Source organism: Pavona decussata, unplaced genomic scaffold, assembly GCF_977016875.1.
Source record: "Pavona decussata unplaced genomic scaffold, jaPavDecu1.1 SCAFFOLD_213, whole genome shotgun sequence".
Lineage (NCBI taxonomy): Eukaryota > Metazoa > Cnidaria > Anthozoa > Scleractinia > Agariciidae > Pavona > Pavona decussata.
The window spans coordinates 732,769-804,857 of NW_028145618.1; the positions used below are offsets into that span (position 1 = coordinate 732,769).

General features: G+C 40.4%; 3 protein-coding genes across 3 annotated transcripts; 1 reads left to right on the forward strand and 2 right to left on the reverse strand.

Annotated features, from left to right (window-relative positions):
• Nucleotides 1-24,865: 24,865 nt before the first annotated feature.
• LOC146460466 (uncharacterized) lies at nt 24,866-25,679 on the forward strand. The gene has a single exon (XM_085088183.1). The coding sequence runs from the start codon at nt 24,984-24,986 to the stop codon at nt 25,425-25,427; it is 444 nt and encodes a 147-aa protein (XP_084944309.1). The 5' UTR covers nt 24,866-24,983; the 3' UTR covers nt 25,428-25,679.
• A 4,249-nt stretch (nt 25,680-29,928) lies between these two features.
• On the reverse strand, nt 29,929-30,867 carry LOC146460467 (uncharacterized). The gene has a single exon (XM_085088206.1). It carries the CDS (start codon nt 30,865-30,867, stop codon nt 29,929-29,931), a length of 939 nt encoding a protein of 312 aa, XP_084944332.1.
• Nucleotides 30,868-30,904: 37 nt separating this feature from the next.
• LOC146460468 (uncharacterized) lies at nt 30,905-34,687 on the reverse strand. Its single transcript, XM_085088207.1, has one exon. It carries the CDS (start codon nt 34,685-34,687, stop codon nt 30,905-30,907), a length of 3,783 nt encoding a protein of 1,260 aa, XP_084944333.1.
• Nucleotides 34,688-72,089: the final 37,402 nt, after the last annotated feature.

Below are 72,089 nucleotides of genomic sequence, written 5' to 3' on the forward strand. Positions count from 1 at the left end.
TCTAAGAGGTTCGGCTACAGTCGCAAAATCTGGGATAAATCTTGCGCTGAACCCAACCAACCCCAAGAAGCTTCTCACCTCTGAGGGCGAGGTAGGACGGCTCGCCTCCACAACCGCTCGCACTTTCTCCTCGGTGGGCCCAATGCCATGCTGAGAAAGAATAATTCCCATGAAAACCACTTTACTCATTCTGAAGGTACACTTCTCTCCACTTAAGGTAAGGTTCTTCTCTTCCAGCTTTGCTAGTAGCTTGTGCAGGTTTTGGTCATGCTCTGCGATGGTCTTACCATGGACAATCAAGTCGTCGGCAATGTTGACAACTCCCTCTACATCTGCAATAATCTGACGGATAACATGCTGAAACTTCTCGGGTGCGGCATTCACACCAAAGCTTAGCCTTTTGTACCGGAACAAACCCTCATGTGTAATGAAAGTGGTTATGTCCCTCGAATCTTCATGCAACTCTATTTGGTGGAAACCACAGCGCAGGTCTAGCTTGGAGAAGACAGTGCTACCATTCAACTCCTCAAGCACTTCATCAATGGTAGGAATAGGCAACCTTTCTCGAATGATAGCCTCGTTAGCACAGCGCATATCCACACAAAGTCTTATTTCACCTGACTGCTTGGGTGCTACAACAACCGGACTCGCCCAAGTGGTAGGGCCTTCTACTTTCTCTATGATATCTTCCTTCAACAGTTCTCCTATCTTAGCAGTCACCTTTTCACGAAGTGCAAATGGAACCCGCCTCAACTTTTGTGCCACAGGAGGTACATTAGGGTTAACATGCAGTTTCAATTGGAAATCACTCAGTTTTCCAATCCCCTCAAACACTTTAGGATACTTTGCCTTAAGCTGGTCAGCAATGTCACCTTGGACCTCATTACAGCTGGTGCCTCTAGGTGCAACAGGTGGTCCAATGTGAAGAACACCCAGTTCCCTTGCTGTCACATTTCCCAGAATGCACCTCCCCCGCCTGACTAGGATAAACTTGGTGGTTACTTTGGTATCCCCAGTGGAAATTTCAGCCTTAAATTGGCCAATCACATCAACTTTCTTCCCCCCATAAGCAAACAATTTCTTTGAGCAATGTTCAATGTCCCCTTTAAAGCCTAACCCCTTCAACTTTTGAAAATCATCTTCCCCCATCAAATTGCTCACTGACCCTGAATCAATCAACACTTCCATCACAATTCCACTGATACTCTCATCCATTGTAGGCTCACTTGCAACTGACACCATACAAACTTCTTCTCCTTCCTCAGCTACATAAAATGCAAACGCTGGGTTTTCGTCCAGTCTAATCTCTTCCTCTGAACAGCCTCCAACATGATTTGTCTGACGGGCCGACCTTCTATTATTGTGGCTGGTTCCCTTTGGACGACTCTCTCTATCTCTTGCAGGTGAAGGTCGAACGTTACCTCTGCACAACGCCGAAAAATGGCCGTACCTGGAGCACTTAGCACATTTTCTCCCTTTTGCCGGACAGCACGAATCGCGTGAAAAATGTCCACTTTTCCCACAGCTGTAACAAATTTTCTCACCGTGATCTGCTGTCTTCTCTCCTTTTTTCCGTATGGCGTTGACGTCGCTTCCCCCCGCCATGTACTTCATTTGTTGCCCAGCCGCTTCCGAAGCTCTCGCTTTCTCCAACACGACTGCTAAAGTGATATTTCTCGTTTCCAACAACTTCTTCTTTAGCTCTCGGTCGGTTAACTTTTCAATCAACTGGTCCCTCAAATTATCATCCAACGAAGTACCGAAATTGCAATGCCTCGCTTGTTGGCGAAGACGCACAACGAACTTATCCACAGGTTCTCCTTCAGTCGGCGCCAATTGACGGAACACGTGGCGTTCGAATGGCACATTCTCTTCGGTACGAAAATGGTTATCCAGTTTCCTGATACAAACGGCGTACGGATCATCATTACCAGTAGGATCGGGGTCTACAAGATCTTCAAAGATATCCTGGACTTCCATTCCAGCGAAGTGCAGAAGCTGCGAAGTTTTCTTTCGCGTGTTTTCCAAACCTTTTCCTTCAGCATAATACTCGAATGCCCGTTTCCACTTTCGCCATTTGTTTGCAACTTGTGATGATGATCCTGATAGATCCAGCGGCGGTAAAGTTTTTTCGTTCGCCATCCTCGTCGCCAATGTTGTGTTTAAGGGCCGCAGGGTGACACTAAGTCAGACACAAAGTCACTAAGACACACTAAGGTCCGCCATTATGGTTTCTGTATTCAACAACACTTTGCTTAATTACATTCCCGGATATAAACGTGTCTGTACTCGTACCCAGTACACCACAATGTAGTAGTGTATTGATGTATGTATCTGAATAAGAAATTAAACCCTGCCTGTAGCATGTAGTGAATGAACACATTCCAGTACAGATCATACGAATTTCAAACTTCTACTTTGGAACTCTGAATACCTGTACATGTAGTGAACAGTACTACAATTAAATTTTTCATTGAACATAAACTCTGGGGAAAATGTCAAAGGGACAGCATGAAAAATGGAAAAACAAAAACAGAATACAGAATGAAAAAACAAATTTTTTTTATAATGTTTTCCTGTATTTTGGTCTACATGTAGATGCCAATGAGCTGAGACGCAAGCTTGCTAGAGGTGAAGAAGAACATGCCAATAAAACCAGGCAATTCAATGAAGAGGTTAGGACCACTTATAGCTGATGTCCAGTCAAAAAATAAACTTGAACGAATTAAACACCAAGAAAGTATGCATTGGTAAACAAGTACATCAGTATAGCCTGCGTAGCTGGTGGTATTGTAGGCACGCGCTAAATAAATTCTTGGCTTTACTGTTGGAGCCGCTAGAAGCGAGCGGCGAAGCCATGAGGGGAATGGGGAGGGCCTTCGCCACTTGCTTCTAGCGGCTCCACCGCCAAAACTTTCTTTCGCGCGTGCTGACAATACCGCCAGCTACGCAGGCTAGTACATGTATGTACATGTAGTTACAGTCTTTGCTTTTACAAGTCTGGTATTGTGACTATTATTTTAAATGGTAGGGTCTCTGCAATAACAGTGAAGAGGTCAAGTACCATAAAGTTTAAGCTTTTTAATAAGCAGGGATCAACAATTCTAGGCTTGTTTTAGTATGTGAAAGTAACAAATAATAGATTACTAGCTTACTCTTGTCACTGCAAGGAATGCTACTTTATACCATATACACATGATGTCAAAAAACTTTTCATGACTTACTAACTAAAGAGTGTTTTCAATGGTTGATGTTTATAAGTATCACCGTTTTAATTCCTCATCCATCTACCCAATATTTCAATGTACAAAATACTCCAATGTTGTAATAGATGTAGAACAGGAATAAAGTGCAAAATTTGATTTAGCCAGATTTTTATTGAACAACAGGAAAGAAAGGAGTTGAGTAGTACAAAATGATATTCCACAACTTTATATAAATTATGTACATGTATGATCAAAAGGTAATAAACCTTGACCTTCTACAATGTAACAAAACAACTGACAACATCTAAAATTGCTTGTTGGAGATATTTCCTTGGGTCTTTGAATCCCAAGACGGATCAAAATCAAGTTTCTCCTTTCTTAACCAATACATAATCCACCAAACAAGTCATGCAAATTGACCAAAATGATAACCATTTGGGAACTTGTCTAGAAGTTGAATATTTTATCCTGTCTAGTAACATAAGAAATGTATGGAGACAATTAACCCTTTAAGCCCCAGTATCAACATGAAAATTCTCCTCAATGGCCTTTGTTTATTTTTTAAGACAAGTTAGGAGAAGTTGTTTCAACATCAAGACAATTTATCTTTGGTGATCATTTCCTTTATTCTCATGACCTGTATGTCAGATTATGTAGTGATATTGTAAGGAGAAATAAGAGGCTGATCACTATTGGGGGCTTAAAGGGTTATGGGCAATTTTTGTCTCCACCATATGGCTTAAAAGGTTAATTATGCACATCACCTGGCAGGTTCCTCTTAGGATTGGTGCTTGGGAAACAAAGGAATATGTTAATGAGGAATATGTCAATGAGCTTGGGAACCACGGGAACATGTTAATGAACATACATAAGGGGTTTGTAAGGGTAGGACAATTCAAAACTTCATCGGAGGATTACAAGGGTCGAGATAAATTTACAGGACTGATTGAGTTAAATTGTCAATAACTGTGTGCACGGGAAAATGGAATCCAGGGGAATTCCTCTCGTAAGATTTCCCCTTCACCAATAGGTGACTTGTGGTTTACTAGGAGTTGACCCAAGAAGAAAGCCGATGACATGTATACATGTATGCATAACTGACACTTCCTCTCTAGACAAAATATACAGGTATATCGATATCCTATCTCTTTTTAGCAACGCTAAATGTTTGGAGATTATCTCTCAGGGATTGGTCAGCTTCTACAACTTTGCCTGATGTGGCCAAGTCCTTTTCAAATTTCCCTCTGAAGAATTCCTTTGTTCTGGTGTTGCACAGTTTATGAAGCATATCATTGTACACCTCATCAATCACATTAGACTTGACATCCTTAGTTGATGCTCCACACTTCTCTGCTGACCATTTGAATGATTTCAATAATTGTTCATCATTGTAAACATTGAAGTGTACGACTTCCAAAAAGTTACTCTTGTGTTTCTTTAAGCTTCGCTCATTCACATATTCTCTGATATTCAAATCTGCCTCTCTTACAAAGTTAAGAAATTCTTTTTTGACAAAGGTCAAATGACCTTCGTCAAGAATATTGAGAGCCTCTGGAACATGGCTTTTGTCTGTTTCTTTCAGCTTAATGAGAAAATCGACCTCCATTTCCAATTGGCTTCTACTGTCAGGTGTTGTTTTTCTTTTTCCTTTCTTTTCTGATAAAGTATCTTTTCTCAGTTTTATCATTTGGCAAAGAGCTGCACCAGACATTCGATATAAGGCGACATCATCCTCAGGTGTAATATCCTGGTGAATATCAAGCGGCTGAGAAAAATTGTAAGACTCTGTTTGTGCAAAATCATAAACTAGGGAATGCAAAATGCCTGTGACTGCTCGAATCGTACTCGATGAATATTCATTTGCCAAATCGTGGAACACTGCATTGCATACCTTTGAATTATTGGATGAACTATCCAGGTAGCTGTTCAAACTTTTCATCCAGCGCAATGACAAGTGAGCCTTTCTGTCTTTTTAAACGGCCTTTGCAATTTCTGAAACGAGTTGTACGTAAAATGAGAACATATGGTGTACTAGATCACGAAGTTCATTGTAGCGATCATCAAGAATTTCCTCAATAAGCTGACGATGTGTTTTGTAATGCTTCATAATGTACTGCTTTGCGAGTCTTTCTGACACAAATTTCCAACACATGGGACGTTTACCTTCTAGCTTTTTTACCGAGATCATCCAGTTCGTTCCTGGTGAGTGAGCGCCTTTGGTTTTTTCTTTCCACGCTGTGATCTTCGATTCTGGCTTTTTTTGTTTGGGCGCATTGCTCGAATTGGCACTTTTACTTTTGGCAACGCGAGCGCTCCTCCCCTGTTTGCCACCAGAGCACTCTTTTCCTTTTCGTTTCTTATTTGTAGACTTCTTTCCTCTCCTGCTGCCTGCTGATGTCGAGGGTTCCCCAACATAATCACTGTCCGTGTCGCTTTTGCTACCATCGTGCGAAGAAATATCACCTGAATCGCTGCCCGTTTCGGACTCAACTTCTTCGGTAAAATCTGAGAGAGAGGGACGAGAAGCTAAATGCAAGTCATGGATCAGTTTGCAGAGAAGGAAGAGGCACTTGAGGATTTGAGAAAGAACAACGAGCTGATGAAATCACAGCTAAAACAGGTGGAAAATGATGTGAGTATCCTTTTGAAGTGGGTGTGACAGATTTTTTTTAATTGTAGTGATCATTAATTGAATGATCAAAATCGAATGTAGTCTCGTGATTTCTATATTCCTCGGTTGTTTTTCGTGTGCAGAGGGAGAAAACTGTGGGTGAAATTTATGAATGGGGTTGTTGACTTACAGGGTGTTAAGTCGATTGCATTTCATTTTTCAAATAGCGATTCTCGATGCTAACAAGAGCATCAACACGCTGATTAGTGTGTTGGATTTCAACGGAGGATCGACCAACAAGACTCTTGATAGCAATATAAATGTCTTAAGTTTATAACAAGTTCGGGCATTGTCAGGAAAGCCCCACAAATATGTCCTCTCAAGAGCCAAAGTTATTGTTTTGCTTACTGATTAGAATTAAATCTACTGCTGTTTTGTACGTTCTCGTTGAATCAGTTTAAACTCCCTCTCCCTTTAGTCAGAAAAAGATACTTTTCTCGTCCTCTTTCTGTGAAACTATTTAGGGAAGAAAACAACAATACCTTTAGAGTGTGAAATCAAGATGTTGAAACGTAAAGCTACAATGAGATATAGATAGATAGATAGATAGATAGATAGATAGATAGATAGATAGATAGATAGATAGATAGATAGATAGATAGATAGACAGATAGATAGATAGATCGGATAGATACTTTATTATAAAACACCATTGCAGCCATAAGCTGAATTACGGGATATTTACAAATTCTAATAATAACAAAGAGAAAATAAGAAGCAGTTTCACAGAAAGGTCCAATCTGATCCCACATTTAGGGAATTCAGATTTATTAGTGCATAATAATTACAAAGGAAAGTACATTTTGCATTGTCATACTTTTACCTTTAAGTCTGATTGTCCATTCGATGTATTTTATACATTTCTTTTTGAAGGATTATTGCACGCAACCCCTCAAGCATGTAATGCTTGTATTCTGTCGATCGTGTTTAAATAAAGGATCTTACTTCCTTACTTACTACTGATAGAAATATAAATGTCCATAGTTTATGTCCTCTCAAGAGCCAAAGTTATTGTTTTGCTTACTGATTAGAATTAAATCTACTGCTGTTTTGTACGTTCTCGTTGAATCAGTTTAAACTCCCTAATAAGTCTAATAAGTCTTTTTTCTTTTAAGTGCAGGGGGGGGGGGGGGTAATTTTGTTTGACTAATTTGCTTGGCCCCCCAGTTGTTTTAGCCTCGCTACGGGCCTGAAAGCTGGTTTACAAAAACGGTGGAGAACCGTTACTTCTAAAATAAGAAAGTTGAGAACCGCCACGTAGATACTGCAAGAAGCCAAAGCAGAATTCAAGAGACAGAGAGAAGAATCAAAGAGACCTATTACGGCATTCCTGCTGTTTTGTGAAGAAAAGCGGCCTCGCTTGGTCATGAAATACCCTACACTAAGCCCAAAGGAATTAGTCAAAAAGATGGCTAAAAAGTGGCAAAAACTGTCCGACGAGAAAAAGGAGAAATTCAAAGAAATGGTCCGCGAAAATCGACGGTGAGCAATACGAACGGGATCTCACTCAGTATTTCACGCAGATACACGAAGAAACACCACTGAGATCTGCATTTGATCTTTGGGCAGCCGAGAAGGCAGCCGAGATCAAGAAAACCCGCCCAGAAATCCCAGACCACAAACTGGAAAAAAACTGAAACGGTATTGGGGGAGGTTACAACACATGAACACTGTAAATGATTACAAGACACATGAACACATGAATTATGGCTAAATATTATTTTGAGTACAAGTATTTCCTGGCATTTATTATCTCGCCCTGGATGGGGAAGAAAGATGTGCAAACCTGTTTGGTGGCCCGCTGGAGTTCCCTTCAGTTCACCGACATCAATAACAGCAAGCATCCACCAAACAAAGATGCACTCATTTCAATAATGGAATCTTACCGGACTTGGAATGTACAAGATGCTACTGTTCTTAGTCCTATTGCTGAATTTAAGGACATCTTTAAGGAGGACATTTGGCAGGGAGAGTTTTCTCTAAGGACAAATGGAGGCCGTTTTGGAAACCTGCGGTAAACGTAGTTAGACCCATTCTTCAAGAATGTTGAGGTATCAAGATGATTTTCATTTGTCGTCTGTTCTTACCAGTAGTATGTTGAAGTTATTTATAACTAAATGGACGTTGTACATACAGTATACGCTGATTTTTTTCCATTTTTTTTCTTTCTGTAGTTACCGTTGACCCTCTTTCCAAGTCTTGATTATACTGCATTTAGCAACGTTATATTTCGTTTGCAATTAAATGATTTACTTTGTGCTGCTTTCATATCTCTTTTTTACAGAACACGAGGTAATTTTCTGGCAGAAGCGATGCCTTACAATGGGCAGCCAGCGTAAGTTTTTTATCCCAAGATGTTCACGCAATAAAAGACTAATCCATCCAAAAAAAGTGGCAAAAATCCTCCAGACTTAAGTCATCAACACCTTAAAGACTTTCCCATCTTTATCCCTTTATCGAATGAAAATCGAGAAACAACTGAATATAAGCACATTTCTTCAGGGATGCATTACCATATAGTAGTAACATCTGCAACGTAGCTATATAGACTGGAACTCTTGCAGATAGCCTTTGCTGTTTTTTTTTTTAAGAAGCCAATTCGTTTTCTCCTAAGATGCCTGTGAACCTTGAACTGGAACCCTTGGCCTTTTTGGTTACCGAGTCTAATTTCATGGTTGAAAGATATCGGATTGCTCATCTTTACCAACCAGTTAACTTGTTAAAAAATGCCATTTTGTCACAGCAAACTTCTATCTACCACCTTTTGAAATCAAAATGCGGTTCTTGTTCTTTTAACGAGATGAAACCACAGAACTGTCCCCTCTTGTCCTTGGCTACCACAAAAGATCATTTTTGTCTCGAGGATACGTTAATCATAACCGTCTGCCCAAAGTGTCATACGGAAACGTTAGAAAAAGGATTCGTCTTCAGCACACCTCAAGTATTGTTTTCGTACATTTTGAACATGGACTTGGAGATAAAAACTTCCAGGAAAAGAATACATTAATTAATTAATTACAGTCCGTTATGCCAGTTTACTCAGTTGTGTCGGAGCATACAGGGATTGGAATCTGCAGGATCAGCCTGAGGAGAATGAAGTGATAGTAAATAGCCATGATCACAACACTGAAATTCCAATTCCACCAGCAGCAACAACTGCTCTAACTCCCAAGTTTTTCCTCTGAAACTGCATTTAGAATAAAAAAGAAGTAAATTTTCTAAAATTTAAAATATACCTGGCCATTATCATACGGTAACAGCAAGTTCTAGATTTCAACAGTTACTTTGCCAGTTTAAGGCACTGATCTTTGTTAGGTTATCACAAGTGTGGAAATATTTAAAGAAAGATTTGAAGTATTTTATCAATTTTCTATTCATTCCACACATCCAGCCAACACAAGTTATAGTTTATTACTCAAGAAATTCAGTGGTCACTTCAACATGTGTATACATTAAACTTCATGTGAAATTTTTGTTACGTGGAATATAAGTGCCTTGGAAAATTTGTTTCATTGTGTGTTTTCTACATTAAGCTATTCCAGGATTAAAAAACTTCGCAGCCGATCCACAGGTGCAGAAAGCCTTTTGAGGCACATGGAAATACCTGCGAATAGTCAATCTGGATTTTTCACTGATTTAATGAGACTCGTCTGCTATTCTGGAAGCGCTTACGTCTTAGGGGGTATCCTGCTAAGTTTCTGCTACCCATTTTCAGGGAGATTAACTGCAGCAACAGAAAGAAATGGTTCTCAGTTAAGCCTGACAGGTTATCTAGACACAGGCGTGTAGTATTTAAAACCTCATTTAATTGCAGCAACGTAGCAATCAAAAAGGTTATTCTTAAGTATATAGCTAATCTTAGTTCAATTGTTAGTTACAAATCTACTAACACGTTAGCGCATCTATGTAAGTAATTTTGTTTTTTTCTTTTTGGAGATAAGGTTGGGGGGGGGGGGGGGGGGGGCTCACGGATTTAACTTTAAATCCGTGAGCCCCAAAATCATACATTACACACCTAGCGGCAGGATTTTTGTAACATCCTGCACGTGTGTCTGTGGGTGTTTTTGCTGTTCACACCCTAGTGGAACGTAATTTGTACTGTAAAATTTAGGTATAAAATAAGTTCCCCAAACTATCTTGTTCAATCCCTGACGAAGTGTGTAGTTATCACACGAAACCGGTCGGATAATAAAACAAGTAAACAAGGTTCGTTGCTGTGTGCTGCTCACTAGTTAGTACTTATTTTTAAAAAATCGCTATTGAAAACAAAGTGGCCAAGATTGAGGAGTATGTTGTTAAAGAATGCCATTTTGTTACAGCAAACTTCTATCTACCATCTTTTGGAATCAAAATGCGGTTCTTTTTCTTTTAACAAGATGAAACCACCGAACTATCACCTCTTGTCCTCGGCTACCACAAAAGATCATTTTAGTCTCGAGGATAGGTTAATCATAACCGTCTGCCCAAAGTGTCATACGGAAACGTTAGAAAAAGGATTCGTCTTCAGCTAAAACACAAAGTGTTTTCACTGCATTTCCGCACTTATCCAACTTTGTCTAGTCAAAATTGTCCTAGTGAAAACACAACCTTGGTGTTATATGCGCTGCACAAAAACACTGGATTCCTGATCTTGCAGACTGTGAATGTTAGTAAGTTTATAATGGAACTGCGATGATGGATTGAATTGGTATGCAGCGATTGCAGACAAAACAAATCATTTGATGATCTTTAATACACGTATCTGTTTATACTGCACCTGATTATCAGAACAGCATTTCATTCATTTCTCCCAAATATTTCACCAATTTCGAAGTGACTGCTGTAGTCCAGAATCACTTCGAACATAGTCACAAATATACAACCCCTCATTTGAGGGATGGTTATCAAAATGCATGGAAGGTATACTAGGTATTTATACTTAAAGTAATTAACTTCACTGTTGTGAACGTTCTTATTCTTCACATCTTTCAGGCTGCTAGAAGACACATGCATGATTTTTATCTTCCGTTAAATGATCCATTCCAAGATCCATATGTAGGAAGGTAAATTAATATTTTTAGCATGCACGCTATTTGTCATCATTTAGTAAAATAAACTCCTTAATTCAGCCAGCTGGTAATGATGCCCAAGGCTGAATGATTGTCCAAGAAATGAACAGTCGACGGAGAAGATATGAAATTTTGAGGACAATCTTTAAGCCGAGGGCATTATCATCTGATCTAACAGCAAGCCAGAAAGGATTTTACTTGTTTTATAACCCTCCAATTACTGAAACACGTGTGCTTTACTGTCGAAAAATACAAAAATACAACAGCCAGTGAAGGTCAAAGTATGAAATAATTCTTGTAATGTTCTCGGTCGTGCATTTCTAGTTTTTTTAAAAGCCTATGAAAAGCACCCTCGGTTTCTCGGTTTGCCAGCCACGGTTTCACCCATATACGGTTCTTAATCTGCGTCTCCTCCTTCTTCGTCGAGCAACAGCGACTGCATTACCAATGCACAGGCACGCAATGGCAACTTCTTCACATTCTTGCATTTTTCGCAAAAGTTAAAAAAAGGAAAAACAAAAGTAAAAACTACACCATCTGTTAGGGAAGAATTTGCAACATCACGGAAAGACGACATCACACCATCTTCGTTTACAAGACGAATGCGCATGCTCCAACGCAAAACCGCTGCTCAAAATTACCATTATTGGAAAATAGCGGGTATTTATCGCAAACTGGACAAAGCATCTCCTTAGAGCCATGCCCTTTAGTGTCCCTGGAAAGGGATTCTATCACCCCGGACGCCGCAACAACCGCATTTCATGCGATCGAGTCTATTCTACCCACTCCAGTAAAGGCAAAGTATAGGTGACGGGATCAAGAGGGTCATGATTTACAAAGAAGTCCGACCTATCAAGCGTGGAAGATTCTGAATAATGCTACACCTGTGGCTCATAATCAACCTAGGTAACAACATCTCTTACAACACATACACGCGACCTTCCTCCAGCCACATCTGTGGGTCATCATCAAACGCCGCAGGCAACACCATCTCCTCCAACACTCTTTCTTCCTACTTGACCATCCTCAACAGTATCCCCAGTAATTCAGGGAATCCTGACCTACCCAACAGCTGAACAACGTGTTAACAATAACACCAAGCGCAAGAGTGTAAAAAGAGCAATCCCTTGTTTTATGAATGGCGAAGCTGCCATGAAACTTTTGCTTGACGAAAAACTGAAAAAGGCCAGAGAAGTTGGGGCTAAACAGAAAAAAACTGAGAGAAAAAGAAGAGAAAAGTGAAGCTAAGAAACGGGAACAAGAAGAAAGAAAGAGAAAAATAGAGGAGAAAAAGCGCCAAAAGAAAACCAAGGCGCCCGCAAAAAAAAAAAAAAGGTCGCAAAAGCGATGGAGGATGGCCGGCAATGAAGAGAGGAATTATCTGTCACTCTAGACCAGGAAAATGAGAACATTCAGTTTCTAAATTGTGCTTAGTTAATTACGAGCCGTAGGACGACGAAAATATGCCGTGGGTCCAGTGCGATGACTGTAAGAGATGGATGCACACCTGTTGTGTCCCTACTAGTGTTGATACCACTCCAATTGAAAATGACGAGCCGTTTTTTTTGTCACGAATGCGCAGAAGGAGAAGATGAAATTTGCGTCTGGTTTAAGGCTGGGTACAGCTATACTTCAGATCAGTTAACTGTGAAGTGTACCTGAACTAAATATGTTGTAGACAGCTCACGGACCTTATTGGTAATAATGTTGGCCGCTCCTGTATTTACCATAATTTATGGGTACTGCTTTGTGTGTGATAAAATTACACGAACGTCTATGACATCTGTCAACATTTATAGCTATTATTTATATTGTAAAATGTCTCACTGCATTGTGACGGAGAGTTGAGTGCCAGTTAAAAAAGTGGTTGATAAAGCTATATCCCTATGTAACTCAAGTTTTGAATGATAAATAACAAGTGGCAAGAAAATCCAAATTTTGATAGTCTTTTTTTTTTTCTACATAGCTTAAACATTATCTTTTCACACGCGGGGTACCACCACAGCATGCAGGGTGTTCAGTCTCGAGATTGTATTTCATTTTTCAGATAGCGATTGTCGATGCTAACAAGAGGATCAACACACAGATTCGTGTGATGGATTTCCACGAAGGATCAACCTACGAGACTCTTCATTCGTAGACAAGCAATGGAGTGGCACCATATTTCAAGTCGTTTGTGAGGAAATCTGGGAAAGCCGACAGGTACATGTAAGTTACATTTCTTGTTCATTTTATTATTTATTATTGTTCATTTTTTACACAGAGTGCCCGCAGGGCAGGCCGTGTTTAGGTTTGGGTCGGGTATCTTTTAACACAGAATGCTCGCAGGGCTGGCCGTGTCTAGGTTTGGGTCGGGTATCTTTTTTTTTTTCTTCGTAGTAGTCACAAATTTACACATTAATTTATGCCTTAAAATATGTCCTCCCTCAGTAGGGATTTATTGTTCTGGTTGCCTTCAATAGAGGCGGCCCAATCAAAATCTATTATTTAGGCACATAATAAATGATATCACGAGAGAAGGGACCAACTCATCCCTTCCTGTGTGACGTCAAATCATCATTTGATTTATTCATTAAACCTACATTAAATTCTGATCTCTCCCAGAAGGGATTCATTGTTCTAATTGTCTTAAACAAAAACGGCCCAATCAAAGTCCATTATCGGCGCATGTATCACGAGGGAGGAGACCCACTTATCTCTACCTGTGTGAGGTCAGACCAAATCATCATTTCATGTTGAAAAGTTGTTTACGTTCAATGGTAGCCACATGTCTGAATTTAAGACTCTGATCTGCCGTTTTCAGAAAGGAAACAAACCTTTTTCAAGCCGTAAATCGAAATAATAACTTCTAGGTAGTACTCGACAGTTGAAACGGTGGAAATTCGGAGAGTTCAGAGCGAAGAAATTACGCTTTCACAAACAGATCAAATATTTCAAAGCGAAGGAAGCCAGACCAGTTCAGCGGGTTCATGACGTTATTGCAGAGTTGTTCCTGGTATGATTCCCAGTAACACAACGATTAAATATCACGCAGTGTCTGTGAATAAAACCATTCAATTATTTCAACTGCGAAGTGAGAATAGTTTTTAAATATCTGCAAAACATATAAATTATGGGGGATAAAGGGGGCTAAATTAAGCATTCCGTGTATATGCCGATTAAGGGCATCTTGTTGTCTTTAAATCGTTATTTTCGTGTGGTAACTGGCAGGGGCATAGCTACCTGTACGCACATACGCACAAGCGTACCTGAAAAAGTCGAAAATAAAATGAATAAAAAGCACAAATAAAACAATATAATTTGACAAAAAAAACACAATTTCAATCAATTCAAGTCACTTAACTCAGTTTGTGTCTTTTAAATAATTTTTTTAAAGTAACAAAGTGTGTTTTTCCACACCCGAATTCCGAATGTCGGTTGCCACAGAGAAGTAACGTGATTTCATGGGTGGACCGCTGAACTCGTTGTGGTCATCTTGTCTTTGGATCGGCGTGTCTTCGAAGGAAACTCTTGTTTGGATAGGCTGATAATGCCATGGCCAAAACATCAATGCCAGATTATTACTTTGCCATCAATACTGACAGAATATCAGAGTAGCATGAAGAAACTGAAGAGCAATGTAAGTAATTTTGTAAGTTTGTGTTACGTTATGGTTTGCACTTTGCAGGCGACATAAACCATTTTAAATATAAGGAGGACAAAATTCCGTTTTGAGTGGATGTGCAGCAGGAGTTAACGAGATAACTGCTTATTTTCGTGGAACTTTTTTAAAATTTCCAAAAACCTTGAGTCAGATACTCCTTCCACCTATTGGAAGAGGGCAGTTTACCTTCAATTTCTTGATCACTTTGTATCTTTAGTACGAGCTGTTAGTGAAACCCTTACCAGGCTTTCAGGCACAATATCTAATACCAGGTATTTCTTGTTCTCTTCATGATATCGTTACATTTACCTTTTATATTTGGTTAAATTTATCCTATATCAAATTAAAATTTCAGGAAATCTTCAAGACCTGACGGAAAATGGTGTGAAAGACATCTATAACCACTATGGTGAAGACATGCATATGTCCTCGATGAATTCAAACGAGAAGCGGCTAGATAGTGTCATAAGTGGCTGTTGGTTGAAGATGGTGTTCCCCAGACCTTGGTGGAAACGCTAGACTTTTCTATCCCATAATTTAAACCCGGAATTGTTGTAGTAGTCAAGACGCTTTACTTCGGTATTTAAAAGCACGTGGCAGGATATAATGCGTCCGTCGATCCTGTGCGCTGCTTTTAGAAAGTCAGGAATTTATCCTCTGAGAAGGGAACAGATCACTAATGATCAGACAAGATCTTCTCTTATATAGAGTTTTTCCAGTGCAACTGTAACATCGAAAGTTGTGGAGTCCAATCATGACGCAAGACCAGCGCATGTACCTGAAGAGAGCGCGTCGTCCCTTCAAACTGACCAGACAGTGTCTTGCGACGCACCCCTCACCCCTTTGGCGCAACAAAGCGCACAAAGTGTGTCTTTAGACGTAAATCCCTCTCCAACATTGGCAGAAAGTACGTGTTTGTTACAAAGCAACCAAAGACGGTCTTGTATGGAAACCCCACCCCTTTGTCTCACGTAAGAATGGAAAGCACTCCTTTTGACAAGGAGTCTATTCCATTATTGGAAGATAGCGGGTATTTATCGCAAACTGGACAAAGCATCTCCTTAGAGCCATGCCCTTTAGTGTCCCTGGAAAGGGATTCTATCACCCCAGACACTGCAACAACCGCATTTCATGCGATCTAGTCCATTATACCCACTCCAGTAAAGGCAAAGTATAGGCGACGGGACCAAGAGGGTTATGATTAACAAGGAAGTCCGACCTATTAAGCGTAGAAAATTCTGAATAATGCTACATCTGTGGCTCATAATCAACCCAGGCAACAACATCTCTTACAACACATACACGCGACCTTCCTCCAACCACATCTGTGGGTCATCATCACACGCCGCAGGCAACACCATCTCCTCCAACACGCTGTCTTCCGACTTCACCATCCTCAACAGTATCCCCACTAATTCCAATCTCGTACCCAGTGTCTTCAGGCTTTTTGGTCAGCGGGGCAACGCCGGGAAGACTCTGGGGACGTCGAAAAAATTCAATTTTTTTGATTGGCTGTTCCGTAACGGTTTCCATTGTTTTACTGCAGAAATCCTGCGGTAATAAAATTCGATGTCCCCAGAGTCTTCCCGGCGTTGCCCCGCTGACCAAAAAGCCTGAAGACTCTGGGTACGAGATTGCACTAATTCAGGAAATCCTGACCTACCCAGCATTTGTGAAAAGAAGGCGTGATGGACTCAAACCCATGACCACTGCAATACTGGTTCAGTACTCTTACGAACTGACTTATCCAACCAACTGGGGTCTGGTCATTTTGTGAGTTTATAATAAAATCGTGGAGGATGTACAAGGATGCAGTGCTGTGTAATTGATTGTCATTTATCATTTTCAAATGAAGTACTACATGTTAACTTATTGGGTTTTGATAATTATTATTTTTCTAGGTACAATATCGTCTTGTCCAGGCGCACCCGATGCTATATTGGATTGAACATCCAGAGTGCAACTCCATAGTCGTCTTAGAAAGATGGATGTCTTCAACCCAATACTGTATAGTATTGGTCGTCTTTTTTTTTCTACATAGCTTAAACATTATCTTTTCACGCGCAGGGTACCACCACAGCATGCAGGGTGTTCAGTCGATTGTATTTCATTTTTCATGTTAACTTATTGTGTTTTGATAATTATTATTTTTCTAGGTACAATCAATCAGAGTTTGTTAACGCTTGGACGAGTGATCACATCACTGGTTAATAAAGCAACTCACATCCGTTACAGGTATGTAAACTAACTAGTTGACCCCATCACCTGATGGAAACCAAAATATCACACTCCACATCAGAAATATAGGGAAGTTCAATTAGATCATACTGTATGTTCAAACAATGAAATTTATTAAGTAATCTCATCTTGGGGTAACATTTTAAATTTTACTTTTTTAACAGAGAAAGTAAGCTGACAAGACTTTTGCAGGATTCTCTTGGTGGCAGAACAAAAACCTCCATAATTGCCACCATTTCACCTGCCCTCTGCAACTTAGAGGTAATTATTTTTAGCACATTAGAGTTGTTTTTTTATTAGCATAATTTTACAATAATCATTATTGGAAAGAACAATATTTACTATACAGTATTGCGTTGAAGACATCCATCTTTCTAAGACGACTATGGAGTTGCACTCTGGATGTTCAATCCAATATAGCATCGGGTGCGCCTGGACAAGACGATATGAGAGTTGCAGTCCTTCCTGCACTGAGTGCAAGACAACTGATTTTTAAAAAAGAATTTTATCAATCATTCTTTTAGGAAACTTTGAATTTTGGTAGTCTTTTTTTTTTCTACATAGCTTAAACATTATCTTTTCACGCGCGGGGTACCACCAAAGCATGCAGGGTGTTCAGTCGATTGTATTTCATTTTTCAGGTAGCGATTGTCGATGCTAACAAGAGGATCAACACACAGATTCGTGTGATGGATTTCCACGAAGGATCAACCTACGAGACTCTACATTCGTACACCAGCAATGGAGTGGCACCATATTTCAAGTCATTTGTGAGGAAATCTGGGAAAGCAGACAGGTACATGTCAATTACATTTCTTGTTCATTTTTTACACAGAATGCCCGCAGGGCAGGCCGTGTTTAGGTTTGGGTCGGGTATCTTTTTACACAGAATGCTCGCAGGGCTGGCCGTGTCTAGGTTTGGGTCAGGTATCTTTTTTTTTTTTCCTCGTAGTAGTCACAAATTTACACATTAATTTATGCCTTAAAATATGTCCTCCCCCAGTAGGGATTTATTGTTCTGTTTCTCTTCAATAGAAGCGGCCCAATCAAAATCTATTATTTAGGCACATAATAAATGATATCACGAGAGAAGGGACCAACTCATCCCTTCCTGTGTGACGTCAAATCATCATTTGATTTATTCATTAAACCTACATTAAATTCTGATCTCTCCTAGAAGGGATTCATTGTTCTAATTGTCTTAAACAAAAACGGCCCAATCAAAGTCCATTATCGGGGCATGTATCACGAGGGAGGAGACCCACTTATCTCTACCTGTGTGACGTCAAACCAAATCATCATTTCATATTGAAAAGTTGTTTACGTTCAATGGTAGCCACATGTCTGAATTTAAGACTCTGATCTGCCGTTTTCAGAAAGGAAACAAACCTTTTTCAAGCCGTAAATCGAAATAATAACTTCTAGGTAGTACTCGACAGTTGAAACGGTGGAAATTCGGAGAGTTCAGAGCGAAGAAATTACGCTTTCACAAACAGATCAAATATTTCAAAGCGAAGGAAGCCAGACCAGTTCAGCGGGTTCATGACGTTATTGCAGAGTTGTTCCTGGTATGACTCCCAGTAACACAACGATTAAATATCACGCAGTGTCTGTGAATAAAACCATTCAATTATTTCAACTGCGAAGTGAGGATAGTTTTTAAATATCTGCAAAACATATAAATTATGGGGGATAAAGGGGGCTAAATTAAGCATTCCGTGTATATGCCGATTAAGGGCATCTTGTTGTCTTTAAATCGTTATTTTCGTGTGGTAACTGGCAGGGGCATAGCTACCTGTACGCACATACGCACAAGCGTACCTGAAAAAGTCGAAAATAAAATGAATAAAAAGCACAAATAAAACAATATAATTTGACAAAAAAAACACAATTTCAATCAATTCAAGTCACTTAACTCAGTTTGTGTCTTTTAAATAATTTTTTTAAAGTAACAAAGTGTGTTTTTCCACACCCGAATTCCGAATGTCGGTTGCCACAGAGAAGTAACGTGATTTCATGGGTGGACCGCTGAACTCGTTGTGGTCATCTTGTCTTTGGATCGGCGTGTCTTCGAAGGAAACTCTTGTTTGGATAGGCTTATAATGCCATGGCCAAAACATCAATGCCAGATTATTACTTTGCCATCAATACTGACAGAATATCAGAGTAGCATGAAGAAACTGAAGAGCAATGTAAGTAATTTTGTAAGTTTGTGTTACGTTATGGTTTGCACTTTGCAGGCGACATAAACCATTTTAAATATAAGGAGGACAAAATTCCGTTTTGAGTGGATGTGCAGCAGGAGTTAACGAGATAACTGCTTATTTTCGTGGAACTTTTTTAAAATTTCCAAAAACCTTGAGTCAGATACTCCTTCCACCTATTGGAAGAGGGCAGTTTACCTGCAATTTCTTGATCACTTTGTATCTTTAGTACGAGCTGTTAGTGAAACCCTTACCAGGCTTTCAGGCACAATATCTAGTACCAGGTATTTCTTGTTCTCTTCATGATATCGTTACATTTACCTTTTATATTTGGTTAAATTTATCCTATATCAAATTAGAATTTCAGGAAATCTTCAAGACCTGACGGAAAATGGTGTGAAAGACATCTATAACCACTATGGTGAAGACATGCATATGTCCTTGATGAATTCAAACGAGAAGCGGCTAGATAGTGTCATAAGTGGCTGTTGGTTGAAGATGGTATTCCCCAGACCTTGGTGGAAACGCTAGACTTTTCTATCCCATAATTTAACCCCGGAATTGTTGTAGTAGTCAAGACGCTTTACTTCGGTATTTAAAAGCACGTGGCAGGATATAATGCGTCCGTCGATCCTGTGCGCTGCTTTTAGAAAGTCAGGAATTTATCCTCTGAGAAGGGAACAGATCACTGATGATCAGACAAGATCTTCTCTTATATAGAGTTTTTCCAGTGCAACTGTAACATCGAAAGTTGTGGAGTCCAATCATGACGCAAGACCAGCGCATGTACCTGAAGAGAGCGCGTCGTCCCTTCAAACTGACCAGACAGTGTCTTGCGACGCACCCCTCACCCCTTTGGCGCAACAAAGCGCACAAAGTGTGTCTTTAGACGTAAATCCCTCTCCAACATTGGCAGAAAGTACGTGTTTGTTACAAAGCAACCAAAGACGGTCTTGTATGGAAACCCCACCCCTTTGTCTCACGTAAGAATGGAAAGCACTCCTTTTGACAAGGAGTCTATTCCATTATTGGAAGATAGCGGGTATTTATCGCAAACTGGACAAAGCATCTCCTTAGAGCCATGCCCTTTAGTGTCCCTGGAAAGGGATTCTATCACCCCAGACGCTGCAACAACCGCATTTCATGCGATCTAGTCTATTATACCCACTCCAGTAAAGGCAAAGTATAGGCGACGGGATCAAGAGGGTTATGATTAACAAGGAAGTCCGACCTATTAAGCGTAGAAAATTCTGAATAATGCTACATCTGTGGCTCATAATCAACCCAGGCAACAACATCTCTTACAACACATACACGCGACCTTCCTCCAACCACATCTGTGGGTCATCATCACACGCCGCAGGCAACACCATCTCCTCCAACACGCTGTCTTCCGACTTCACCATCCTCAACAGTATCCCCACTAATTCCAATCTCGTACCCAGTGTCTTCAGGCTTTTTGGTCAGCGGGGCAACGCCGGGAAGACTCTGGGGACGTCGAAAAAATTCAATTTTTTTGATTGGCTGTTCCGTAACGGTTTCCATTGTTTTACTGCAGAAATCCTGCGGTAATAAAATTCGATGTCCCCAGAGTCTTCCCGGCGTTGCCCCGCTGACCAAAAAGCCTGAAGACTCTGGGTACGAGATTGCACTAATTCAGGAAATCCTGACCTACCCAGCATTTGTGAAAAGAAGGCGTGATGGACTCAAACCCATGACCACTGCAATACTGGTTCAGTACTCTTACGAACTGACTTATCCAACCAACTGGGGTCTGGTCATTTTGTGAGTTTATAATAAAATCGTGGAGGATGTACAAGGATGCAGTGCTGTGTAATTGATTGTCATTTATCATTTTCAAATGAAGTACTACATGTTAACTTATTGGGTTTTGATAATTATTATTTTTCTAGGTACAATATCGTCTTGTCCAGGCGCACCCGATGCTATATTGGATTGAACATCCAGAGTGCAACTCCATAGTCGTCTTAGAAAGATGGATGTCTTCAACCCAATACTGTATAGTATTGGTCGTCTTTTTTTTTCTACATAGCTTAAACATTATCTTTTCACGCGCAGGGTACCACCACAGCATGCAGGGTGTTCAGTCGATTGTATTTCATTTTTCATGTTAACTTATTGTGTTTTGATAATTATTATTTTTCTAGGTACAATCAATCAGAGTTTGTTAACGCTTGGACGAGTGATCACATCACTGGTTAATAAAGCAACTCACATCCGTTACAGGTATGTAAACTAACTAGTTGACCCCATCACCTGATGGAAACCAAAATATCACACTCCACATCAGAAATATAGGGAAGTTCAATTAGATCATACTGTATGTTCAAACAATGAAATTTATTAAGTAATCTCATCTTGGGGTAACATTTTAAATTTTACTTTTTTAACAGAGAAAGTAAGCTGACAAGACTTTTGCAGGATTCTCTTGGTGGCAGAACAAAAACCTCCATAATTGCCACCATTTCACCTGCCCTCTGCAACTTAGAGGTAATTATTTTTAGCACATTAGAGTTGTTTTTTTATTAGCATAATTTTACAATAATCATTATTGGAAAGAACAATATTTACTATACAGTATTGCGTTGAAGACATCCATCTTTCTAAGACGACTATGGAGTTGCACTCTGGATGTTCAATCCAATATAGCATCGGGTGCGCCTGGACAAGACGATATGAGAGTTGCAGTCCTTCCTGCACTGAGTGCAAGACAACTGATTTTTAAAAAAGAATTTTATCAATCATTCTTTTAGGAAACTTTGAATTTTGGTAGTCTTTTTTTTTTCTACATAGCTTAAACATTATCTTTTCACGCGCGGGGTACCACCAAAGCATGCAGGGTGTTCAGTCGATTGTATTTCATTTTTCAGGTAGCGATTGTCGATGCTAACAAGAGGATCAACACACAGATTCGTGTGATGGATTTCCACGAAGGATCAACCTACGAGACTCTACATTCGTACACCAGCAATGGAGTGGCACCATATTTCAAGTCATTTGTGAGGAAATCTGGGAAAGCAGACAGGTACATGTCAATTACATTTCTTGTTCATTTTTTACTCAGAATGCCCGCAGGGCAGGCCGTGTTTAGGTTTGGGTCGGGTATCTTTTTACACAGAATGCTCGCAGGGCTGGCCGTGTCTAGGTTTGGGTCAGGTATCTTTTTTTTTTTTCCTCGTAGTAGTCACAAATTTACACATTAATTTATGCCTTAAAATATGTCCTCCCCCAGTAGGGATTTATTGTTCTGTTTCTCTTCAATAGAAGCGGCCCAATCAAAATCTATTATTTAGGCACATAATAAATGATATCACGAGAGAAGGGACCAGCTCATCCCTTCCTGTGTGACGTCAAATCATCATTTGATTTATTCATTAAACCTACATTAAATTCTGATCTCTCCTAGAAGGGATTCATTGTTCTAATTGTCTTAAACAAAAACGGCCCAATCAAAGTCCATTATCGGCGCATGTATCACGAGGGAGGAGACCCACTTATCTCTACCTGTGTGACGTCAAACCAAATCATCATTTCATATTGAAAAGTTGTTTACGTTCAATGGTAGCCACATGTCTGAATTTAAGACTCTGATCTGCCGTTTTCAGAAAGGAAACAAACCTTTTTCAAGCCGTAAATCGAAATAATAACTTCTAGGTAGTACTCGACAGTTGAAACGGTGGAAATTCGGAGAGTTCAGAGCGAAGAAATTACGCTTTCACAAACAGATCAAATATTTCAAAGCGAAGGAAGCCAGACCAGTTCAGCGGGTTCATGACGTTATTGCAGAGTTGTTCCTGGTATGACTCCCAGTAACACAACGATTAAATATCACGCAGTGTCTGTGAATAAAACCATTCAATTATTTCAACTGCGAAGTGAGGATAGTTTTTAAATATCTGCAAAACATATAAATTATGGGGGATAAAGGGGGCTAAATTAAGCATTCCGTGTATATGCTGATTAAGGGCATCTTGTTGTCTTTAAATCGTTATTTTCGTGTGGTAACTGGCAGGGGCATAGCTACCTGTACGCACATACGCACAAGCGTACCTGAAAAAGTCGAAAATAAAATGAATAAAAAGCACAAATAAAACATAATAATTTAACCAAAAAAAAAAAAAATTTCAATCAATTCAAGTCACTCAACTCAGTTTGTGTCTTTTAAATAATTTTGTTAAAGTAACAAAGTGTGTTTTTCCACACCCGAATTCCGAATGTCGGTTGCCACAGAGAAGTAACGTGATTTCATGGGTGGACCGCTGAACTCGTTGTGGTCATCTTGTCTTTGGATCGGCGTGTCTTCGAAGGAAACTCTTGTTTGGATAGGCTTATAATGCCATGACCAAAACATCAATGCCAGATTATTACTTTGCCATCAATACTGACAGAATATCAGAGTAGCATGAAGAAACTGAAGAGCAATGTAAGTAATTTTGTAAGTTTGTGTTACGTTATGGTTTGCACTTTGCAGGCGACATAAACCATTTTAAATATAAGGAGGACAAAATTCCGTTTTGAGTGGATGTGCAGCAGGAGTTAACGAGATAACTGCTTATTTTCGTGGAACTTTTTTAAAATTTCCAAAAACCTTGAGTCAGATACTCCTTCCACCTATTGGAAGAGGGCAGTTTACCTTCAATTTCTTGATCACTTTGTATCTTTAGTACGAGCTGTTAGTGAAACCCTTACCAGGCTTTCAGGCACAATATCTAATACCAGGTATTTCTTGTTCTCTTCATGATATCGTTACATTTACCTTTTATATTTGGTTAAATTTATCCTATATCAAATTAAAATTTCAGGAAATCTTCAAGACCTGACAGAAAATGGTGTGGAAGACATCTATAACCACTATGGTGAAGACATGCATATGTCCTCGATGAATTCAAACGAGAAGCGGCTAGATAGTGTCATAAGTGGCTGTTGGTTGAAGATGGCATTCCCCAGACCTTGGTGGAAACGCTGGACTTTTCTATCCCATAATATAACCCTGGATTTTTTGTAGTAGTCAAGACGCTTTACTTCGGTATTTAAAAGCACGTGGCAGGATATAATGCGTCCGTCGATCCTGTGCGCTGCTTTTAGAAAGTCAGGAATTTATCCTCTGAGAAGGGAACAGATCACTGATGATCAGACAAGATCTTCTCTTATATAGAGTTTTTCCAGTGCAACTATAACATCGAAAGTTGTGGAGTCCAATCATGACGCAAGACCAGCGCATGTACCTGAAGAGAGCGCGTCGTCGCTTCAAAGTGACCGGACAGTGTCTTAAGACGCACCCCTCACCCCTTTGGCGCAACAAAGCGCACAAAGTGTGTCTTTAGACGCAAATCCCTCTCCAACATTGGCAGAAAGTACGTGGTTGTTACAAAGCAATCAAAGAGGGTCTTGTATGGCAACCCCTACCCATTTGTCTCACGTAAGAATGGAAAGCACTTCTTTTGACGATCAGCCTATTCCATTATTGGAAGATAGCGTGTATGTGTCGCAAACTGAACAAAGCATCTCCTTAGAGCCATGCCCTTTAGTGTCCCTGGAAAGGGATTCTATCACCCCGGACGCTGCAAGAACCGCATTTCATGCGATCGAGTGTATTCTACCCACTCCAGTAAAGGCAAAGTATAGGCGATGGGATCAAGAGGGTTATGATTTACAAGGAAGTCCGACCTATCAAGCGTGAAAAATTCTAAACAATGCTACATCTGTGGCTCATAATCACCCCAGGCAACAACATCTCTTACAACACATACACGCGACCTTTTTCCAACCACATCTGTGGGTCATCATCAAACGCTGCAGGCAACACCATCTCCTCCAACACGCTGTCTTCCGACCTCACCATCCTCAACAGTATCCCAAGTAATTCAGGAAATCCTCACCTACCCGACAGCTGAATAACATATTAACAATAACACCAAGCGCAAGAGTGTAAAAAGAGCAATCTCTTGTTTTATGAATAGCGAAGCTGCCATGAAACTTTTGCTTGACGAAAAACTGAAAAAGGCCAGAGAAGTTGGGGCTAAACAGAAAAAACTGAGAGAAAAAGAAGAGAAAAGGGAAGCTAAGAAACGGGAAAAAGAAGAAAGAAAGAGAAAAATAGAGGAGAAAAAGTGCCAAAAGAAAAACAAGGCGCCCGCAAAGAAAAGAAATATCGCAAAAGCGAAGGAGGATGGCCAGCAATGGAGAGAGGAATTATCGGTCACTCTAGACCAGCAAAATGAGAACATTTGTAAATTGTACTTAGATAATTACGAGCCGTCGGACGACGAAAATATGCCGTGGGTCCAGTGCGATGACTGTAAGAGATGGATGCACATCTGTTGTGTCCCTACTAGTATTGATACCACTCCAATTGGAAATGACGAGCCGTTGTTTTGTCACGAATGTGCAGAATGAGAAGATGAAATTTGCGTCTGTTTTAAGGCTGGGTACAGCTATACTTCAGATCAGTTAACTGTGAAGTGTATCTGAACTAAATACGTTGTAGACAGCTCACGGACCTTATTGGTAATAATGTTGGCCGTTCCTGTATTTACCATAATTTATGGGTACTGCTTTGTGTGTGATAAAATTACACGAACGTCTATGACATCTCTCGACATTTATAGCTATTATTTATATTGCAAAAGTGTCACTGCATTGTGACAGGGAGTTGAGTGCCAGTTAAAAAAGTGGTTAATAAAGCTATATCCCTTTGTAACTCCAGTTTTGAATGATGAATAACAAGTGGCAACAAAATCCAAATTTTGGTAGTCTTTTTTTTCTACATAGCTTAAACATTATCTTTTCACGCACGGGGTACCACCACGACATGCAGGGTGTTCAGTCGATTTTATTTCATTTTTAAAATAGCGATTGTCGATGCTAACAAGAGGATCAACACAGATTCGTGTGATAAATTTGGACGAAAGATCGGCCTACGAGACTCTTGATAGCAATATAAATGTCTTTAGTTTATAACAAGTTCGGGCATTGTCAGGAAAGCCACACAAATATGTCCTCTCAAGAGCCAAAGTTATTGTTTTGCTTACTGATTAGAATTAAATCTACTGCTGTTTTGTACGTTCTCGTTAAATCAGTTTACACTCCTTAACAGGTCTTTTTTTTTATTGATTGGGTGGGGGGGGGGGGGGGGGAATAAGTGTTGTTTGACCAATTTGCTTGGACCCCGAGTTGTTTTAGCCTTGCTACGGGCCTGAAAGCTGATGTACAAAAATGGTGGACAACCGTTACTTCTAAAATAAGAAAGTTGAGAACCGCCACAGAGATACTACAAGATGCCAAAGCAGAATTAAAGAGACAGAGAGAAGAACCGAAAAAGATCGTAGGCTCTGGGAACGAGGATGGCGACTGCAGAGATCAAAGGAACGCAGACTGAGCGATTTCAACAATTTTTACTCAGAAAAAGATACTTTTCTCGTCCTGTTTCTATGAAACTGATTAGGGAAGAAAACAACAATACCTTTAGAGTGTGAAATCAAGATGTTGAAACGTAAAGCTACACAGGAAAAGAAGTAAAAGCGTACGCAACAATGACTTTTTAGTCTTAAGCAGTTTCACAAAAAGGTCCAATCTGATCCCACATTTAGGGATTTCATATTTATTAGTGCATAACAATTACAAATTAAAGTAGATTTTGCATTGTCATGCTTTTTCCTTTAAGTCGGATTGTCCATTCGATGTATTTTATACATTTCTTTTTGAAGGATTATTGCACGCAACCCCTCAAGCATGTTATGCTTGTATTCTGTTGATCGTGTTTAAATAAAGGATCATACTTTCTTACTTACTATTGATAGCAATATAAATATCCTTAGTATATAACAAGTACGGGCATTGTCAGGAAAGCCACCCAAATATGTCATCTCAAGAGCCAAAGTTATTGTTTTGCTTACTGATTAGAATTAAATCTACTGCTGTTTTGTACGTTGTCGTTGAATCAGTTTAAACTCCCTAACAGGTCTTTTTTTTTAGTGACAGGGGAGGGGGGGGGGGTAGTTTTGTTTGACCAATTTGCTTGGCCAGCTAATCGTCCAGAACAGCCATAACAGCAGTCGACAGAACAATGCCCAAAACGTATTGCAAAATAATGTTCGATTACCGTCTAAAGTAGCTTCTCATTTTGTGAAGAAATTGAGCCGACTGTTTAATTATTAATAACAACACATACGTCTGCGAGCGGTCAGAAACTGGTCCCCAGTTACGTGGGAATTACGTGGAAAAATGCGATTCGTCGTCCACCATTTTGAAATTGTAACGGCCACTATTTTAGTGAGCATGCGCGGTGGTTTTTCCCCCCTGTCATAAAGAGCTTGAATATTGGCGGATAAGTTGTAAAGCGAGGGTTATTATTGCATTTTTATTATTGTATTTGTGATTTTGGCATCCTCATTAAAGATTACCCTCATCAACCCATTCCCACAGTAGATCGCATAAGTTACATTTATAGTTAATTGCACTTTGTCAGCAAAATTTAGTAATGACCATTTAAATCTTTTTTAATTTTTGTTTTTATAGCTTGCTGTTGTGTCACTGGGTTTATTTTACACCCTTGTGGACCTCAACTGTGAAGACACATACACGCGACCTTCCTCCAACCACATCTGTGGGTCATCATCAAACGCCGCAGGCAACACCATCTCCTCCAACACGCTTTCTTCCTACTTGATTCGTCTTCAGCACACCTCAAGTATTGTGTGCGTTGAAGTGTTAAACGTAGCATCCAGAATCAAGACCAAGGTCTACGTAAAACCAACAAATACGGGCCTCTTACTCCATTATCAGAGCCACGTGGATAATCGGTACAAGCGCAGTCTAATCACCACCATGTTAGATCGAGCTTACCGCATATCCTCCGACTGGTCGTACTTCTCACAAGAATGCGATCGACTAGAGACGGTATTCTTAAAGCTTAAGTACCCGAGGCACTTATTCAATTTATCTGTCAAGCAGTTCGTAGATTTCAAAGTATCAGACCAGCAACACATTCTATCAACTGAAACCACCATCCGAGTTGTCATGCCATTTAAAGATCTGGCCTCTGCTAATGTAGTGAAGAAACGTATCACAGACCTCAGCTCAAAAATCAAGACCGCAATTCAGCCTGTGTTCATCAGCAGAAAACTCGACGAAGACCTTAAAGTTCGAGAAGTCAAGCCTGCCACTGTTAACCAACAATGTCTAGTTTATAAATTTCAATGTAACCTGTGCGATGCAGGATATGTTGGTTACACTCGCAGCCACCTCCGCGAACGCGTTGATGGACACAAACCAAAAATCGTCGTCTATTTGTAAACACTACTTGAGTGAACATAACTCGAACGTGCCTCGTTGTCTTTCAGAACAATTTCCTGTGCTAGCTAAATGTTCTAACAAATTCGATTGCCTAATTAAGGAGATGCTTTTCATAAGAAAACTTAAACCATCCCTGAACGTGCAAACAGACTCGATTCGCGCAAAGGTATTCACCTGAAGAACTTGTGATCCTTTGTTAATATGCTAATTTGTAGAGACTGTAAAGTATAGAAATCAAATCTTCGCATTAATTTATCCACTTTGCCTTGAGAATGGTGTCACGATGACGCCAAAACGTCTTAACTTTAATTTTCGCTTGCTTATGTTTAAAGAAATCATTACTGATCAAAAATTTTCTAAAATTTGAAATATACCTGGCCATTATCATACAGTAACAGCAAGTTCTAGATTTCAACAGTTACTTAGCCAGTTTAAGGCACTGATCTTTGTTAGGTTATCGCAAGTGTGGAAATATTTGAAGAAAGATTTGAAGTATTTCATCAATTTTCCATCGATTCCACACATCCAGCCAACACAAGTTATAGTTTATTACAAAACGCCATGAGCTAAATTCAATAATGAAATGCAATAGGAATATATTCGTATCTGCAGGGACAGCCTGAGGAGTGTGAAATTATAGCAAATAGCCCTGTTCACAACACTAAAATTCCATTCCACCAGCATCAAAAACTTCTGCTTCTGTTCTTAACGCTCCGTCACTTCGTTCTGGAGTTTCCGTTTTTCCAATTTTTGCACATGAAAAACGCATCTCTATCTGGGTTACTGTGACCTTCGTGGGTCACAGGGTAGAAGTAGATGAGGTTACGGAGCGTATTAATGCGAACGCACAACAACAGAGGTCAAAGTTCCAATCACTAATGTCTTTAATGAATCACACTTGACGAAGATAGCATCACAAATACTTGATAACCTTTCAGAACTGTAGCGATACGATCGTAACTGTGGTAGCGATAGCTGAAATACGCATACGGTTGTGACAATGATCGTGATTACGGTTGTGGTTCGAACTAAAAGGCAACAAAAACGAAATCGATTCTTATGTAATTGATCTAATTGATTAACTAACCATAAAACAATAATACAGAAATATGTGCTAGAAAAGGACAAATGATAAACGAAACAATAGAATAAACCGAGCGTAAACAATATGAGTAACTTACTTTGGTCTAGCTCCTTGAAATACGTAATTTTAGCACCTCAAAACGTCAATAGCAGTAGCGAATTCTAGCTAGCGAGTAGCGACTGTGTTACAGTAATATGCTCTACACACGTGGCGGTCGAACGGAAACATGACCCTATGTAATAGACTAAATTATGTAATGACAAAAGTGACAACTATTGCGTCACGTGTCTACTTGAAATGAAACAAATGAACAGTAACACGCAAAGGAGCAAATACAGGAAATGTACAAAAAACAAAGAGGCGTTTCAAAACTAACATTCCGGCCCCTTTAAAGGCAGAAACAGCTTGCAGCCTTTAACTAAGATACAAACAATGAGGTTTGAAACGTTCCGTCAATACTTATGAACTAGACATTAACTAAATGTCAAGACGCATGCAAAGTTCTCCAAAGTTTTATGTTCAGGCAGCCTCTAACAGCACAGTCTTGTCAATAGGACGCACGAGAACAGATGTCTTCGTCTTCACTTTTACACTGCGTACTAGGCCATCATTCTGGTTGGGAAACACCTCTAGGATACGCCCTAGAGGCCAGGAGCTTCGCGGTAGATTCTCATCTAACAAAAGAACAACATCGCCAACTGTAAAATTCCTACTTGCACGGTTCCACTTTTGACTCTCTTGAAGGGTGGGCAGATATTCACGCATCCACCGTCGCCAAAACACGTCTGCCATGTACTGAGTGTGTCGCCATCTGCGCCGGGAATAGCAATCCTCTTTGGAGAATACACCTGGAGCCAGAGTGGGTCCTGAACGCAGAAGCAGGAGGTGGTTAGGAGTCAGAGCCTCGGGGTCTCTTGGGTCGTCTGACACTTTAGTCAAAGGCCGTCCATTTATGATCGCTTCGGCTTCACACATCAGCGTGGTAAGACCTTCGTCATCTAAGGGCTGCTCCTTGAGAAGAGCTTTTATTACCTTCCGTACGGTACGGATACAGCGCTCCCATACACCTCCGTGATGGGAGCCAGCAGGTGGGTTGAAAATCCACTTTATATTCTTCGCGAAGAGGAAAGCGTGAATCTTCTGTTGATTCCATTCGCGTACTGCCTCTCGCAGTTCTTTCTCGCCCCTTACGAAATTGCTACCATTGTCAGACCGGATCTGCTTTGGCTGCCCTCTCCTTGCAATAAACCGCCTCAACGCGTTCAGGAAAGAGTCTGTATCCAAGCTGTAAATAACTTCGACATGAATGGCTCGTACCGTCATGCAGGTGAACAAAACACCATATCTCTTTATAGTACTTCTTCCTCGTCGCACTTCCAGTGGCCCAAAACAATCTACACCGACATAGCTGAAAGGGGGCTCTGACGGGACAACTCTGTCAGCGGGTAAGCTGGCCATTTTCTGCTGACCCACGGCTGCTTGTCTTTTTCTGCAATCAACACAGCAAAACTCTTGCTTGCGTAACCCAATATTTCTCTCTGATCAAGGAGAGGGTGTGCTCCAGCCCGGAATGACCGCTGATTGAGTGGTAGTAGCGCATGATAAGGAGGGAGACATGGTGATCCTTAGGCAATATGGCAGGATGCTTGTGCCTGTCCTGAATTGGCGAATTCTGTAGGCGACCACCAACACACAGAATGCCGTCGACAAGGACTGGGTCAAGTTTGACAACACTGCTTGACTTCTTGATTTCTCTCTTTGCTCCCTTCAGGGATAGAAGCTCGTCATCGAACCTTTGAGCTTGCACTACTTGGATTATTGCTCTTTCAGCATTCTCCATCTCTTCAACATCCAACGGTCTGACTTTCTTGTCGGGTTGGAGTGATGCGTCTCCTCCTTGCCTTCTTCTAGTAACAGCATCTCGGGTACCACTTTTAAATCGTAGAATCCAGGCTACAAACTTCTTTAGCTTGTACCAGCAGGAGAATCTCTCAAAAACTTCGCCCATCTGTATTGCACTAGGGTGAGCCAATCCAACGAAAGAAGCTTTGACGACTTCTGGGTCGAAGTTCTCAATCTGGTCTCGAATCATGGCGGCTGGGAGCTTAGGCCAAGTTGCTTCATCGTTCCACAGAAAGGCAGGACCTTTAGTCCAGCGTGTATACTGAACAATATCATCAGCGGACATTCCTCGTGAGGCGTCATCTGCAGGGTTTAACTTTGTGTCGACGTACCTCCACTGGGATGGCAACGATTGCTCGCGAATCGCAGATACCCGATTGGCAACAAAGGTCTGATACCTCCTCTCATCATTCTCCACATAGCGTAACACACACGTACTGTCAGTCCAGAAGACGGAGCTATCGATAGCGTACTCGATTTCTTCTCGAATCAACTTGTCTAATCTTGTAGACAGCACAGCAGCAGACAATTCCATTCTTGGTATTGTCATAGGCTTCATTGGGGCTAATCTGGATTTCCCCATCACAAAGGAACAATGCACTTTACCATGCATGTTGACCATCCTTAGGTAGGCTACAGCACCATAGACCGATTGAGATGCATCAGAGAAGAAGTGGAGTTGACATGAGGCAACTTCACCAAAGTCGCGAGGTTTGAAACATTGATCTATGCGGAATCGCTCTAGTTTCGGTAGCTCACTCAACCATGTCTGCCAGCGCGTGAGGTCTTCTTCTGGGATACGATCGTCCCAATCGAGCTTCTTCTTACAGAGATCCTGCAGGATGACCTTAGCTGGAAGAACAAAAGGGGCGATGAATCCGAGCGGGTCATACACGGAGCTGATCACTGACAAGATTCCTCTTCTAGTAGCCGGTCTATCCTTGATACTGATACTGAAGCCGAAAGTGTCTGAGGAAACCTGCCACTGGACGCCGAGTGCTCGTTCAATGACAGCGAGATCAAAATCTAAACTCTTGACTGCCGTTGCCCGTTCAGTTTCTGGAATTGACTCTACAACTTTGCGAGAATTCGACAACCATTTCGTAAGACGAAAGCCGCCCTTGCTTAGAAGCTCTGTGAGATCCTTAACAAGGAGGGTAGCGCTCTCCTCTGATGCAACAGACTTCAAACAGTCATCGACATAGAAATTACGCTCCACAGTACGCACTGTTTCTGAATCGAAGCTTGCTTTATTGTCTTCAGCTGTTTTCCTAAGGGCGAAGCTGGCGCAGCTGGGCGATGACACTCCTCCAAACAAATGCACTGTCATCATAAGCTCTTCGGGTTGCGAAGCTAGGTCGCCATTTGGCCACCAGAGGAAGCGTAGCGCATTGCAATCTTCAGGATTCACGTTGACTTGGTGAAACATGGCTTCGACGTCTGACATGATAGCAACAGATTCTTGGCGAAAACGAGTCAGCACACCGACGAGAGAGTTCGTGAAATCCGGCCCCTGTAAGAGCTTATCATTCAATGAATTTCCACGGTACTTGGCAGAGCAGTCAAAGACAACGCGAATCTTTTCTGGTTTTGCTGGATGAAAGACAGCATGATGGGGAAGGTACCACGTTTTTCCTTTGATTTCAGTGGGTGGAGCTTTCACCGCATAACCCTTCTGAATTAGGTCTTCGATGCATGCCTTATACTTTGTTAGCAAATCGCGATCTTTCAATAGACGTTTCTTCAACAAACGGAGCCGGTGATCTGCGACACTTCTGTTGTTCTCAAGGCACGGTGGGTCGTCCTTCCATGGCAACGCGATGGTGCAGTGGCCATTCTCTAACATTGCGGTTTCTTGCATTATTTCCAGAGCACGTTTGTCATTCTGCGACAGAGAAGGTTTTCCACCATATGCGGAATCATTAAATTCCATGTTGCAGTAACTTCGGAACTGCTCGCTAAGCTCTGCATCAGCTCTGATGAAGTTGGCAGTGTACTGGACGGAGTCCTGAGCTCTACCCAAAGGACCATTGACCACCCAGCCAAATATCGTTCTTGTAGCGTAAGGGCCATTACGACAGCTTTCTCTCACTTCCTTTGGTTGAAGAATTTCAGGGGCGTCGCTTCCAATCAACAGGCCGACCTTTGCATTAATTTTCGGAATCTTAATTCCTGAAAGGTGTGGCCAACGATCAACATCTTCTTGCTGAGCTCCATTCTCTACTGTTACGGGTAGCTTCGGCCTTGTGAACACAAGCGGTAGCTCAACGGCATTTTCTTCCTCGAGGTCCATTACTTCAAGGCTGACGACACTGGTGATAGCTTTACTATCTTCCTTTTCCATGGTTGTTAGTGTTAGCGATGTCTGGCGCCCTGACAGGCCCAGGTGGCTGGCTAGTTCTTCTGAACAAAAAGAAGCGTTTGAACCGCTGTCCAGAAAGGCATAAGTTTCGATAATGTAATCGCGTCCTGGTGTTTTGACCTTCACTGGAAGTAATGCCAAGCTGGGAGCGGATGAATGATGATTTCGTCCTTCGACATAGCCGTTAAGAACTGACTGTTCATTCTCTTGATTTCGTGTTTGGGGCTGAGGTGGTGCAGTGTTGCCGGCATTTTTATTAGCAGCTGCTCCCATGCTTCTAGGATGAAGGTAGCTTGAATGATTTCCATTGCACCCGGTGACACGGCAGAATCTTTGTTTGGTACAAGAGTTAGCTGAATGGCCGGCGACAAGGCAATTAACACACAGCCCTCTGGAGTTAACGAATTGCCACCTATCCGATAGGGATTTTCCTTTGAAACCATCGCATTGTGATCGCCAGTGACCAGAGCTGCAGAGGGGACACTTGCGCTCTGCTTGATTCGGCTGTTTCCTGGCGTCATTACATCCATGTCTAGGATTGACTTGGGTGGCAAAGGTTGATGTGTTCCGCGATGAAAATTTCTGTTTTGCCTTGGGAGCTCCATGGGACGACGATGCTTGGCCCGAGATGTCTCCGAATATGGCGTGAGTGGCTGTTCTGGCTTTAGCAGTGACAAAGTCACTTAAATCTGCGATGGTTATATCCCTCTTTTGGTTTTCTGTGATGTTATCAGCAACATCTCGCCACTTCTGCCTCAGTCCGTATGGCAACCTTTGGACGATGGTTTTCAGCGTGTCCGGATTTTCTAGTTTGTTTAAATAGCCGATCTCTTTAAGGGTGTTCTTGCATCCCGTCAGCACAATTGAAAATCTTCTTAATGCATCACCATCTTCAGCCTTTATAGCAGGTCCTCTTGTTAGCTTATCTACATAGGCGGTTGCTATCCTGTAGCTCGATCCATATCTCTTCTGCAGGAGATCTCGTGCCTCCCGGTATCCTACTTCATCTCTCATCGTGAGACAGCTCTTTATGAGATCTTGGACCTCGCCGGTAGTGTACTGGACCAGGTAATAAAGTCGGGCGCTCTCGCTTGTCGTTTTCTTCTCTATTAAATTTTCAAATGCTCGTATAAACGACCAATAGTCGATTGGGTTTCCACTAAAGATGGGCACGTTTGGCTGAGGTAGAGTCAAGGCTAATGTACTCTCTTGCTGTCGTTGAATCAACGCCTGAAACTGTTGGTTTTGTATACTGAGCTTCCAACAACTTCTCTGCAAGTGATTCTGTCGTGCTGGGCGTACTATATTTGGACTCATTTCCGTGTATGTTCGGGTCTGGTTTGATGTAAGGCAAATCAATGGGCTTCAAGGGTTTTTCATCACTTTTGGCTGGGAATTCTGGTGTCCAACTTGACGCGTACGAGTTAAGGGGTTTCACATCAACTGATGTTCTGCGCTGACCAAGAGGAGTTTCTATCGTCTCTGTGGGCTTTTCAGCGTCTTTTGGCTGATTTCTTGAATTTGTCCAATTGGAAAGATGAGAATCCGGTGACCTCTTAGGTTCAGCTGTACAGCCAGGCTTGGGGAAAATCTTTCTGTAGTCGGTTTCTGCTTCGATAAAGGTGAGCTCCTCGGCTTGTACTTTCGCGATCTCGGTCTGAAGCTCTAAGGCCTTCTTTCTCAACTGCAAGTTTAGCTCTTCCTTTTGGATTTCGTTAAATTTCTCAAGGTTAGCAGCTTCTGCTTCCAACATTGCTCTTTTAGCGGTGGCCTTGACACGCGCGGCGGAAACGGAACTCGCAGATGATCCCCTTGAGCCGACTGAACTTGGTTTCGAGCGACGGGTATGTTTGGATACGGCGCGAGAACCCGCATTACTGATTGAATCTTCGGGGTTAAGGTCCACTAAATCGTCGTTGGGATCTAATGTTCCGGATGTCACGATCCAACGTGCGATGTCGCCTCCCAGATCCGTAATTGACTGTTCTACCGACTTCAAATATCCATGCGATTCGTCAATGTCGCACTCTTCCACGAGTTGGTTGTGATAAACGGCGTGAGCGCTTCTAAAATCTTCCACAAGCACATTCAATTCCTCTAGTTTAACTTTAACGAGATCGACATTAGCGCCATCAGTCATTAATTCTTTAATCCCATTTTGTGCTTTAGTAATAAGACCTTTCTTCGCACCTCTCGCTTGCTTTAACTTACGCAGATTCTCTAAATCAATTGCTTCCCAGTCGAGAATACGGTTTCTTTCTCGGTTTCTTGAACTTGATCGTTCTTTAATTTCCTTTGTACCGCCCTCGGCCATGATTAGTTGCACAGAACACGTTTTCGCAACGTGACTAACTGTTACGTTACAAAGTTAGCGACAGCGATATTTGACGCTTTGCTTATTTTCTAATGTTGCAATTTCGCTTCTTCTCATCGCAAATTCGCGGAAGGTTGCACTTGGAGATTCGAAGCCACAAATTCGAACGAATGTGACCTTCGTGGGTCACAAGGTAGAAGTAGCTGAGGTTACGGAGCGTATTAATGCGAACGCACAACAACAGAGGTCAAAGTTCCAATCACTAATGTCTTTAATGAATCACACTTGACGAAGATAGCATCACAAATACTTGATAACCTTTCAGAACTGTAGCGATACGATCGTAACTGTGGTAGCGAAAGCTGAAATACGTATACGGTTGTGACAATGATCGTGATTACGGTTGTGGTTCGAACTAAAAGGCAACAAAAACGAAATCGATTCTTATGTAATTGATCTAATTGATTAACTAACCATAAAACAATAATACAGAAATATGTGCTAGAAAAGGACAAATGATAAACGAAACAATAGAATAAACCGAGCGTAAACAATATGAGTAACTTACTTTGGTCTAGCTCCTTAAAATAGGTAATTGTAGCACCTCAAAACGTCAATAGCAGTAGCGAATTCTAGCTAGCGAGTAGCGACTGTGTTACAGTAATATGCTACACACGTGGCGGTCGAACGGAAACATGACCCTATGTAATAGACTAAATTATGTAATGACAAAAGTGACAACTATTGCGTCACGTGTCTACTTGAAATGAAACAAATGAACAGTAACACGCAAAGGAGCAAATACAGGAAATGTACAACAAACAAAGAGGCGTTTCAAAACTAACCGTTACGGAAGTGCCATACACACAACCAAGGGCAAAATGCACATCGTGCCAAGAGAACTCCGCGTAAACAAAACGTCCAGCATTGTCAAACAAGAATCAACTTCCAAGGAGCCTTTGTACCATCATCTGCAGGATCATTATCCTTCTTCAGCGAAAACAATTTAAAGATTAAGGCCCCTTCTTGGCCTTACCCTAGAAATCACATTCGCACTTAACCGCATAAACGTGTAGGGGACAGTCTAAAGGACAGGCTAAAAGAAAAAAGAACCAGGAAGAGGAGAAGCTCTAGGCCGCTGTTAAGGCGAGTTGGTTGCTGTGGCAACTATTTTTTGTTTTTCAACTGGAGGTAAAGCAGTTGCAATTTGGTCACAGTGTACACTATGTTCTTTCCTTGGGAAAGAAAAGTGAGAACAATTTAGAGACATATGCCATTTCTTGGCCTGACCCAAGAAATCATAACACCAATTTTTGGGGGACAGTCAGGCGGGCCTCCGAGAAAAACACGCCGAGGGACTGGACGAAGAGATGGAGCCTGCCTCAGGTGGAGAGGCTGGGGCAACCGGATAGGTGTTCTTGTAGGACCCACAACTATCAATTTCAATCTTCAAATCATTAATATTATCAACATTTTTAACTTTAAATCACCACCACTAATGGTGGATGTATAAGAACTACCATTTTCAGCAGATAATTTTTACCACTGTTTACAGTGGATTCCTTGGGAATATTATTGTTATTGCCACTGTTTACAGTTAACATTTCCACTTTGTATTATCACTATTGATATTTCCAAGACTATTATGTCTTTTTGCCACTGCCACTGTCAACAGTGACTACGTTCGAACTAGCATTATCATTATAACTATTAACGACAGCATTGCCACTGCTTACAGTGGTTACAACACTATTAACACTGACAAGCACATTTGAACTACCATTATCAAAATTAACTATTTGATTGTCATACAACAAAATGAAAAATGGTAAAAAAGGTACAAGAAGAGGAAAATTTGGATAAACGCAAACAATTAACTCCAAAAAAATCGTTGAGAAAGAGAAAGGGCGAACGCAATGCATACAAAAAAATGCGGTCGAGTGTTCTTTAGGCTATTTCTTTTAATTTCGAACTCGAATTAACTTGTACTTTTTATAATTGAAGGAAAGAAACTTAAGCGAACCGTGAGAGTACGATGGAGCGAACCGAGCGATTGACATTTCACACATTACGGTTTATCCGCATACGCACATTCACGAGTAAAAAAGTAGTCAAAAACAATTTCAAAGGAGCACGTAAAAAGCTGAAGAGAAAATTATACGCGAAAGCAAGCGAAAAGGCACACGGGAAAAAACTAATAATTTGGAATAAGGGGAAAGCAATTGGACTCAATCCTACAATTGAAAAGCCAAAAGGCGACTACTGGTTGAGGTCACATCTGCGCCTTAACTATAGTTTGTCTTCAGTTAAGACAATGGTAACTATAGTTCGATATTTTGGTAAGTTGACCTCTTCTCTGTTTGTTCTAGAAATTTATGCTTCGATGATCCAAAACAATTAACTACAATTAAACCCAAAAAACAATTGAAAAAAGGGTCAACCCGTTTAGGTCGGCCGGTTAAGGCACTAAACCTGAAGGGTGATCGGTCCGAGCGCAAGGCCAGAAAACTGGAGTAACGCCGGAAGAAAATACTCCGACCGGAAAACCGGACGAGGGCCAACAACTACCTGTAAAGAACAGGCAAGAAAACCAGTCCAAAAAGAGAGAAAAGCGCGGTAAAAAAGAAGTGGCTACCCCAGGTTATGACAGGACGTCAAGCATGTAGTCCCTGGGAGGGTTACCACAAAGACACCGCAGAGTTATACTTACAAAGGTATCCTGACTTGCTGGTCACCAGAACTTGTGTCTTCTTACCAAAAGGAATACAGGCGACTCCCCAAAGGACTAAACCCACGGAAGGAACAACAACACTTTATTTAAAACAGAGAGTAACAAGTTAGCAAAGTTAACAAGTTCCAAATAATTTTCTATTCCACCGAAATAATTTTCTCTTCCATCGTAAGAAGTGCCCAACTTGAATATTGGCGGATAAGTTGTAAAGCGAGGGTTATTATTGCATTTTTATTATTGTATTTGTGATTTTGGCATCCTCATTAAAGATTACCCTCATCAACCCATTCCCACAGTAGATCGCATAAGTTACATTTATAGTTAATTGCACTTTGTCAGCAAAATTTAGTAATGACCATTTAAATCTTTTTTAATTTTTGTTTTTATAGCTTGCTGTTGTGTCACTGGGTTTATTTTACACCCTTGTGGACCTCAACTGTGAAGACACATACACGCGACCTTCCTCCAACCACATCTGTGGGTCATCATCAAACGCCGCAGGCAACACCATCTCCTCCAACACGCTTTCTTCCTACTTGATTCGTCTTCAGCACACCTCAAGTATTGTGTGCGTTGAAGTGTTAAACGTAGCATCCAGAATCAAGACCAAGGTCTACGTAAAACCAACAAATACGGGCCTCTTACTCCATTATCAGAGCCACGTGGATAATCGGTACAAGCGCAGTCTAATCACCACCATGTTAGATCGAGCTTACCGCATATCCTCCGACTGGTCGTACTTCTCACAAGAATGCGATCGACTAGAGACGGTATTCTTAAAGCTTAAGTACTCGAGGCACTTATTCAATTTATCTGTCAAGCAGTTCGTAGATTTCAAAGTATCAGACCAGCAACACATTCTATCAACTGAAACCACCATCCGAGTTGTCATGCCATTTAAAGATCTGGCCTCTGCTAATGTAGTGAAGAAACGTATCACAGACCTCAGCTCAAAAATCAAGACCGCAATTCAGCCTGTGTTCATCAGCAGAAAACTCGACGAAGACCTTAAAGTTCGAGAAGTCAAGCCTGCCACTGTTAACCAACAATGTCTAGTTTATAAATTTCAATGTAACCTGTGCGATGCAGGATATGTTGGTTACACTCGCAGCCACCTCCGCGAACGCGTTGATGGACACAAACAAAAATCGTCGTCTATTTGTAAACACTGCTTGAGTGAACATAACTCGAACGTGCCTCGTTGTCTTTCAGAACAATTTCCTGTGCTAGCTAAATGTTCTAACAAATTCGATTGCCTAATTAAGGAGATGCTTTTCATAAGAAAACTTAAACCATCCCTGAACGTGCAAACAGACTCGATTCGCGCAAAGGTATTCACCTGAAGAACTTGTGATCCTTTGTTAATATGCTAATTTGTAGAGACTGTAAAGTATAGAAATCAAATCTTCGCATTAATTTATCCACTTTGCCTTGAGAATGGTGTCACGATGACGCCAAAACGTCTTAACTTTAATTTTCGCTTGCTTATGTTTAAAGAAATCATTACTGATCAAAAATTTTCTAAAATTTGAAATATACCTGGCCATTATCATACAGTAACAGCAAGTTCTAGATTTCAACAGTTACTTAGCCAGTTTAAGGCACTGATCTTTGTTAGGTTATCGCAAGTGTGGAAATATTTGAAGAAAGATTTGAAGTATTTCATCAATTTTCCATCGATTCCACACATCCAGCCAACACAAGTTATAGTTTATTACAAAACGCCATGAGCTAAATTCAATAATGAAATGCTATAGGAATATATTCGTATCTGCAGGGACAGCCTGAGGAGTGTGAAATTATAGCAAATAGCCCTGTTCACAACACTAAAATTCCATTCCACCAGCATCAAAAACTTCTGCTTCTGTTCTTAACGCTCCGTCACTTCGTTCTGGAGTTTCCGTTTTTCCAATTTTTGCACATGAAAAACGCATCTCTATCTGGGTTACGGAAGTGCCATACACACAACCAAGGGCAAAATGCACATCGTGCCAAGAGAACTCCGCGTAAACAAAACGTCCAGCATTGTCAAACAAGAATCAACTTCCAAGGAGCCTTTGTACCATCATCTGCAGGATCATTATCCTTCTTCAGCGAAAACAATTTAAAGATTAAGGCCCCTTCTTGGCCTTACCCTAGAAATCACATTCGCACTTAACCGCATAAACGTGTAGGGGACAGTCTAAAGGACAGGCTAAAAGAAAAAAGAACCAGGAAGAGGAGAAGCTCTAGGCCGCTGTTAAGGCGAGTTGGTTGCTGTGGCAACTATTTTTTTTTTTTCAACTGGAGGTAAAGCAGTTGCAATTTGGTCACAGTGTACACTATGTTCTTTCCTTGGGAAAGAAAAGTGAGAACAATTTAGAGACATATGCCATTTCTTGGCCTGACCCAAGAAATCATAACACCAATTTTTGGGGGACAGTCAGGCGGGCCTCCGAGAAAAACACGCCGAGGGACTGGACGAAGAGATGGAGCCTGCCTCAGGTGGAGAGGCTGGGGCAACCGGATAGGTGTTCTTGTAGGACCCACAACTATCAATTTCAATCTTCAAATCATTAATATTATCAACATTTTTAACTTTAAATCACCACCACTAATGGTGGATGTATAAGAACTACCATTTTCAGCAGATAATTTTTACCACTGTTTACAGTGGATTCCTTGGGAATATTATTGTTATTGCCACTGTTTACAGTTAACATTTCCACTTTGTATTATCACTATTGATATTTCCAAGACTATTATGTCTTTTTGCCACTGCCACTGTCAACAGTGACTACGTTCGAACTAGCATTATCATTATAACTATTAACGACAGCATTGCCACTGCTTACAGTGGTTACAACACTATTAACACTGACAAGCACATTTGAACTACCATTATCAAAATTAACTATTTGATTGTCATACAACAAAATGAAAAATGGTAAAAAAGGTACAAGAAGAGGAAAATTTGGATAAACGCAAACAATTAACTCCAAAAAAATCGTTGAGAAAGAGAAAGGGCGAACGCAATGCATACAAAAAAATGCGGTCGAGTGTTCTTTAGGCTATTTCTTTTAATTTCGAACTCGAATTAACTTGTACTTTTTATAATTGAAGGAAAGAAACTTAAGCGAACCGTGAGAGTACGATGGAGCGAACCGAGCGATTGACATTTCACACATTACGGTTTATCCGCATACGCACATTCACGAGTAAAAAAGTAGTCAAAAACAATTTCAAAGGAGCACGTAAAAAGCTGAAGAGAAAATTATACGCGAAAGCAAGCGAAAAGGCACACGGGAAAAAACTAATAATTTGGAATAAGGGGAAAGCAATTGGACTCAATCCTACAATTGAAAAGCCAAAAGGCGACTACTGGTTGAGGTCACATCTGCGCCTTAACTATAGTTTGTCTTCAGTTAAGACAATGGTAACTATAGTTCGATATTTTGGTAAGTTGACCTCTTCTCTGTTTGTTCTAGAAATTTATGCTTCGATGATCCAAAACAATTAACTACAATTAAACCCAAAAAACAATTGAAAAAAGGGTCAACCCGTTTAGGTCGGCCGGTTAAGGCACTAAACCTGAAGGGTGATCGGTCCGAGCGCAAGGCCAGAAAACTGGAGTAACGCCGGAAGAAAATACTCCGACCGGAAAACCGGACGAGGGCCAACAACTACCTGTAAAGAACAGGCAAGAAAACCAGTCCAAAAAGAGAGAAAAGCGCGGTAAAAAAGAAGTGGCTACCCCAGGTTATGACAGGACGTCAAGCATGTAGTCCCTGGGAGGGTTACCACAAAGACACCGCAGAGTTATACTTACAAAGGTATCCTGACTTGCTGGTCACCAGAACTTGTGTCTTCTTACCAAAAGGAATACAGGCGACTCCCCAAAGGACTAAACCCACGGAAGGAACAACAACACTTTATTTAAAACAGAGAGTAACAAGTTAGCAAAGTTAACAAGTTCCAAATAATTTTCTATTCCACCGAAATAATTTTCTCTTCCATCGTAAGAAGTGCCCAACTTGAATATTGGCGGATAAGTTGTAAAGCGAGGGTTATTATTGCATTTTTATTATTGTATTTGTGATTTTGGCATCCTCATTAAAGATTACCCTCATCAACCCATTCCCACAGTAGATCGCATAAGTTACATTTATAGTTAATTGCACTTTGTCAGCAAAATTTAGTAATGACCATTTAAATCTTTTTTAATTTTTGTTTTTATAGCTTGCTGTTGTGTCACTGGGTTTATTTTACACCCTTGTGGACCTCAACTGTGAAGACACATACACGCGACCTTCCTCCAACCACATCTGTGGGTCATCATCAAACGCCGCAGGCAACACCATCTCCTCCAACACGCTTTCTTCCTACTTGATTCGTCTTCAGCACACCTCAAGTATTGTGTGCGTTGAAGTGTTAAACGTAGCATCCAGAATCAAGACCAAGGTCTACGTAAAACCAACAAATACGGGCCTCTTACTCCATTATCAGAGCCACGTGGATGATCGGTACAAGCGCAGTCTAATCACCACCATGTTAGATCGAGCTTACCGCATATCCTCCGACTGGTCGTACTTCTCACAAGAATGCGATCGACTAGAGACGGTATTCTTAAAGCTTAAGTACTCGAGGCACTTATTCAATTTATCTGTCAAGCAGTTCGTAGATTTCAAAGTATCAGACCAGCAACACATTCTATCAACTGAAACCACCATCCGAGTTGTCATGCCATTTAAAGATCTGGCCTCTGCTAATGTAGTGAAGAAACGTATCACAGACCTCAGCTCAAAAATCAAGACCGCAATTCAGCCTGTGTTCATCAGCAGAAAACTCGACGAAGACCTTAAAGTTCGAGAAGTCAAGCCTGCCACTGTTAACCAACAATGTCTAGTTTATAAATTTCAATGTAACCTGTGCGATGCAGGATATGTTGGTTACACTCGCAGCCACCTCCGCGAACGCGTTGATGGACACAAACAAAAATCGTCGTCTATTTGTAAACACTGCTTGAGTGAACATAACTCGAACGTGCCTCGTTGTCTTTCAGAACAATTTCCTGTGCTAGCTAAATGTTCTAACAAATTCGATTGCCTAATTAAGGAGATGCTTTTCATAAGAAAACTTAAACCATCCCTGAACGTGCAAACAGACTCGATTCGCGCAAAGGTATTCACCTGAAGAACTTGTGATCCTTTGTTAATATGCTAATTTGTAGAGACTGTAAAGTATAGAAATCAAATCTTCGCATTAATTTATCCACTTTGCCTTGAGAATGGTGTCACGATGACGCCAAAACGTCTTAACTTTAATTTTCGCTTGCTTATGTTTAAAGAAATCATTACTGATCAAAAATTTTCTAAAATTTGAAATATACCTGGCCATTATCATACAGTAACAGCAAGTTCTAGATTTCAACAGTTACTTAGCCAGTTTAAGGCACTGATCTTTGTTAGGTTATCGCAAGTGTGGAAATATTTGAAGAAAGATTTGAAGTATTTCATCAATTTTCCATCGATTCCACACATCCAGCCAACACAAGTTATAGTTTATTACAAAACGCCATGAGCTAAATTCAATAATGAAATGCTATAGGAATATATTCGTATCTGCAGGGACAGCCTGAGGAGTGTGAAATTATAGCAAATAGCCCTGTTCACAACACTAAAATTCCATTCCACCAGCATCAAAGACTTCTGCTTCTGTTCTTAACGCTCCGTCACTTCGTTCTGGAGTTTCCGTTTTTCCAATTTTTGCACATGAAAAACGCATCTCTATCTGGGTTACGGAAGTGCCATACACACAACCAAGGGCAAAATGCACATCGTGCCAAGAGAACTCCGCGTAAACAAAACGTCCAGCATTGTCAAACAAGAATCAACTTCCAAGGAGCCTTTGTACCATCATCTGCAGGATCATTATCCTTCTTCAGCGAAAACAATTTAAAGATTAAGGCCCCTTCTTGGCCTTACCCTAGAAATCACATTCGCACTTAACCGCATAAACGTGTAGGGGACAGTCTAAAGGACAGGCTAAAAGAAAAAAGAACCAGGAAGAGGAGAAGCTCTAGGCCGCTGTTAAGGCGAGTTGGTTGCTGTGGCAACTATTTTTTGTTTTTCAACTGGAGGTAAAGCAGTTGCAATTTGGTCACAGTGTACACTATGTTCTTTCCTTGGGAAAGAAAAGTGAGAACAATTTAGAGACATATGCCATTTCTTGGCCTGACCCAAGAAATCATAACACCAATTTTTGGGGGACAGTCAGGCGGGCCTCCGAGAAAAACACGCCGAGGGACTGGACGAAGAGATGGAGCCTGCCTCAGGTGGAGAGGCTGGGGCAACCGGATAGGTGTTCTTGTAGGACCCACAAATATCAATTTCAATCTTCAAATCATTAATATTATCAACATTTTTAACTTTAAATCACCACCACTAATGGTGGATGTATAAGAACTACCATTTTCAGCAGATAATTTTTACCACTGTTTACAGTGGATTCCTTGGGAATATTATTGTTATTGCCACTGTTTACAGTTAACATTTCCACTTTGTATTATCACTATTGATATTTCCAAGACTATTATGTCTTTTTGCCACTACCACTGTCAACAGTGACTACGTTTGAACTAGCATTATCATTATAACTATTAACGACAGCATTGCCACTGCTTACAGTGGTTACAACACTATTAACACTGACAAGCACATTTGAACTACCATTATCAAAATTAACTATTTGATTGTCATACAACAAAATGAAAAATGGTAAAAAAGGTACAAGAAGAGGAAAATTTGGATAAACGCAAACAATTAACTCCAAAAAAATCGTTGAGAAAGAGAAAGGGCGAACGCAATGCATACAAAAAAATGCGGTCGAGTGTTCTTTAGGCTATTTCTTTTAATTTCGAACTCGAATTAACTTGTACTTTTTATAATTGAAGGAAAGAAACTTAAGCGAACCGTGAGAGTACGATGGAGCGAACCGAGCGATTGACATTTCACACATTACGGTTTATCCGCATACGCACATTCACGAGTAAAAAAGTAGTCAAAAACAATTTCAAAGGAGCACGTAAAAAGCTGAAGAGAAAATTATACGCGAAAGCAAGCGAAAAGGCACACGGGAAAAAACTAATAATTTGGAATAAGGGGAAAGCAATTGGACTCAATCCTACAATTGAAAAGCCAAAAGGCGACTACTGGTTGAGGTCACATCTGCGCCTTAACTATAGTTTGTCTTCAGTTAAGACAATGGTAACTATAGTTCGATATTTTGGTAAGTTGACCTCTTCTCTGTTTGTTCTAGAAATTTATGCTTCGATGATCCAAAACAATTAACTACAATTAAACCCAAAAAACAATTGAAAAAAGGGTCAACCCGTTTAGGTCGGCCGGTTAAGGCACTAAACCTGAAGGGTGATCGGTCCGAGCGCAAGGCCAGAAAACTGGAGTAACGCCGGAAGAAAATACTCCGACCGGAAAACCGGACGAGGGCCAACAACTACCTGTAAAGAACAGGCAAGAAAACCAGTCCAAAAAGAGAGAAAAGCGCGGTAAAAAAGAAGTGGCTACCCCAGGTTATGACAGGACGTCAAGCATGTAGTCCCTGGGAGGGTTACCACAAAGACACCGCAGAGTTATACTTACAAAGGTATCCTGACTTGCTGGTCACCAGAACTTGTGTCTTCTTACCAAAAGGAATACAGGCGACTCCCCAAAGGACTAAACCCACGGAAGGAACAACAACACTTTATTTAAAACAGAGAGTAACAAGTTAGCAAAGTTAACAAGTTCCAAATAATTTTCTATTCCACCGAAATAATTTTCTCTTCCATCGTAAGAAGTGCCCAACTTGAATATTGGCGGATAAGTTGTAAAGCGAGGGTTATTATTGCATTTTTATTATTGTATTTGTGATTTTGGCATCCTCATTAAAGATTACCCTCATCAACCCATTCCCACAGTAGATCGCATAAGTTACATTTATAGTTAATTGCACTTTGTCAGCAAAATTTAGTAATGACCATTTAAATCTTTTTTAATTTTTGTTTTTATAGCTTGCTGTTGTGTCACTGGGTTTATTTTACACCCTTGTGGACCTCAACTGTGAAGACACATACACGCGACCTTCCTCCAACCACATCTGTGGGTCATCATCAAACGCCGCAGGCAACACCATCTCCTCCAACACGCTTTCTTCCTACTTGATTCGTCTTCAGCACACCTCAAGTATTGTGTGCGTTGAAGTGTTAAACGTAGCATCCAGAATCAAGACCAAGGTCTACGTAAAACCAACAAATACGGGCCTCTTACTCCATTATCAGAGCCACGTGGATAATCGGTACAAGCGCAGTCTAATCACCACCATGTTAGATCGAGCTTACCGCATATCCTCCGACTGGTCGTACTTCTCACAAGAATGCGATCGACTAGAGACGGTATTCTTAAAGCTTAAGTACTCGAGGCACTTATTCAATTTATCTGTCAAGCAGTTCGTAGATTTCAAAGTATCAGACCAGCAACACATTCTATCAACTGAAACCACCATCCGAGTTGTCATGCCATTTAAAGATCTGGCCTCTGCTAATGTAGTGAAGAAACGTATCACAGACCTCAGCTCAAAAATCAAGACCGCAATTCAGCCTGTGTTCATCAGCAGAAAACTCGACGAAGACCTTAAAGTTCGAGAAGTCAAGCCTGCCACTGTTAACCAACAATGTCTAGTTTATAAATTTCAATGTAACCTGTGCGATGCAGGATATGTTGGTTACACTCGCAGCCACCTCCGCGAACGCGTTGATGGACACAAACAAAAATCGTCGTCTATTTGTAAACACTGCTTGAGTGAACATAACTCGAACGTGCCTCGTTGTCTTTCAGAACAATTTCCTGTGCTAGCTAAATGTTCTAACAAATTCGATTGCCTAATTAAGGAGATGCTTTTCATAAGAAAACTTAAACCATCCCTGAACGTGCAAACAGACTCGATTCGCGCAAAGGTATTCACCTGAAGAACTTGTGATCCTTTGTTAATATGCTAATTTGTAGAGACTGTAAAGTATAGAAATCAAATCTTCGCATTAATTTATCCACTTTGCCTTGAGAATGGTGTCACGATGACGCCAAAACGTCTTAACTTTAATTTTCGCTTGCTTATGTTTAAAGAAATCATTACTGATCAAAAATTTTCTAAAATTTGAAATATACCTGGCCATTATCATACAGTAACAGCAAGTTCTAGATTTCAACAGTTACTTAGCCAGTTTAAGGCACTGATCTTTGTTAGGTTATCGCAAGTGTGGAAATATTTGAAGAAAGATTTGAAGTATTTCATCAATTTTCCATCGATTCCACACATCCAGCCAACACAAGTTATAGTTTATTACAAAACGCCATGAGCTAAATTCAATAATGAAATGCTATAGGAATATATTCGTATCTGCAGGGACAGCCTGAGGAGTGTGAAATTATAGCAAATAGCCCTGTTCACAACACTAAAATTCCATTCCACCAGCATCAAAGACTTCTGCTTCTGTTCTTAACGCTCCGTCACTTCGTTCTGGAGTTTCCGTTTTTCCAATTTTTGCACATGAAAAACGCATCTCTATCTGGGTTACGGAAGTGCCATACACACAACCAAGGGCAAAATGCACATCGTGCCAAGAGAACTCCGCGTAAACAAAACGTCCAGCATTGTCAAACAAGAATCAACTTCCAAGGAGCCTTTGTACCATCATCTGCAGGATCATTATCCTTCTTCAGCGAAAACAATTTAAAGATTAAGGCCCCTTCTTGGCCTTACCCTAGAAATCACATTCGCACTTAACCGCATAAACGTGTAGGGGACAGTCTAAAGGACAGGCTAAAAGAAAAAAGAACCAGGAAGAGGAGAAGCTCTAGGCCGCTGTTAAGGCGAGTTGGTTGCTGTGGCAACTATTTTTTGTTTTTCAACTGGAGGTAAAGCAGTTGCAATTTGGTCACAGTGTACACTATGTTCTTTCCTTGGGAAAGAAAAGTGAGAACAATTTAGAGACATATGCCATTTCTTGGCCTGACCCAAGAAATCATAACACCAATTTTTGGGGGACAGTCAGGCGGGCCTCCGAGAAAAACACGCCGAGGGACTGGACGAAGAGATGGAGCCTGCCTCAGGTGGAGAGGCTGGGGCAACCGGATAGGTGTTCTTGTAGGACCCACAAATATCAATTTCAATCTTCAAATCATTAATATTATCAACATTTTTAACTTTAAATCACCACCACTAATGGTGGATGTATAAGAACTACCATTTTCAGCAGATAATTTTTACCACTGTTTACAGTGGATTCCTTGGGAATATTATTGTTATTGCCACTGTTTACAGTTAACATTTCCACTTTGTATTATCACTATTGATATTTCCAAGACTATTATGTCTTTTTGCCACTACCACTGTCAACAGTGACTACGTTTGAACTAGCATTATCATTATAACTATTAACGACAGCATTGCCACTGCTTACAGTGGTTACAACACTATTAACACTGACAAGCACATTTGAACTACCATTATCAAAATTAACTATTTGATTGTCATACAACAAAATGAAAAATGGTAAAAAAGGTACAAGAAGAGGAAAATTTGGATAAACGCAAACAATTAACTCCAAAAAAATCGTTGAGAAAGAGAAAGGGCGAACGCAATGCATACAAAAAAATGCGGTCGAGTGTTCTTTAGGCTATTTCTTTTAATTTCGAACTCGAATTAACTTGTACTTTTTATAATTGAAGGAAAGAAACTTAAGCGAACCGTGAGAGTACGATGGAGCGAACCGAGCGATTGACATTTCACACATTACGGTTTATCCGCATACGCACATTCACGAGTAAAAAAGTAGTCAAAAACAATTTCAAAGGAGCACGTAAAAAGCTGAAGAGAAAATTATACGCGAAAGCAAGCGAAAAGGCACACGGGAAAAAACTAATAATTTGGAATAAGGGGAAAGCAATTGGACTCAATCCTACAATTGAAAAGCCAAAAGGCGACTACTGGTTGAGGTCACATCTGCGCCTTAACTATAGTTTGTCTTCAGTTAAGACAATGGTAACTATAGTTCGATATTTTGGTAAGTTGACCTCTTCTCTGTTTGTTCTAGAAATTTATGCTTCGATGATCCAAAACAATTAACTACAATTAAACCCAAAAAACAATTGAAAAAAGGGTCAACCCGTTTAGGTCGGCCGGTTAAGGCACTAAACCTGAAGGGTGATCGGTCCGAGCGCAAGGCCAGAAAACTGGAGTAACGCCGGAAGAAAATACTCCGACCGGAAAACCGGACGAGGGCCAACAACTACCTGTAAAGAACAGGCAAGAAAACCAGTCCAAAAAGAGAGAAAAGCGCGGTAAAAAAGAAGTGGCTACCCCAGGTTATGACAGGACGTCAAGCATGTAGTCCCTGGGAGGGTTACCACAAAGACACCGCAGAGTTATACTTACAAAGGTATCCTGACTTGCTGGTCACCAGAACTTGTGTCTTCTTACCAAAAGGAATACAGGCGACTCCCCAAAGGACTAAACCCACGGAAGGAACAACAACACTTTATTTAAAACAGAGAGTAACAAGTTAGCAAAGTTAACAAGTTCCAAATAATTTTCTATTCCACCGAAATAATTTTCTCTTCCATCGTAAGAAGTGCCCAACTTGAATATTGGCGGATAAGTTGTAAAGCGAGGGTTATTATTGCATTTTTATTATTGTATTTGTGATTTTGGCATCCTCATTAAAGATTACCCTCATCAACCCATTCCCACAGTAGATCGCATAAGTTACATTTATAGTTAATTGCACTTTGTCAGCAAAATTTAGTAATGACCATTTAAATCTTTTTTAATTTTTGTTTTTATAGCTTGCTGTTGTGTCACTGGGTTTATTTTACACCCTTGTGGACCTCAACTGTGAAGACACATACACGCGACCTTCCTCCAACCACATCTGTGGGTCATCATCAAACGCCGCAGGCAACACCATCTCCTCCAACACGCTTTCTTCCTACTTGATTCGTCTTCAGCACACCTCAAGTATTGTGTGCGTTGAAGTGTTAAACGTAGCATCCAGAATCAAGACCAAGGTCTACGTAAAACCAACAAATACGGGCCTCTTACTCCATTATCAGAGCCACGTGGATAATCGGTACAAGCGCAGTCTAATCACCACCATGTTAGATCGAGCTTACCGCATATCCTCCGACTGGTCGTACTTCTCACAAGAATGCGATCGACTAGAGACGGTATTCTTAAAGCTTAAGTACTCGAGGCACTTATTCAATTTATCTGTCAAGCAGTTCGTAGATTTCAAAGTATCAGACCAGCAACACATTCTATCAACTGAAACCACCATCCGAGTTGTCATGCCATTTAAAGATCTGGCCTCTGCTAATGTAGTGAAGAAACGTATCACAGACCTCAGCTCAAAAATCAAGACCGCAATTCAGCCTGTGTTCATCAGCAGAAAACTCGACGAAGACCTTAAAGTTCGAGAAGTCAAGCCTGCCACTGTTAACCAACAATGTCTAGTTTATAAATTTCAATGTAACCTGTGCGATGCAGGATATGTTGGTTACACTCGCAGCCACCTCCGCGAACGCGTTGATGGACACAAACAAAAATCGTCGTCTATTTGTAAACACTGCTTGAGTGAACATAACTCGAACGTGCCTCGTTGTCTTTCAGAACAATTTCCTGTGCTAGCTAAATGTTCTAACAAATTCGATTGCCTAATTAAGGAGATGCTTTTCATAAGAAAACTTAAACCATCCCTGAACGTGCAAACAGACTCGATTCGCGCAAAGGTATTCACCTGAAGAACTTGTGATCCTTTGTTAATATGCTAATTTGTAGAGACTGTAAAGTATAGAAATCAAATCTTCGCATTAATTTATCCACTTTGCCTTGAGAATGGTGTCACGATGACGCCAAAACGTCTTAACTTTAATTTTCGCTTGCTTATGTTTAAAGAAATCATTACTGATCAAAAATTTTCTAAAATTTGAAATATACCTGGCCATTATCATACAGTAACAGCAAGTTCTAGATTTCAACAGTTACTTAGCCAGTTTAAGGCACTGATCTTTGTTAGGTTATCGCAAGTGTGGAAATATTTGAAGAAAGATTTGAAGTATTTCATCAATTTTCCATCGATTCCACACATCCAGCCAACACAAGTTATAGTTTATTACAAAACGCCATGAGCTAAATTCAATAATGAAATGCTATAGGAATATATTCGTATCTGCAGGGACAGCCTGAGGAGTGTGAAATTATAGCAAATAGCCCTGTTCACAACACTAAAATTCCATTCCACCAGCATCAAAGACTTCTGCTTCTGTTCTTAACGCTCCGTCACTTCGTTCTGGAGTTTCCGTTTTTCCAATTTTTGCACATGAAAAACGCATCTCTATCTGGGTTACGGAAGTGCCATACACACAACCAAGGGCAAAATGCACATCGTGCCAAGAGAACTCCGCGTAAACAAAACGTCCAGCATTGTCAAACAAGAATCAACTTCCAAGGAGCCTTTGTACCATCATCTGCAGGATCATTATCCTTCTTCAGCGAAAACAATTTAAAGATTAAGGCCCCTTCTTGGCCTTACCCTAGAAATCACATTCGCACTTAACCGCATAAACGTGTAGGGGACAGTCTAAAGGACAGGCTAAAAGAAAAAAGAACCAGGAAGAGGAGAAGCTCTAGGCCGCTGTTAAGGCGAGTTGGTTGCTGTGGCAACTATTTTTTGTTTTTCAACTGGAGGTAAAGCAGTTGCAATTTGGTCACAGTGTACACTATGTTCTTTCCTTGGGAAAGAAAAGTGAGAACAATTTAGAGACATATGCCATTTCTTGGCCTGACCCAAGAAATCATAACACCAATTTTTGGGGGACGGTCAGGCGGGCCTCCGAGAAAAACACGCCGAGGGACTGGACGAAGAGATGGAGCCTGCCTCAGGTGGAGAGGCTGGGGCAACCGGATAGGTGTTCTTGTAGGACCCACAAATATCAATTTCAATCTTCAAATCATTAATATTATCAACATTTTTAACTTTAAATCACCACCACTAATGGTGGATGTATAAGAACTACCATTTTCAGCAGATAATTTTTACCACTGTTTACAGTGGATTCCTTGGGAATATTATTGTTATTGCCACTGTTTACAGTTAACATTTCCACTTTGTATTATCACTATTGATATTTCCAAGACTATTATGTCTTTTTGCCACTACCACTGTCAACAGTGACTACGTTTGAACTAGCATTATCATTATAACTATTAACGACAGCATTGCCACTGCTTACAGTGGTTACAACACTATTAACACTGACAAGCACATTTGAACTACCATTATCAAAATTAACTATTTGATTGTCATACAACAAAATGAAAAATGGTAAAAAAGGTACAAGAAGAGGAAAATTTGGATAAACGCAAACAATTAACTCCAAAAAAATCGTTGAGAAAGAGAAAGGGCGAACGCAATGCATACAAAAAAATGCGGTCGAGTGTTCTTTAGGCTATTTCTTTTAATTTCGAACTCGAATTAACTTGTACTTTTTATAATTGAAGGAAAGAAACTTAAGCGAACCGTGAGAGTACGATGGAGCGAACCGAGCGATTGACATTTCACACATTACGGTTTATCCGCATACGCACATTCACGAGTAAAAAAGTAGTCAAAAACAATTTCAAAGGAGCACGTAAAAAGCTGAAGAGAAAATTATACGCGAAAGCAAGCGAAAAGGCACACGGGAAAAAACTAATAATTTGGAATAAGGGGAAAGCAATTGGACTCAATCCTACAATTGAAAAGCCAAAAGGCGACTACTGGTTGAGGTCACATCTGCGCCTTAACTATAGTTTGTCTTCAGTTAAGACAATGGTAACTATAGTTCGATATTTTGGTAAGTTGACCTCTTCTCTGTTTGTTCTAGAAATTTATGCTTCGATGATCCAAAACAATTAACTACAATTAAACCCAAAAAACAATTGAAAAAAGGGTCAACCCGTTTAGGTCGGCCGGTTAAGGCACTAAACCTGAAGGGTGATCGGTCCGAGCGCAAGGCCAGAAAACTGGAGTAACGCCGGAAGAAAATACTCCGACCGGAAAACCGGACGAGGGCCAACAACTACCTGTAAAGAACAGGCAAGAAAACCAGTCCAAAAAGAGAGAAAAGCGCGGTAAAAAAGAAGTGGCTACCCCAGGTTATGACAGGACGTCAAGCATGTAGTCCCTGGGAGGGTTACCACAAAGACACCGCAGAGTTATACTTACAAAGGTATCCTGACTTGCTGGTCACCAGAACTTGTGTCTTCTTACCAAAAGGAATACAGGCGACTCCCCAAAGGACTAAACCCACGGAAGGAACAACAACACTTTATTTAAAACAGAGAGTAACAAGTTAGCAAAGTTAACAAGTTCCAAATAATTTTCTATTCCACCGAAATAATTTTCTCTTCCATCGTAAGAAGTGCCCAACTTGAATATTGGCGGATAAGTTGTAAAGCGAGGGTTATTATTGCATTTTTATTATTGTATTTGTGATTTTGGCATCCTCATTAAAGATTACCCTCATCAACCCATTCCCACAGTAGATCGCATAAGTTACATTTATAGTTAATTGCACTTTGTCAGCAAAATTTAGTAATGACCATTTAAATCTTTTTTAATTTTTGTTTTTATAGCTTGCTGTTGTGTCACTGGGTTTATTTTACACCCTTGTGGACCTCAACTGTGAAGACACATACACGCGACCTTCCTCCAACCACATCTGTGGGTCATCATCAAACGCCGCAGGCAACACCATCTCCTCCAACACGCTTTCTTCCTACTTGATTCGTCTTCAGCACACCTCAAGTATTGTGTGCGTTGAAGTGTTAAACGTAGCATCCAGAATCAAGACCAAGGTCTACGTAAAACCAACAAATACGGGCCTCTTACTCCATTATCAGAGCCACGTGGATAATCGGTACAAGCGCAGTCTAATCACCACCATGTTAGATCGAGCTTACCGCATATCCTCCGACTGGTCGTACTTCTCACAAGAATGCGATCGACTAGAGACGGTATTCTTAAAGCTTAAGTACTCGAGGCACTTATTCAATTTATCTGTCAAGCAGTTCGTAGATTTCAAAGTATCAGACCAGCAACACATTCTATCAACTGAAACCACCATCCGAGTTGTCATGCCATTTAAAGATCTGGCCTCTGCTAATGTAGTGAAGAAACGTATCACAGACCTCAGCTCAAAAATCAAGACCGCAATTCAGCCTGTGTTCATCAGCAGAAAACTCGACGAAGACCTTAAAGTTCGAGAAGTCAAGCCTGCCACTGTTAACCAACAATGTCTAGTTTATAAATTTCAATGTAACCTGTGCGATGCAGGATATGTTGGTTACACTCGCAGCCACCTCCGCGAACGCGTTGATGGACACAAACAAAAATCGTCGTCTATTTGTAAACACTGCTTGAGTGAACATAACTCGAACGTGCCTCGTTGTCTTTCAGAACAATTTCCTGTGCTAGCTAAATGTTCTAACAAATTCGATTGCCTAATTAAGGAGATGCTTTTCATAAGAAAACTTAAACCATCCCTGAACGTGCAAACAGACTCGATTCGCGCAAAGGTATTCACCTGAAGAACTTGTGATCCTTTGTTAATATGCTAATTTGTAGAGACTGTAAAGTATAGAAATCAAATCTTCGCATTAATTTATCCACTTTGCCTTGAGAATGGTGTCACGATGACGCCAAAACGTCTTAACTTTAATTTTCGCTTGCTTATGTTTAAAGAAATCATTACTGATCAAAAATTTTCTAAAATTTGAAATATACCTGGCCATTATCATACAGTAACAGCAAGTTCTAGATTTCAACAGTTACTTAGCCAGTTTAAGGCACTGATCTTTGTTAGGTTATCGCAAGTGTGGAAATATTTGAAGAAAGATTTGAAGTATTTCATCAATTTTCCATCGATTCCACACATCCAGCCAACACAAGTTATAGTTTATTACAAAACGCCATGAGCTAAATTCAATAATGAAATGCTATAGGAACATATTCGTATCTGCAGGGACAGCCTGAGGAGTGTGAAATTATAGCAAATAGCCCTGTTCACAACACTAAAATTCCATTCCACCAGCATCAAAAACTTCTGCTTCTGTTCTTAACGCTCCGTCACTTCGTTCTGGAGTTTCCGTTTTTCCAATTTTTGCACATGAAAAACGCATCTCTATCTGGGTTACGGAAGTGCCATACACACAACCAAGGGCAAAATGCACATCGTGCCAAGAGAACTCCGCGTAAACAAAACGTCCAGCATTGTCAAACAAGAATCAACTTCCAAGGAGCCTTTGTACCATCATCTGCAGGATCATTATCCTTCTTCAGCGAAAACAATTTAAAGATTAAGGCCCCTTCTTGGCCTTACCCTAGAAATCACATTCGCACTTAACCGCATTAAACGTGTAGGGGACAGTCTAAAGGACAGGCTAAAAGAAAAAAGAACCAGGAAGAGGAGAAGCTCTAGGCCGCTGTTAAGGCGAGTTGGTTGCTGTGGCAACTATTTTTTGTTTTTCAACTGGAGGTAAAGCAGTTGCAATTTGGTCACAGTGTACACTATGTTCTTTCCTTGGGAAAGAAAAGTGAGAACAATTTAGAGACATATGCCATTTCTTGGCCTGACCCAAGAAATCATAACACCAATTTTTGGGGGACAGTCAGGCGGGCCTCCGAGAAAAACACGCCGAGGGACTGGACGAAGAGATGGAGCCTGCCTCAGGTGGAGAGGCTGGGGCAACCGGATAGGTGTTCTTGTAGGACCCACAAATATCAATTTCAATCTTCAAATCATTAATATTATCAACATTTTTAACTTTAAATCACCACCACTAATGGTGGATGTATAAGAACTACCATTTTCAGCAGATAATTTTTACCACTGTTTACAGTGGATTCCTTGGGAATATTATTGTTATTGCCACTGTTTACAGTTAACATTTCCACTTTGTATTATCACTATTGATATTTCCAAGACTATTATGTCTTTTTGCCACTGCCACTGTCAACAGTGACTACGTTCGAACTAGCATTATCATTATAACTATTAACGACAGCATTGCCACTGCTTACAGTGGTTACAACACTATTAACACTGACAAGCACATTTGAACTACCATTATCAAAATTAACTATTTGATTGTCATACAACAAAATGAAAAATGGTAAAAAAGGTACAAGAAGAGGAAAATTTGGATAAACGCAAACAATTAACTCCAAAAAAATCGTTGAGAAAGAGAAAGGGCGAACGCAATGCATACAAAAAAATGCGGTCGAGTGTTCTTTAGGCTATTTCTTTTAATTTCGAACTCGAATTAACTTGTACTTTTTATAATTGAAGGAAAGAAACTTAAGCGAACCGTGAGAGTACGATGGAGCGAACCGAGCGATTGACATTTCACACATTACGGTTTATCCGCATACGCACATTCACGAGTAAAAAAGTAGTCAAAAACAATTTCAAAGGAGCACGTAAAAAGCTGAAGAGAAAATTATACGCGAAAGCAAGCGAAAAGGCACACGGGAAAAAACTAATAATTTGGAATAAGGGGAAAGCAATTGGACTCAATCCTACAATTGAAAAGCCAAAAGGCGACTACTGGTTGAGGTCACATCTGCGCCTTAACTATAGTTTGTCTTCAGTTAAGACAATGGTAACTATAGTTCGATATTTTGGTAAGTTGACCTCTTCTCTGTTTGTTCTAGAAATTTATGCTTCGATGATCCAAAACAATTAACTACAATTAAACCCAAAAAACAATTGAAAAAAGGGTCAACCCGTTTAGGTCGGCCGGTTAAGGCACTAAACCTGAAGGGTGATCGGTCCGAGCGCAAGGCCAGAAAACTGGAGTAACGCCGGAAGAAAATACTCCGACCGGAAAACCGGACGAGGGCCAACAACTACCTGTAAAGAACAGGCAAGAAAACCAGTCCAAAAAGAGAGAAAAGCGCGGTAAAAAAGAAGTGGCTACCCCAGGTTATGACAGGACGTCAAGCATGTAGTCCCTGGGAGGGTTACCACAAAGACACCGCAGAGTTATACTTACAAAGGTATCCTGACTTGCTGGTCACCAGAACTTGTGTCTTCTTACCAAAAGGAATACAGGCGACTCCCCAAAGGACTAAACCCACGGAAGGAACAACAACACTTTATTTAAAACAGAGAGTAACAAGTTAGCAAAGTTAACAAGTTCCAAATAATTTTCTATTCCACCGAAATAATTTTCTCTTCCATCGTAAGAAGTGCCCAACTTGAATATTGGCGGATAAGTTGTAAAGCGAGGGTTATTATTGCATTTTTATTATTGTATTTGTGATTTTGGCATCCTCATTAAAGATTACCCTCATCAACCCATTCCCACAGTAGATCGCATAAGTTACATTTATAGTTAATTGCACTTTGTCAGCAAAATTTAGTAATGACCATTTAAATCTTTTTTAATTTTTGTTTTTATAGCTTGCTGTTGTGTCACTGGGTTTATTTTACACCCTTGTGGACCTCAACTGTGAAGACACATACACGCGACCTTCCTCCAACCACATCTGTGGGTCATCATCAAACGCCGCAGGCAACACCATCTCCTCCAACACGCTTTCTTCCTACTTGATTCGTCTTCAGCACACCTCAAGTATTGTGTGCGTTGAAGTGTTAAACGTAGCATCCAGAATCAAGACCAAGGTCTACGTAAAACCAACAAATACGGGCCTCTTACTCCATTATCAGAGCCACGTGGATAATCGGTACAAGCGCAGTCTAATCACCACCATGTTAGATCGAGCTTACCGCATATCCTCCGACTGGTCGTACTTCTCACAAGAATGCGATCGACTAGAGACGGTATTCTTAAAGCTTAAGTACTCGAGGCACTTATTCAATTTATCTGTCAAGCAGTTCGTAGATTTCAAAGTATCAGACCAGCAACACATTCTATCAACTGAAACCACCATCCGAGTTGTCATGCCATTTAAAGATCTGGCCTCTGCTAATGTAGTGAAGAAACGTATCACAGACCTCAGCTCAAAAATCAAGACCGCAATTCAGCCTGTGTTCATCAGCAGAAAACTCGACGAAGACCTTAAAGTTCGAGAAGTCAAGCCTGCCACTGTTAACCAACAATGTCTAGTTTATAAATTTCAATGTAACCTGTGCGATGCAGGATATGTTGGTTACACTCGCAGCCACCTCCGCGAACGCGTTGATGGACACAAACAAAAATCGTCGTCTATTTGTAAACACTGCTTGAGTGAACATAACTCGAACGTGCCTCGTTGTCTTTCAGAACAATTTCCTGTGCTAGCTAAATGTTCTAACAAATTCGATTGCCTAATTAAGGAGATGCTTTTCATAAGAAAACTTAAACCATCCCTGAACGTGCAAACAGACTCGATTCGCGCAAAGGTATTCACCTGAAGAACTTGTGATCCTTTGTTAATATGCTAATTTGTAGAGACTGTAAAGTATAGAAATCAAATCTTCGCATTAATTTATCCACTTTGCCTTGAGAATGGTGTCACGATGACGCCAAAACGTCTTAACTTTAATTTTCGCTTGCTTATGTTTAAAGAAATCATTACTGATCAAAAATTTTCTAAAATTTGAAATATACCTGGCCATTATCATACAGTAACAGCAAGTTCTAGATTTCAACAGTTACTTAGCCAGTTTAAGGCACTGATCTTTGTTAGGTTATCGCAAGTGTGGAAATATTTGAAGAAAGATTTGAAGTATTTCATCAATTTTCCATCGATTCCACACATCCAGCCAACACAAGTTATAGTTTATTACAAAACGCCATGAGCTAAATTCAATAATGAAATGCTATAGGAACATATTCGTATCTGCAGGGACAGCCTGAGGAGTGTGAAATTATAGCAAATAGCCCTGTTCACAACACTAAAATTCCATTCCACCAGCATCAAAAACTTCTGCTTCTGTTCTTAACGCTCCGTCACTTCGTTCTGGAGTTTCCGTTTTTCCAATTTTTGCACATGAAAAACGCATCTCTATCTGGGTTACGGAAGTGCCATACACACAACCAAGGGCAAAATGCACATCGTGCCAAGAGAACTCCGCGTAAACAAAACGTCCAGCATTGTCAAACAAGAATCAACTTCCAAGGAGCCTTTGTACCATCATCTGCAGGATCATTATCCTTCTTCAGCGAAAACAATTTAAAGATTAAGGCCCCTTCTTGGCCTTACCCTAGAAATCACATTCGCACTTAACCGCATTAAACGTGTAGGGGACAGTCTAAAGGACAGGCTAAAAGAAAAAAGAACCAGGAAGAGGAGAAGCTCTAGGCCGCTGTTAAGGCGAGTTGGTTGCTGTGGCAACTATTTTTTGTTTTTCAACTGGAGGTAAAGCAGTTGCAATTTGGTCACAGTGTACACTATGTTCTTTCCTTGGGAAAGAAAAGTGAGAACAATTTAGAGACATATGCCATTTCTTGGCCTGACCCAAGAAATCATAACACCAATTTTTGGGGGACAGTCAGGCGGGCCTCCGAGAAAAACACGCCGAGGGACTGGACGAAGAGATGGAGCCTGCCTCAGGTGGAGAGGCTGGGGCAACCGGATAGGTGTTCTTGTAGGACCCACAAATATCAATTTCAATCTTCAAATCATTAATATTATCAACATTTTTAACTTTAAATCACCACCACTAATGGTGGATGTATAAGAACTACCATTTTCAGCAGATAATTTTTACCACTGTTTACAGTGGATTCCTTGGGAATATTATTGTTATTGCCACTGTTTACAGTTAACATTTCCACTTTGTATTATCACTATTGATATTTCCAAGACTATTATGTCTTTTTGCCACTGCCACTGTCAACAGTGACTACGTTCGAACTAGCATTATCATTATAACTATTAACGACAGCATTGCCACTGCTTACAGTGGTTACAACACTATTAACACTGACAAGCACATTTGAACTACCATTATCAAAATTAACTATTTGATTGTCATACAACAAAATGAAAAATGGTAAAAAAGGTACAAGAAGAGGAAAATTTGGATAAACGCAAACAATTAACTCCAAAAAAATCGTTGAGAAAGAGAAAGGGCGAACGCAATGCATACAAAAAAATGCGGTCGAGTGTTCTTTAGGCTATTTCTTTTAATTTCGAACTCGAATTAACTTGTACTTTTTATAATTGAAGGAAAGAAACTTAAGCGAACCGTGAGAGTACGATGGAGCGAACCGAGCGATTGACATTTCACACATTACGGTTTATCCGCATACGCACATTCACGAGTAAAAAAGTAGTCAAAAACAATTTCAAAGGAGCACGTAAAAAGCTGAAGAGAAAATTATACGCGAAAGCAAGCGAAAAGGCACACGGGAAAAAACTAATAATTTGGAATAAGGGGAAAGCAATTGGACTCAATCCTACAATTGAAAAGCCAAAAGGCGACTACTGGTTGAGGTCACATCTGCGCCTTAACTATAGTTTGTCTTCAGTTAAGACAATGGTAACTATAGTTCGATATTTTGGTAAGTTGACCTCTTCTCTGTTTGTTCTAGAAATTTATGCTTCGATGATCCAAAACAATTAACTACAATTAAACCCAAAAAACAATTGAAAAAAGGGTCAACCCGTTTAGGTCGGCCGGTTAAGGCACTAAACCTGAAGGGTGATCGGTCCGAGCGCAAGGCCAGAAAACTGGAGTAACGCCGGAAGAAAATACTCCGACCGGAAAACCGGACGAGGGCCAACAACTACCTGTAAAGAACAGGCAAGAAAACCAGTCCAAAAAGAGAGAAAAGCGCGGTAAAAAAGAAGTGGCTACCCCAGGTTATGACAGGACGTCAAGCATGTAGTCCCTGGGAGGGTTACCACAAAGACACCGCAGAGTTATACTTACAAAGGTATCCTGACTTGCTGGTCACCAGAACTTGTGTCTTCTTACCAAAAGGAATACAGGCGACTCCCCAAAGGACTAAACCCACGGAAGGAACAACAACACTTTATTTAAAACAGAGAGTAACAAGTTAGCAAAGTTAACAAGTTCCAAATAATTTTCTATTCCACCGAAATAATTTTCTCTTCCATCGTAAGAAGTGCCCAACTTGAATATTGGCGGATAAGTTGTAAAGCGAGGGTTATTATTGCATTTTTATTATTGTATTTGTGATTTTGGCATCCTCATTAAAGATTACCCTCATCAACCCATTCCCACAGTAGATCGCATAAGTTACATTTATAGTTAATTGCACTTTGTCAGCAAAATTTAGTAATGACCATTTAAATCTTTTTTAATTTTTGTTTTTATAGCTTGCTGTTGTGTCACTGGGTTTATTTTACACCCTTGTGGACCTCAACTGTGAAGACACATACACGCGACCTTCCTCCAACCACATCTGTGGGTCATCATCAAACGCCGCAGGCAACACCATCTCCTCCAACACGCTTTCTTCCTACTTGATTCGTCTTCAGCACACCTCAAGTATTGTGTGCGTTGAAGTGTTAAACGTAGCATCCAGAATCAAGACCAAGGTCTACGTAAAACCAACAAATACGGGCCTCTTACTCCATTATCAGAGCCACGTGGATAATCGGTACAAGCGCAGTCTAATCACCACCATGTTAGATCGAGCTTACCGCATATCCTCCGACTGGTCGTACTTCTCACAAGAATGCGATCGACTAGAGACGGTATTCTTAAAGCTTAAGTACTCGAGGCACTTATTCAATTTATCTGTCAAGCAGTTCGTAGATTTCAAAGTATCAGACCAGCAACACATTCTATCAACTGAAACCACCATCCGAGTTGTCATGCCATTTAAAGATCTGGCCTCTGCTAATGTAGTGAAGAAACGTATCACAGACCTCAGCTCAAAAATCAAGACCGCAATTCAGCCTGTGTTCATCAGCAGAAAACTCGACGAAGACCTTAAAGTTCGAGAAGTCAAGCCTGCCACTGTTAACCAACAATGTCTAGTTTATAAATTTCAATGTAACCTGTGCGATGCAGGATATGTTGGTTACACTCGCAGCCACCTCCGCGAACGCGTTGATGGACACAAACAAAAATCGTCGTCTATTTGTAAACACTGCTTGAGTGAACATAACTCGAACGTGCCTCGTTGTCTTTCAGAACAATTTCCTGTGCTAGCTAAATGTTCTAACAAATTCGATTGCCTAATTAAGGAGATGCTTTTCATAAGAAAACTTAAACCATCCCTGAACGTGCAAACAGACTCGATTCGCGCAAAGGTATTCACCTGAAGAACTTGTGATCCTTTGTTAATATGCTAATTTGTAGAGACTGTAAAGTATAGAAATCAAATCTTCGCATTAATTTATCCACTTTGCCTTGAGAATGGTGTCACGATGACGCCAAAACGTCTTAACTTTAATTTTCGCTTGCTTATGTTTAAAGAAATCATTACTGATCAAAAATTTTCTAAAATTTGAAATATACCTGGCCATTATCATACAGTAACAGCAAGTTCTAGATTTCAACAGTTACTTAGCCAGTTTAAGGCACTGATCTTTGTTAGGTTATCGCAAGTGTGGAAATATTTGAAGAAAGATTTGAAGTATTTCATCAATTTTCCATCGATTCCACACATCCAGCCAACACAAGTTATAGTTTATTACAAAACGCCATGAGCTAAATTCAATAATGAAATGCTATAGGAACATATTCGTATCTGCAGGGACAGCCTGAGGAGTGTGAAATTATAGCAAATAGCCCTGTTCACAACACTAAAATTCCATTCCACCAGCATCAAAAACTTCTGCTTCTGTTCTTAACGCTCCGTCACTTCGTTCTGGAGTTTCCGTTTTTCCAATTTTTGCACATGAAAAACGCATCTCTATCTGGGTTACGGAAGTGCCATACACACAACCAAGGGCAAAATGCACATCGTGCCAAGAGAACTCCGCGTAAACAAAACGTCCAGCATTGTCAAACAAGAATCAACTTCCAAGGAGCCTTTGTACCATCATCTGCAGGATCATTATCCTTCTTCAGCGAAAACAATTTAAAGATTAAGGCCCCTTCTTGGCCTTACCCTAGAAATCACATTCGCACTTAACCGCATTAAACGTGTAGGGGACAGTCTAAAGGACAGGCTAAAAGAAAAAAGAACCAGGAAGAGGAGAAGCTCTAGGCCGCTGTTAAGGCGAGTTGGTTGCTGTGGCAACTATTTTTTGTTTTTCAACTGGAGGTAAAGCAGTTGCAATTTGGTCACAGTGTACACTATGTTCTTTCCTTGGGAAAGAAAAGTGAGAACAATTTAGAGACATATGCCATTTCTTGGCCTGACCCAAGAAATCATAACACCAATTTTTGGGGGACAGTCAGGCGGGCCTCCGAGAAAAACACGCCGAGGGACTGGACGAAGAGATGGAGCCTGCCTCAGGTGGAGAGGCTGGGGCAACCGGATAGGTGTTCTTGTAGGACCCACAAATATCAATTTCAATCTTCAAATCATTAATATTATCAACATTTTTAACTTTAAATCACCACCACTAATGGTGGATGTATAAGAACTACCATTTTCAGCAGATAATTTTTACCACTGTTTACAGTGGATTCCTTGGGAATATTATTGTTATTGCCACTGTTTACAGTTAACATTTCCACTTTGTATTATCACTATTGATATTTCCAAGACTATTATGTCTTTTTGCCACTGCCACTGTCAACAGTGACTACGTTCGAACTAGCATTATCATTATAACTATTAACGACAGCATTGCCACTGCTTACAGTGGTTACAACACTATTAACACTGACAAGCACATTTGAACTACCATTATCAAAATTAACTATTTGATTGTCATACAACAAAATGAAAAATGGTAAAAAAGGTACAAGAAGAGGAAAATTTGGATAAACGCAAACAATTAACTCCAAAAAAATCGTTGAGAAAGAGAAAGGGCGAACGCAATGCATACAAAAAAATGCGGTCGAGTGTTCTTTAGGCTATTTCTTTTAATTTCGAACTCGAATTAACTTGTACTTTTTATAATTGAAGGAAAGAAACTTAAGCGAACCGTGAGAGTACGATGGAGCGAACCGAGCGATTGACATTTCACACATTACGGTTTATCCGCATACGCACATTCACGAGTAAAAAAGTAGTCAAAAACAATTTCAAAGGAGCACGTAAAAAGCTGAAGAGAAAATTATACGCGAAAGCAAGCGAAAAGGCACACGGGAAAAAACTAATAATTTGGAATAAGGGGAAAGCAATTGGACTCAATCCTACAATTGAAAAGCCAAAAGGCGACTACTGGTTGAGGTCACATCTGCGCCTTAACTATAGTTTGTCTTCAGTTAAGACAATGGTAACTATAGTTCGATATTTTGGTAAGTTGACCTCTTCTCTGTTTGTTCTAGAAATTTATGCTTCGATGATCCAAAACAATTAACTACAATTAAACCCAAAAAACAATTGAAAAAAGGGTCAACCCGTTTAGGTCGGCCGGTTAAGGCACTAAACCTGAAGGGTGATCGGTCCGAGCGCAAGGCCAGAAAACTGGAGTAACGCCGGAAGAAAATACTCCGACCGGAAAACCGGACGAGGGCCAACAACTACCTGTAAAGAACAGGCAAGAAAACCAGTCCAAAAAGAGAGAAAAGCGCGGTAAAAAAGAAGTGGCTACCCCAGGTTATGACAGGACGTCAAGCATGTAGTCCCTGGGAGGGTTACCACAAAGACACCGCAGAGTTATACTTACAAAGGTATCCTGACTTGCTGGTCACCAGAACTTGTGTCTTCTTACCAAAAGGAATACAGGCGACTCCCCAAAGGACTAAACCCACGGAAGGAACAACAACACTTTATTTAAAACAGAGAGTAACAAGTTAGCAAAGTTAACAAGTTCCAAATAATTTTCTATTCCACCGAAATAATTTTCTCTTCCATCGTAAGAAGTGCCCAACTTGAATATTGGCGGATAAGTTGTAAAGCGAGGGTTATTATTGCATTTTTATTATTGTATTTGTGATTTTGGCATCCTCATTAAAGATTACCCTCATCAACCCATTCCCACAGTAGATCGCATAAGTTACATTTATAGTTAATTGCACTTTGTCAGCAAAATTTAGTAATGACCATTTAAATCTTTTTTAATTTTTGTTTTTATAGCTTGCTGTTGTGTCACTGGGTTTATTTTACACCCTTGTGGACCTCAACTGTGAAGACACATACACGCGACCTTCCTCCAACCACATCTGTGGGTCATCATCAAACGCCGCAGGCAACACCATCTCCTCCAACACGCTTTCTTCCTACTTGATTCGTCTTCAGCACACCTCAAGTATTGTGTGCGTTGAAGTGTTAAACGTAGCATCCAGAATCAAGACCAAGGTCTACGTAAAACCAACAAATACGGGCCTCTTACTCCATTATCAGAGCCACGTGGATAATCGGTACAAGCGCAGTCTAATCACCACCATGTTAGATCGAGCTTACCGCATATCCTCCGACTGGTCGTACTTCTCACAAGAATGCGATCGACTAGAGACGGTATTCTTAAAGCTTAAGTACTCGAGGCACTTATTCAATTTATCTGTCAAGCAGTTCGTAGATTTCAAAGTATCAGACCAGCAACACATTCTATCAACTGAAACCACCATCCGAGTTGTCATGCCATTTAAAGATCTGGCCTCTGCTAATGTAGTGAAGAAACGTATCACAGACCTCAGCTCAAAAATCAAGACCGCAATTCAGCCTGTGTTCATCAGCAGAAAACTCGACGAAGACCTTAAAGTTCGAGAAGTCAAGCCTGCCACTGTTAACCAACAATGTCTAGTTTATAAATTTCAATGTAACCTGTGCGATGCAGGATATGTTGGTTACACTCGCAGCCACCTCCGCGAACGCGTTGATGGACACAAACAAAAATCGTCGTCTATTTGTAAACACTGCTTGAGTGAACATAACTCGAACGTGCCTCGTTGTCTTTCAGAACAATTTCCTGTGCTAGCTAAATGTTCTAACAAATTCGATTGCCTAATTAAGGAGATGCTTTTCATAAGAAAACTTAAACCATCCCTGAACGTGCAAACAGACTCGATTCGCGCAAAGGTATTCACCTGAAGAACTTGTGATCCTTTGTTAATATGCTAATTTGTAGAGACTGTAAAGTATAGAAATCAAATCTTCGCATTAATTTATCCACTTTGCCTTGAGAATGGTGTCACGATGACGCCAAAACGTCTTAACTTTAATTTTCGCTTGCTTATGTTTAAAGAAATCATTACTGATCAAAAATTTTCTAAAATTTGAAATATACCTGGCCATTATCATACAGTAACAGCAAGTTCTAGATTTCAACAGTTACTTAGCCAGTTTAAGGCACTGATCTTTGTTAGGTTATCGCAAGTGTGGAAATATTTGAAGAAAGATTTGAAGTATTTCATCAATTTTCCATCGATTCCACACATCCAGCCAACACAAGTTATAGTTTATTACAAAACGCCATGAGCTAAATTCAATAATGAAATGCTATAGGAACATATTCGTATCTGCAGGGACAGCCTGAGGAGTGTGAAATTATAGCAAATAGCCCTGTTCACAACACTAAAATTCCATTCCACCAGCATCAAAAACTTCTGCTTCTGTTCTTAACGCTCCGTCACTTCGTTCTGGAGTTTCCGTTTTTCCAATTTTTGCACATGAAAAACGCATCTCTATCTGGGTTACGGAAGTGCCATACACACAACCAAGGGCAAAATGCACATCGTGCCAAGAGAACTCCGCGTAAACAAAACGTCCAGCATTGTCAAACAAGAATCAACTTCCAAGGAGCCTTTGTACCATCATCTGCAGGATCATTATCCTTCTTCAGCGTAAACAATTTAAAGATTAAGGCCCCTTCTTGGCCTTACCCTAGAAATCACATTCGCACTTAACCGCATTAAACGTGTAGGGGACAGTCTAAAGGACAGGCTAAAAGAAAAAAGAACCAGGAAGAGGAGAAGCTCTAGGCCGCTGTTAAGGCGAGTTGGTTGCTGTGGCAACTATTTTTTGTTTTTCAACTGGAGGTAAAGCAGTTGCAATTTGGTCACAGTGTACACTATGTTCTTTCCTTGGGAAAGAAAAGTGAGAACAATTTAGAGACATATGCCATTTCTTGGCCTGACCCAAGAAATTATAACACCAATTTTTGGGGGACAGTCAGGCGGGCCTCCGAGAAAAACACGCCGAGGGACTGGACGAAGAGATGGACCCTGCCTCAGGTGGAGAGGCTGGGGCAACCGGATAGGTGTTCTTGTAGGACCCACAAATATCAATTTCAATCTTCAAATCATTAATATTATCAACATTTTTAACTTTAAATCACCACCACTAATGGTGGATGTATAAGAACTACCATTTTCAGCAGATAATTTTTACCACTGTTTACAGTGGATTCCTTGGGAATATTATTGTTATTGCCACTGTTTACAGTTAACATTTCCACTTTGTATTATCACTATTGATATTTCCAAGACTATTATGTCTTTTTGCCACTGCCACTGTCAACAGTGACTACGTTCGAACTAGCATTATCATTATAACTATTAACGACAGCATTGCCACTGCTTACAGTGGTTACAACACTATTAACACTGACAAGCACATTTGAACTACCATTATCAAAATTAACTATTTGATTGTCATACAACAAAATGAAAAATGGTAAAAAAGGTACAAGAAGAGGAAAATTTGGATAAACGCAAACAATTAACTCCAAAAAAATCGTTGAGAAAGAGAAAGGGCGAACGCAATGCATACAAAAAAATGCGGTCGAGTGTTCTTTAGGCTATTTCTTTTAATTTCGAACTCGAATTAACTTGTACTTTTTATAATTGAAGGAAAGAAACTTAAGCGAACCGTGAGAGTACGATGGAGCGAACCGAGCGATTGACATTTCACACATTACGGTTTATCCGCATACGCACATTCACGAGTAAAAAAGTAGTCAAAAACAATTTCAAAGGAGCACGTAAAAAGCTGAAGAGAAAATTATACGCGAAAGCAAGCGAAAAGGCACACGGGAAAAAACTAATAATTTGGAATAAGGGGAAAGCAATTGGACTCAATCCTACAATTGAAAAGCCAAAAGGCGACTACTGGTTGAGGTCACATCTGCGCCTTAACTATAGTTTGTCTTCAGTTAAGACAATGGTAACTATAGTTCGATATTTTGGTAAGTTGACCTCTTCTCTGTTTGTTCTAGAAATTTATGCTTCGATGATCCAAAACAATTAACTACAATTAAACCCAAAAAACAATTGAAAAAAGGGTCAACCCGTTTAGGTCGGCCGGTTAAGGCACTAAACCTGAAGGGTGATCGGTCCGAGCGCAAGGCCAGAAAACTGGAGTAACGCCGGAAGAAAATACTCCGACCGGAAAACCGGACGAGGGCCAACAACTACCTGTAAAGAACAGGCAAGAAAACCAGTCCAAAAAGAGAGAAAAGCGCGGTAAAAAAGAAGTGGCTACCCCAGGTTATGACAGGACGTCAAGCATGTAGTCCCTGGGAGGGTTACCACAAAGACACCGCAGAGTTATACTTACAAAGGTATCCTGACTTGCTGGTCACCAGAACTTGTGTCTTCTTACCAAAAGGAATACAGGCGACTCCCCAAAGGACTAAACCCACGGAAGGAACAACAACACTTTATTTAAAACAGAGAGTAACAAGTTAGCAAAGTTAACAAGTTCCAAATAATTTTCTATTCCACCGAAATAATTTTCTCTTCCATCGTAAGAAGTGCCCAACTTGAATATTGGCGGATAAGTTGTAAAGCGAGGGTTATTATTGCATTTTTATTATTGTATTTGTGATTTTGGCATCCTCATTAAAGATTACCCTCATCAACCCATTCCCACAGTAGATCGCATAAGTTACATTTATAGTTAATTGCACTTTGTCAGCAAAATTTAGTAATGACCATTTAAATCTTTTTTAATTTTTGTTTTTATAGCTTGCTGTTGTGTCACTGGGTTTATTTTACACCCTTGTGGACCTCAACTGTGAAGACACATACACGCGACCTTCCTCCAACCACATCTGTGGGTCATCATCAAACGCCGCAGGCAACACCATCTCCTCCAACACGCTTTCTTCCTACTTGATTCGTCTTCAGCACACCTCAAGTATTGTGTGCGTTGAAGTGTTAAACGTAGCATCCAGAATCAAGACCAAGGTCTACGTAAAACCAACAAATACGGGCCTCTTACTCCATTATCAGAGCCACGTGGATAATCGGTACAAGCGCAGTCTAATCACCACCATGTTAGATCGAGCTTACCGCATATCCTCCGACTGGTCGTACTTCTCACAAGAATGCGATCGACTAGAGACGGTATTCTTAAAGCTTAAGTACTCGAGGCACTTATTCAATTTATCTGTCAAGCAGTTCGTAGATTTCAAAGTATCAGACCAGCAACACATTCTATCAACTGAAACCACCATCCGAGTTGTCATGCCATTTAAAGATCTGGCCTCTGCTAATGTAGTGAAGAAACGTATCACAGACCTCAGCTCAAAAATCAAGACCGCAATTCAGCCTGTGTTCATCAGCAGAAAACTCGACGAAGACCTTAAAGTTCGAGAAGTCAAGCCTGCCACTGTTAACCAACAATGTCTAGTTTATAAATTTCAATGTAACCTGTGCGATGCAGGATATGTTGGTTACACTCGCAGCCACCTCCGCGAACGCGTTGATGGACACAAACAAAAATCGTCGTCTATTTGTAAACACTGCTTGAGTGAACATAACTCGAACGTGCCTCGTTGTCTTTCAGAACAATTTCCTGTGCTAGCTAAATGTTCTAACAAATTCGATTGCCTAATTAAGGAGATGCTTTTCATAAGAAAACTTAAACCATCCCTGAACGTGCAAACAGACTCGATTCGCGCAAAGGTATTCACCTGAAGAACTTGTGATCCTTTGTTAATATGCTAATTTGTAGAGACTGTAAAGTATAGAAATCAAATCTTCGCATTAATTTATCCACTTTGCCTTGAGAATGGTGTCACGATGACGCCAAAACGTCTTAACTTTAATTTTCGCTTGCTTATGTTTAAAGAAATCATTACTGATCAAAAATTTTCTAAAATTTGAAATATACCTGGCCATTATCATACAGTAACAGCAAGTTCTAGATTTCAACAGTTACTTAGCCAGTTTAAGGCACTGATCTTTGTTAGGTTATCGCAAGTGTGGAAATATTTGAAGAAAGATTTGAAGTATTTCATCAATTTTCCATCGATTCCACACATCCAGCCAACACAAGTTATAGTTTATTACAAAACGCCATGAGCTAAATTCAATAATGAAATGCTATAGGAATATATTCGTATCTGCAGGGACAGCCTGAGGAGTGTGAAATTATAGCAAATAGCCCTGTTCACAACACTAAAATTCCATTCCACCAGCATCAAAAACTTCTGCTTCTGTTCTTAACGCTCCGTCACTTCGTTCTGGAGTTTCCGTTTTTCCAATTTTTGCACATGAAAAACGCATCTCTATCTGGGTTACGGAAGTGCCATACACACAACCAAGGGCAAAATGCACATCGTGCCAAGAGAACTCCGCGTAAACAAAACGTCCAGCATTGTCAAACAAGAATCAACTTCCAAGGAGCCTTTGTACCATCATCTGCAGGATCATTATCCTTCTTCAGCGAAAACAATTTAAAGATTAAGGCCCCTTCTTGGCCTTACCCTAGAAATCACATTCGCAGTTAACCGCATAAACGTGTAGGGGACAGTCTAAAGGACAGGCTAAAAGAAAAAAGAACCAGGAAGAGGAGAAGCTCTAGGCCGCTGTTAAGGCGAGTTGGTTGCTGTGGCAACTATTTTTTGTTTTTCAACTGGAGGTAAAGCAGTTGCAATTTGGTCACAGTGTACACTATGTTCTTTCCTTGGGAAAGAAAAGTGAGAACAATTTAGAGACATATGCCATTTCTTGGCCTGACCCAAGAAATCATAACACCAATTTTTGGGGGACAGTCAGGCGGGCCTCCGAGAAAAACACGCCGAGGGACTGGACGAAGAGATGGAGCCTGCCTCAGGTGGAGAGGCTGGGGCAACCGGATAGGTGTTCTTGTAGGACCCACAAATATCAATTTCAATCTTCAAATCATTAATATTATCAACATTTTTAACTTTAAATCACCACCACTAATGGTGGATGTATAAGAACTACCATTTTCAGCAGATAATTTTTACCACTGTTTACAGTGGATTCCTTGGGAATATTATTGTTATTGCCACTGTTTACAGTTAACATTTCCACTTTGTATTATCACTATTGATATTTCCA

Bases quoted from the DNA above. Each gene is read 5' to 3' on its own strand.
- LOC146460466 (XM_085088183.1), top strand. From the start codon at position 24,984: ATGAATAGCGAAGCTGCCATGAAACTTTTGCTTGACGAAAAACTGAAA.
- LOC146460467 (XM_085088206.1), bottom strand. From the start codon at position 30,867: ATGGCCAGCTTACCCGCTGACAGAGTTGTCCCGTCAGAGCCCCCTTTC.
- LOC146460468 (XM_085088207.1), bottom strand. From the start codon at position 34,687: ATGAGAGATGAAGTAGGATACCGGGAGGCACGAGATCTCCTGCAGAAG.